The sequence below is a fragment of the Sorex fumeus genome, unplaced genomic scaffold, assembly GCF_029834395.1.
Source record: "Sorex fumeus unplaced genomic scaffold, SorFum_2.1 ptg000001l, whole genome shotgun sequence".
NCBI lineage: Eukaryota > Metazoa > Chordata > Mammalia > Eulipotyphla > Soricidae > Sorex > Sorex fumeus.
Genome location: NW_026606058.1, coordinates 6990067 through 7062155, shown reverse-complemented (window position 1 = coordinate 7062155; position 72089 = coordinate 6990067).

Below are 72089 nucleotides of genomic sequence, written 5' to 3'. Positions count from 1 at the left end.
TATCTGTCACCAATCACTCACACCTTGGTCCAAAATTAGACCTATATGTTCTGTCCTTGATGTAACCTTCATATTTTCCTCTAAAGATGTAATAACGTTTTGCTTGACTCTAGAGGAATTTGGTTCTATATGCAAAGCAGTGGGATTGGCAATTTACTAGGTAAGTCTTCCCTAGTGATCCTGATATTTTACCAATATCAGAAGTTAAGTATTTTTTTAAGTCCACCATAATCAAATGGTCATTAAAATTGAAAGACATTTGGAGGTTAGCTGTCAAATAAAGAAAGATGATGGACCATACAAAAAAAAAAAAGTAAAACTAGCCCCAGAGCAGCTTTTACTGATAATCAGAGAGCATCTATGTTCTAAATACAACCCTAAACCCTGCCCGCCCTCCAAACAACAGAACAGATCTTCCCAAATTGTAACTATAGCCATCCCATAAAAACAACAGCTGTCACCTGGATCTCTCACCCCTAACCCCCAGCTTCCCGATGCCATCTTGGGTGATCATAAACCACATTTTGGCCCAGACTCCGAGGGCCCCAGTACATTCTCCTGGACATTCTATCACATAACTCCTAGATGCATCTGTTCAGGGGCATTAATGTCTCACTTTAACTCAAATCGCTTTATCCCTCCTTTACGCTGAATACAAAACAAGAAAGGACGTAGATGGGGATGATGAAGGGAAGATGTGGTTTTCCAGCAGGAAGCAAGAGACCATATGCTTAAGTTCTGAGTATGACCAGCTCCAGGCAGGAGTGGAAAGAAGAGGGAAGAACCGTTAAGGAAGCCCAGAAAGCCAATCTACTAAATTAAGAGACCAAGGTCAGGAGTGAGTCTTACTTTTACAGAAAGTGCAAAGAAAAGAGAACAAACCCATATTTTAGGATACTATAGGGAATTCAAAACTCTTGAATCCTATAATAAAAATACTAAAAGTAAAAAGTTTAATAATTGATCTCTGGCTTGACTTTCTATGTCTGTGAAACAAATTACTCTAATGCTTAATCATGCGATTATTTCATTCTAGTAGAAATCTGTAGAATCTACAGTTTCTCTTCTCATAAGCATATCTGAGGAGATGTTTGAGTATGTCATGACTTGGTACCTATCTTCCCCCACAGTGTAAGATCCTAAACACCAAGATGAAAGTTGAAAGATCTTTTATGACCCAGTCTCAGAAATTAAGTATTTATTTTTAAGTCGACTTTAATCTATTGGTCACACAAACTGGAAGTCATGTGGAGGTTATATATACTATAAATAAAAGGTAGTTTTTATATTTAAACATGGCTTTTCCCAACTGTACATCAATACCATTTGGATACAGTCAAAAAAAACCTGAAATCACCTTGGTCTCAAATGGCCTCATAGGAATCAGGATGAGAACAGTATTTTTTTCTGTAATGAGATAGGGAGTGCTAGCAGAAAAGATCTACAACGAACTCCATACTTACCATTCTTTCTCATTTCTTAGGTCTATGGCAGGAACTGTTGCTAGATGAATATTTGCATTTTCACTGAACAAATCATAAAGGAGACAGCACACCCTGACATTTTTTCTTGCAAGCTTCAGAAATATCTTCAAAGAAAAATGTTTCTTTAGAAATTACTGTGAAGCAACTGGGTTACTCAACAGTAGTGGAAAGGAACATTCACCTACATGCAAAAACTCAGTCAAGCAGCATTTAATGATGACAGTGATACTCCTCAGTGGCAACTAAGCCTCTCACCTTATCACAGAGATAATGTATACTAGGGAATTACAAACATCAAAGAATGGAAAATAGTAAATGTAAAAAGATCAATCATTGACCTCTGGCTGGGCTTCAGTTTCTAGTACATTGTGACAGAAATAATCTCTTTAAGAAAGTGACCATTGTCACTCAATGCATCTTTTGCAGACCACAACACCCAAAAAGAGAGAGAAAACACAAGGGATTGCCCTGCCACAGAGTCAAGGTGGGATGGGGGGGATGGGGGTGGGAGGGATATTATCCATGGTTGTAGAAAATGGGCACTGGTGGAGGGATGAGTATTTGGTCATTGTATAATCGAAACCCAAGCACAAAAAATTGTAAATCTACAACTGTATCTCATGGTGTTTCACTAATAATAAAAAAAATGGAAAAAAAATTTAAAAAAATGAGTGCAAAAAAAAAAAACAGAAAGTCGCTATTGTTGGCAGAGGTGCTGGGCTATCCCTCCCTGGTTCCCCCCTCTCTTGCTGGCCCAGCTGTCATCTCCACAGTGTGCCTCTGGGAACCATCTTAGCGCACCAACAGCCCAGGTCCAGGGATGCCCAATTGAATCCCAAGATGGATTAGTGCCCTACAGAAATGTCTATGGACCCCTACCATTTATAATCTAGGATTCCAAAAGCACGTGACTGTAGCACTCAAGATATTCAAAAGGAGCAGTGGACATGCACTGTTCACAATAGCCAAAATCTGGAAAAATCCTGAGTGCCCGAGAACTGATGACTGGTTAAAGAAACTTTGGTACATCTACACAATGGAATACTATGCCGTAGTTAAAAAGGATGAAGTCATGAAATTTGCAAACAAGTGGTTCTACATGGAAAGTGTGATGCTAAATGAAGTGAGTCAAAAAGAGAGGGACAGACAGAAAGACTGCACTCATCTGGGGAATATAAAGTAACATAATGGGAGACGAACACCCAAGAATAGTTGAGATAAGTAACAGGAGGTCTACTCCATGGCTTGGAAGTCGGCAGCACATGCGGGGGGAGAACACAGTTCAGATAGAGAATGGAGCACCAAAAAGGGTGTTTGGAGGACTATCTCTGGATGCAAGATGCGCGCTGAAAGTAAACTATAGACTGAACACGATGGCCACTCAATACCTCTATTGCAAACCACAACACCCTAAAGGAAAGAGAGAGTAAAAGGGAATGCCCTGCCATAGAGGTGGGGTGGGATGGGGGGTAGGGGGGTGAGAGGGCTAATAGGTTCATTGGTGGTGGAGAATGGGCACTGGTGGAGGGATGGGTACTTGATCATTGTATACTGAAACCCAAACACAAAAATATGTAAGTCTGTAACTGTACCTCAAGGTGTTTCACTAATAAAAAAATAAAAATAAAAATAAATTAGCAATGGACAATAAATGATCTAGCATCTGCTCTGGCAGGCAGGCTTGAATGGTGCTGGAAAAATTTGAGCAAAACATAATGTCCAAAAGTAGAGAGAGAGTATTGGAGAAATTTCCTGCCATGGAGACAGGGTGAGGACTGGGATGTGGGGAGGGATATACTGGGGACACTGGTGGTGGAAAGTGGGCATTGGTGAAGGGATGGTTGTTCGATCATGTAGCACTGAATCTCAAACATGAAAGTTTTGTAACTGTATCTCACAGTGGTTCAATAAAAAAAAGTAATGTGGAGTTCATGTTTAATTCAATCAGCTTAATTAATGGCTGAATAAATAGCAGTACTCCTACATTAAAAAAAAAGAAAAGAGTAAAAAGATAGTGGCCATTGGGGGCAGTAGGTATGGTGTTTGCCTTGCACATGGCCAACCCAAGTTCAATCCCCAGCATCCCATATGGTTCCCACCAAGTACCCCCAGGAGTAATTCTTGAGTGCAGAGCCAGGAGTAAGCCCTGAGCATTGCTGAGTGTGACCCCAAAAACAAAAAAGAAAAAAGTGGTCATTTCTTTTTTTCTCTGAGTAAAGAGCCTCTTGGATCACTTTCAAGCATGTTGTAGGATAACGATGTTGCAGAACTAGCTGTATGAGTTTTGTTGATCCTCCTCGAAACACACTGAAGATCCTTGGGTCTTTTATGTTCAGAAGGTCAGTGGGATTCTAATTGGAATATTATTCTATTGGCTAAAGTAGGCAAGTGGCTTGTCTCTGCATACTAGGTAACTTCTAACTGTGACTGTATTGATAGGTAGTTTTTATTTCTACTATCCAATCAATCTTAAGAATCATGCAAGAACAAATAAGACAGGTAGATAAGACCAAAGATGTAGGATAACACTCTTTTGTCCTTCCTCAGGTAGCTTAGGTTTGTCAGGTCACACCCATCTAAGAACACTGAACTTGTATTGTAAGCAATGTCCTTTCTGTGTGGACACAGGAAGACAGTTAATATTATGCTTTGTAACTTGGGAGTTGATTGACTCCGAATAATATTTACTCCCGGGCATCTGATTTCTTGACTCAGTTGCCCTTAGTTCCTACCACCCCAAAAGCAGGGTCCCGACGAGGGACTGAATGGACCCAGGGCAAGCAGTGAGCTACCCTGGCATCGAAATGGGCCAGGCCAAAGAGCCACGATACTCAACTATAAGTTGAGGGCATGATCATGGACAAATGCTGTCATGATCCAAAAGTAAGTAACGACGAGACTAGGACCCTGCTGGAGCTAGGAAGATTAACCTGGCCTGAGGACTGCAGAATGTATAGTGAGATGTTCTCAGGAAGAACCAAACTAAATTTATATCTCTTACTGTGCTCATACAGAATGACATTGCTAGAAATATTAGAAGTAGATTTATTACAACTATTTAAGTAGATTACTAACTGAGGGAAGAACACACCCTTGTTGGGATCCCACCCTTGGGTGGATCTCCTAGTAATCTGAAGTAATCTCTGTAGATGAGATTTTATCCTTGAGTTAATCTCCTGGAGGAGTGGTCTTATGTCTCTTTGTTGATTTGTCAGTATTCAACCCACCTTTATGTCACCGCCTTATGTGACTGCTATATAAACTAAGACGTAAGCTCGGAAAAGAGGTCAGAAGTGAGAGAGCTCGGGCTCCAGAGATCCAGAGTCAGAGCCAGAAGGAGAGAACTTCCAAGACTGGGGCCCAGGAGAGAAGGAGGTAGAGAAAGACAGGAGTGAAGAGGATTGGAATAAACTACTATTGATATAGACCGGCCTGCCCCCCGTTTTTTCTTCCGTCTGCCCTTGGCCAACAGCCGTTCCGATCCAGGCCACACACAGTGGCTCAAGAGCACCGAACGCAGGCGGTGAAACAGTGCCGTCCAGTGAGCCCATGAACATACAACCTTCAGCGTGATAAGATTTTACACAAAGAGATAAAAAATTTAAGAATAAATAGAAGGCAATGAAACAGTAGAAGAAAGCGGTATTTTCTTCTGCTTTGTAACCTACTGCTTCATCTTTAGTATGTATGCCTTTAGATTTTCTTTTGGTCACTATGAAATAAAACACGAATCCCGTGAAATATAAGCTCTTTCTTATTTTTATTTACATCACTTAGGAGTTCAATAAAATAGTATACAAAAATCATGTGAAACTGGGGAGAAAACTAAGTGTTTGAACTTGAACTAGCAATTGTTTTATGATTTCAATAACAACAGACTCAAGACACTATGAGTCCAGGTCTTCCCCAGGAGAGCTGTGTAGTGTTTCCATTTTGGGGTTCTCTACACGGGATTTCTCATTGAATTAGTAAATACTGGAACTGGTAGACTCTATCATCGAGGAATGTATGAGAAAAATAAGGTTATGTTCTGTGGCCTCTTGCACCTGAGGTAGGTGCAGCTGGACAGGCATAGGGAGTTTCCTTGAAGAATGGTTTCTGTGTGGAAGAGCATTTTCATATTTCGAGTGAAGTGGAATGATACAATATTTTACTTAGCTTTCTTTTCACTTAGGTTGACAAAGTGGGGAACTATTGACTGTACAGTAATTAGTGCTCAAGAAAATAATCAAGCAGAAAAACAATGGTCAAATGGACCAAACAAATAAAAACAGTACTGGGCAATGACAATAACAGTCATAGAGACAAAAGATTTTCTATTTTGGTTCATTCCTGTGCAACAGAAATGTATTCTGAGGTTGAATATAACTTAGATGCTTTTCTTACTGCTCCATTTAATAAGTGGACAGGTGAAATTAAGTTTGACACAACATAACAGAAGTCTTTCTGCTGGTAACTGAAGCAAAAACTAAGTCATCTTATGTTCTTCATATACTGTCTTTGAAGGTCAGTATATGAAACAAAACTTAAGTCATCTTATGTTCTTTATATACTGTCACATCTCAATTTGGACCTGTTATACTTCGAGTTATCAATAGCAACATGTGGTTAGTGGCTACTATAAGGGGAATGCTGAATTAGACCACCTGACTTTCATTTACCTACTATTTCATTCACTATGTGACCTTGGATAAGCCAATTGCTCTCTTTCTCTATCTCCCTCTCTTTTCTTTAATGTTTTATTTTAAGCACTGTGGTTTACAAAACTGTTATTCATATGATTTCATTCCAGCACCACATCCTCCACCAGCAGGTCCACCTCCATCATCAAACTACTTAACAATGCCTGAGTTACAAAACGGAAGTGTCTTGGATCCTTAAACTATTCTTAAATAAGAGTCGCACAACTCTTATTGGATGTGATATAAGTTCAAAGTATGCTTTAATTCTGTAAAACTTTGGATGTTTGGGATTTTTTATAGTTGCTGCTATTACCCTGACGGATATAGTGGCCATTGCTGGTGAAAACTCCTGAAGGAATATTTCCTTTGCAAGGGAAGCATTGTGTGTGGGGAATCTGAGAAGGACCTCGGAGGCTGGGACTATTCCATAATTTACACTGCCTTGAATACTTTGAAAAAATTCTGACCAATAGTTAGCTATAGCTGAAATATTCTAGATGAATATTTTCTTAACTGAAAAATGAGCAGAAGATCTGTTCTTATTCAGAACAAGAGTCACAAACCAAGACCAATGGAGAAAATGGCCGCTCTCCCCATATGTGGGACTGTATCATGGAAAGGTTCTTCATATTTAAGTAGATATTTAACAAAATATACCTCATATTTTTATTCCTTTTTTAAAAATTGAAGTAACACTAGCAAATATTTTAACATTGTATGTTATAAGTATTTTAGGTATCACAATCACGATCATACTGTTGTTTGTCGATTTCCTCGAGCAGGCACCAGTAACGTCTCCTTCTTCCTAGCCCTGAGATTTTAAAAGAGCCATTTCAATGCTCTTTCAGGGTTAGGAGAATGAGCCCCATCCTTGTTACTGGTATTTGGCATATTGAGTATGACACGGGAAGTTTGCCAGACTCTGCCATGCGGGCAGGATACTTTTGGTAGCCTGCCAGGTTCTCCAAAGGGAAAATAAGATAATAAGATGTTGCATGGCTGCAAATGCGGCCACGCACTTCCGGGAGCTGGGTTTTATAGTCTCTGCGTTTAGGTATATTGCAATATAAATCAACATCTGTCAATGCTACACTCTGTTCACCACCAAAAAGTCTAGTTTCCATTCATTATGGTACAACTGACCCTTTTTGCACAATTTACACTCTTCTCTTCCTTTTTACTTTTGGTAATCACTATTTTGTTACTGTAATCTAAGAGTTTATTTTTTGGTGTGTGCTCATTTATTTTATTTCCTTATGAATTACATAAGAATGAGGTCACATAGTATTTGTCTTTCTCCATCTGACTTTTTCATTTAGCATAATACTCTTTATGTCAACCCATGGTGTTGTATATGGCAGGATTCCATCTTCCTTTAATGGCTGAGTAATGTTTCATTGTGTCGTCTTATGCACACGAACATATATTAACAAGGTTACAAAAGTATTATTTTTTATGGGTTTAAAGTACAAAGTTATTGCACCTTCACCAACACTAAAATTCTCCAAACACTTCATCACTGTCCTTTTTCCTTTTCTAATCCTCCTATTCATCCACACCCCAACATCACAGCAAGAAGACCAGGGGTTTGTCATCATTCAATATTGTCTTTCCTCTTAGTCAGATGAGTGAGATTATCTGATATTTATTCTTCTCCTCACTTATTTTGCTTTCTAGGATGCCCTCCAATTTAATCTAAATTGAAGAAAACTGCAAGATTGTATCTTCTTAGAGTTCCATAGTATTCCATTGTATACCTCCTGCAACTTTTTAAAACATCTATCTATTGTTGGACATTTGGGGTGGTTTCATATCCTGACTATTATACTTAGCGCTGCAATGACTGTAGGTTCTATATTCCTTCTTGAGTTAATGTTTTTGTGTTCTTGGAGTAGATGTCAAGAAGTGGAATCACTGATCATATGGAAGTTCTATTCTTAGTTTTTAAGAAACTTCTTCATAGAGGAAAAACCAGATAACATTTTAATAAATAATGAATGCTTATTTTTTCCTGATTGCATCCATGCCAGTATAGATCATTTCCAGTCTTTTTTGATATATGCCTTTTTTCACTGCTGTGAGATTATATCCCAGTGTCATTTTGATTTGCATTTACATGATAATAAGTGAAGATGAGAAATTTTTTCATCTCCCAACTGGCCATCTACCTGTCCTCTTTGAGAAAGTGTCTCATCTCTCCATTTGATATATTCCATTCCCCATTTGTTTTTGTCTGTAGAGAAGAGTCAAATCACTGAAGACCACTGTGATCTATGTACTGGAGAATTCTATGTTTTCCTCAATGGCTAAAGCATGTACTTTTCCATTTATTAATTCATAGGCAGTTATGTAGCTCACAATACCAACCTATTGTGAAGAATGCTGTGGTGAAAATGGTTGAGTTATTACATCTTTAAAGTTAGTGGGGTTTTTTGTTTATTTGATTTGGACCATACCCGGCCATGCTCAAAATTTACTTTTGGCTCAGTGCTGAGGCTCGGGAACCAGGATGCCAGGAATCAAACATGGGTTGGCCATGTCTAAGACATGTGCCTTACTGGCTGTACTTTCATTCCAGACTCTTATAATTTAATTGTGTTTTTGTGAAATTATGTCCTAATGTCATTTAAGAATCAAATACTAATCATTTGCATTGTCAAACAATATAATTTACATATTAGTGAACACACATTGCATTTATTCACAACCATCAGAAGTTTCTAGCAGATGCTTCTGTCTAGGAATATTCTTGGTGAGGTTAAAAATTGCATCTTCTCATGATTAATAATAAGGTCTTGTGGGTTTGGGTAAGGAAGAGCAAGAGAGACATGTTTGGAAACTCCCTCGGTTCCGCATTGTGGTTTGTGAATATGAGCTTCCATGCGATCATTACTACCTAAGAGATTAGAAAACTCAATTCCAGAGGGGGAGAACAGGAAACTACTTCCTGACACACTGACTCAAATGGAGTTCAGTTTCTTGCAGATTATGCCTATGCCATCTAAGAGTCACAAATGTTCTTTGCCATAAAATTCGACCGTTAATAGCTTCACATCCCAGATGAAACAAAATTCAGTCATTCACTAAGTAGTGAATGCATGTAGCATTTCATACACACAGCACAGCATGATATATACAGGATGATAGACACAAGTAAACTAGTCTTTTGTTTTCCTGTGTTACTAGAAAAAAACACTTCTACTTCTACTTTCACTACTTGATATAGTTCAATACCAGGAACATAACTGTATTATTACTGTATTACTGTCATCATCGATTTGCTCGAGCGGGCACCAGTAACACCTCCATTCATCCCAGCCCTGAGATTTTAGTAGCCTCTCCTGACTTGTCTCTCCCAATGCTGCCGTTACTGGAGGCTCTTTCAGGGTCAGGAGAATGAAGTCGATATTGTTACTGTTTTTTTTAGCATATCGAATACCCCATGGGGAGCTTGCCAGGCTCTGCAAATGACAGAAGCAAAAGTGCCCCTGAAGTTGCAGCCCCGGGGAGATGGACAAAAGCACCCTGGGGCTCACAGAACTTCAGTGAGCAAGAGACAGGGCAGAGAAGAGAAGTGACGACAAGCTCAGGTCTGATCTGCCCAGCCTGGCTGAGCCAGGCTCCCATCCCCTGGGGGCTGACCTGCATCTGCTGTCCAGTGGGGGCTGACCTGGGCCTGGCATTCAATGGGGGCCCAGCTGGGCTGCTGTCCAGCAGGACGATATCAGGACTGACTGCCCTCCCCATCAGCCCCACACTCAGGAACATAACACCTGAATTATTCTTTCATTAATTCATGATCATTTGAATGGACATTTACTGTGATCAGATACTCAGATAATTACTGGGAAGTATCAGAAAAAGATGTTGACATGGTTTCTCATAATGTCACTGATGTCTTTGGAGAAGATAGTCCTTTAATGTGATAATTTGGATAATAAAAAGCTATCCATATTTTGTTGTTACAGAGAATTTTTGCAAAAAGGGTCAAAGGTGATGGTTTTTCGTTGTATCTCCAGAGTTAGATAAGAATAGTTGGGGGGGAGTAAGACAAGAACATTTAGGATAATAAGCGTGGTTATGAAGACACCTGGGTGAGCAGTATCGTCCAAATTTGCTCCCCCTTTCTCCATAGCAGCACAGTTTCCTTAACTTTCTTTAAAACCTAGGTATAATTGAATCGCCATGAGATACAAAATTAGAAAATTGTTCGTGATTGGGTTTCAGTCATACAATGTTCCAACACCCATCTCTTCGCCAGTGTACATTTCCCACCACCAATGTTCCCAGTTTACTCCCTCCACCACTTCTACCCCTCCCTCAGCTGCCTGTATGGCAGACACTTTTTTTCTCTCTGTCTCTGTCTTTCTGTCTCTCTCTGTGTGTGTGTGCGTGTGTGTGTATGTGTGTGTGTGTGTGTGTGTGTGTGTGTGTGTGTGTGCCTCTTTATTTTGGGAATTTTGGTTTGCAATGCAGGTACTGAAAGGTTATTATGTATATCACTTTAACTCCGTCCAGCACTCAATTCTTGTCCAGAGTGATAATTTCCAACTATCATTGTCATAGTGTTCACTTCTCTGTTCTAACTGCCCCCTGTATACCACTTGTGGCAATTTTCCAACCATGGGCAGTCTTACTAGCCCTTATTTCGATTGTCCTTGGGTGTTAATCTCATCTGGTGATATTTTTATATTCTGTAAGTAAGTGCAATCTTTCTATGTCTGTCCCTCACCCTCTGACTCTTAGCGTGATACTATCCATGTCTTTTCATTTATAAGCAAATTTCATGACTTGATTTTTCCTGGTGACTGTGAAGTATTCTATTGTGTAGATGGACCATAGTTTCTTTATCTAGTCATCTGAGCGATAGCACAGTGGTAGGGCGTTTGCCTTGCACACAGCCAACATGGCCGACCTGAGTTCGATTCCTCCGCCCCTCTCGGAGAGCCCGGCAAGCTACCGAGAGTATCCCGCCCGCATGGCAGAGCCTGGTAAGCTCCCCGTGACATATTCGATATGCCAGACACAGTAACAACAAAGTCTCCAATGGAGACGTTACTGGGCCCGCTCGAGCAAATCGATGAACAACGGGAGGGCCTTTACCTTTACCTTTTACCTGTTCTCAGGAACTCGGGTTGTTTTCAGATTCTGGCTATTGAATAGTGCTGCAATGAACATAGAACTGCAGATGGCTTTTCTGTTTTGTGGTTTTGGGCGCCTAGGTTATATTCCCAAGAGTGGTATTGCTCGTTCTATGAAAGCTCAATTTCTAGTTTTTTGAGGAACTCCATATTGCTTCCAAAAGACTGGACCAGTCAGCATTCCCACTAACAATGAACGAGAATCTCTTTCTTCCTGCATCCACACCAGCACTGATTGTTCTTATTCTTTTTGATACGTGCCAATTTCTGTGGTATGAAATGATATCTCATTGTTGTTTTGATTTGCATCTTCCTGATGATTAGTGATATATTTTTATAAAATGCATTTTTATGGGTCTCTTGGCTGTTGTATTTCTTCTTTGAAGAAGTTTCTGTCCATTTTTTCTTTCAATTTTTTTTCATGGGGTTGGATTTTTTTTCTTGTAAAGTTCTACCATAAGGTAAAGGTAAAGGCCCTCCCGTTGATCGTCAATTTGCTCAAGCGGGCCCAGTAACGTCTCCATTGGAGACTTTGTTGTTACTGTGTCTGGCATATCGAATACTCTCGGTAGCTTGCCGGGCTCTCCGAGAGGGGCAGAGGAATCGAACTCGGGTCGGCCATGTTGGCCGCCAGTGCTTTATATCTTTTATATTTACCCTTTACCAAATAGGTTACGGGTAAATAATCTTTCCCATTCTGTGGGTTGTCTTGTATCCTGATCATTGTTTCTTTTGAGGCGCAGAAGCTTTTTAGTTTAATGCAGTCCCATTTGTTTATCTTTGCTTCCACCTGCTTGGTCAGTGGTATTTCACCTTTGAAGATGCCTTTAGCTTCAATGTCATGGAGGGCTCTGCCTATGATTTCCTCCATGTACCTTACGGACTCAGGTCTGATATTGAGGTCTTTAATCCCTTTTGATATGACTTTTATGCATGTCATTAGAACAAGACGACCAATATTTCTGAGGTGGGGTCTGCTCTTCATAGACTCTTATTGGTTATGTTATGCAGGCACTTGCCAGCACCAATTTTTCATCATTTCCTCCTGGAGTGCAGTTCTGAGACCTGCAGAAAGCTATGCATGACCCGAGCCTTTCTGTAAGTCAGCTAATGATCGCCCAATCCACTGGAGAAAATTGATTGTGTCAAAGCTCATGAAGAGCTGCAGGCTGATCAATGTCTCACTGAAGTCAAGTTTCACACGGAACTGACCAAAGCTGGAATTAAATGTCAGGTACAATTTGGTGCTGATGCCTGAGCAGTGCCTTTTGAGAAAGAGCCTCACGCTCACTCTGCCCTGCAGAATCACTTCCCCATGGAGGGCTTCCCTGGCTAAGTGATTGGGACCTGGCAAGCTGCCATACCACAAGTCCCTAGGTAAGATCTGCAAAAGTGGGAATTTGGTGCTTGTGCTGAGCTGTGGCTGTGCATCCTGTCAAGGCTGGAAGGGAAATGTCTTGGGAAGAAAAGAAAGAGGTGTTGGGTGTCAGCTCTGATTTGAATAAGGCCATGACATTGAGCGGGGCGCCACAAATGGTAGAGTTCTGGAAAGAACGCTGTCAGAAATAGAGGAAGGCTGAAAAGGGAGCCATAGAAGGGCTGCTTTGTGCCATGCTGTGACCTGACTTCAGGCTCTTTGTGATTTGGTTCTGCTCAGCTTCTTGTAACTAATGCCTCTGCAGCCTAGTCAAAGAGCCAGTTTACTTTATAAGAGCTTATGTTTCTTTTGCACCTTTGATTTCTTTATTCTTTCTCTTGCCTTTTCTATATGTTAACTCCTACCTTCCTCCAATGCCCAGATCAAATGCACATTTCTTCATAAATATTTTATATATTCTTTCAGCTTGAGGAATCTCATATCCCAAAATGTCATAGTACCACAGGACTTGGTTATATCATATATTATGCCATTTTAAATTTCCAATTTGTATTCATTTTTCACTTACATTTTTATCTTTCCTATTAGCTTTCAGATACTTTGAGGATAACATCCAGGTCTGATTCACCCCTGCTCCTGAATTAAAAGAAAATATTTTAATTGTTTCTAAAATATTTTTAATATTTTCTTGGGGAGTCCTCAAAAGTAAAAAACAGATAACCATATGAACCAGAAATTTTACTTTTAGGTGTCCCTGTGTCACCTATATTTCACCTTTTTATTGTCTGTTTCCCCCACTGCTTAGTAATTAGTTTAGCAACCCAAGGTCCAAGGTTTGTCACTGATGCTGTCTATTCCCTTGTTTTATCTCTTTATATCCCCACGTGAGAGAGATTATTCCGTATTTGTCCTTTTCCCCTTGACTTCTTTTGTTTACCACAGATACCCTCCGGTTCTTTTTTCTACATTGTACAAACTGCATGATTTTAATCTTGTATTCCTAATAAATTCAGAATATACCTCTTAGCTTCCTTGGCAGACATGCTCAATTTTCTTAGCCAGCATATGCAATGCTTATGTGCTGATCAGATATCCAAATATCTTAGATATGAAAGGGAAATAATATATAATATAAAGGTAAAGGTAAAGGCCCTCCCGTTGTTCATCGATTTGCTCGAGCGGGCCCAGTAACGTCTCCATTGGAGACTTTGTTGTTACTGTGTTTGGCATATGGAATACGTCATGGGGAGCTTGCCAGGCCCTGCTGTGCAGGCGAGATACTCTTGGTAGCTTGCCGGGCTCTCCGAGAGGGGCGGAGGAATCGAACTTGGGTCAGCCATGTTGGCTGCGTGCAAGGCAAATGCCCTACCGATATAACAATATGAAAGCTCATATAATAATATGAAAGCTCAAGAGAGAACATGAGCTTCACCAGAGTGGAGAGAGCCTTGGTTCATCGCAACATTTCAGTGTGGAAGTACACAATTCAAGAGGGGACATGCAGATGACAAGTGCTGTAGCAAGACTGTCTGGCAGCATGGGCGTGGGCCGCATGCAGGCCTCTTCCGCTGCCTTTTCCCTAACTGCCCACGTCATCAATCTGTTGTCAGTGGACCTCACGGGTGGCTTATGTGAGGCAGAAGGAGAGAGACGGTCACTTTCTCCCCATCCACCTCTGTCCCCTGAAATCCAAGTTTGCTGGGATCTTGTCTCGTCTCATAGGAAAGGATTTTAGTAGTAGGTGAGCAGTAAAGAAAAACAGATTTTATACTGGAACAAAGGCAGAACTGCAGACCAATGGAACAGGGTTGAATACACTGACATCTCCCCTCAATCATATGCTCATCTAATCTTTGATAAAGGTGCAAGTAATGTGAAGTGGAGTAAGGAAAGCCTCTTTAATAAATTGTGTTGGCATCACTGGACGGCTACATGCAAAAAAATAGGCTCAGAACTCTGCCTAACACCATGTACAAAAGTAAGATCAAAATGGATTAAAGACCTCAATATCAGACCAGAAACCATAAGGTACATTGAAGATAAAGTTGGCAAAACCCTCCATGACATTGAAGCTAATGGTATCTTCAAAGATGCCACGCCACTGGCCGAGCAAGTGAAAACAGAGATAGATAAATGGGACTATCTTAAACTAAGAAGCTTCTGCACCTCCAAAGAAACAGTGACCAAAATACAAAGACAGTCTACAGAAAGGGAAAGGGTATTCACCGAATACACATCTGACAAGGGGTTGATATCCAGGATATACAAAATACTGGTTAAACTCCACAAGAAGAAAACATCCAACCCCATCCAAAAATGGGGCAATGAAATGAACAGAAACTTTCTCAAAGAAGAAATCCGAATGGCAAAAAAGCACATGAGAAAATGCTCTACATCATTAATCATCAGGGAGATGCAGATCAAAACCACAATGAGATACCATCTCACACCTCAGAGACTGGCCCACATTCAAAAGAACAAAAGCAACCGATGCTGGCGTGGATGTGGCGAGAAAGGGACACTCCTTCACTGTTGGTGGGAATGTCCACTGGTTCAGCCCTTCTGGAAAACAGTATGGACGATTCTCAAAAAATTAGAAATTGAGCTCCCATTTGACCCAGCAATACCACTCCTGGGAATATATCCCAGAGAGGCAAAAATGTATAGTCGAAGTGACATCTGCACTTGTTTGTTCATTGCAGCACTCTTTACAATAGCCAGAAACTGGAAGAAACCTGAATGCCCACGAACAGATGACTGGTTAAAGAAACTTTGGTACATCTACACAATGGAGTACTATGTAGCTGTTAGAAAAGATGAAGTCATGAAATTTACATACAAGTCGTACAATATGGAAAGTATCATGCTAAGCGAAATGAGTCAGAAAGAGAGGGATAGACATAGAAAGATTGCATTCATCTGGGGGATATAAAGTAACAAAGTATGAGATTAATACCCAAGAATAGCTGAGATCAGCACCATGAGGATTACTCCATAACTTAGAGGCCAGCCGGGTATCCTAGAGGAAAGGGCAGTTCAGATAGAGAAGGGAGCACCAAATAAAGGATGTTTGGAGGATCCTCCCAGGAGGGGAGATGCATGTCGAAAGTAGACTATGGACTGAACATGTTTGCCACTCAATGCCTCTTTTGCAGACCACAACACCCAAAAGGAGAGAGAGAACACAGGGGATTGCCCTGCCACAGAGACAGGGGGGATGGGGGGATGGGGGTGGGAGGGATATTATCCATGGTGGTGGAAAATGGGCACTGGTGGAGGGATGGGTATCTGATCATTGTATAATTGAAACCAAAGCACAAAAAATTGTAAATCTACAACTGTAAAATAAAATAAAATAAAATAAAGGGGGAAAAAAAAAGAAAAACAGATTTTATTGGAGGGTTTTTTTGAAGGTGAGGAGGGAGGAAAATGGGGTGGGGGGAGAGAGAGAGAGAGAGAGAGAGACAGACAGACAGACAGACAGACAGTCACAGACAGAAAGGAGAGAGACAGAGACAGAGACAGAGACAGAGAGAAGAGAGAGAGAGAGAGAGAGAGAGCACGACAGGTTCAAGGAAGAATGTGGACTTCTCCAAGGGCAGAGGGAGCCCCTACACACATCCCAGCATTAGTTAGGAAAGTACACATCTCAAGAGGGAAGATGTGGTTGCCATGTTCATGTTCTGCTCAGGTGCCACATGTATTCGGTCACATGGGCACACACAGCACAAGGACTCAGGGCAGCATATGCAGGACCTCCCTTTGTTCAAGGTGACTTTTAGAAGGTTTTTCCAAGCTGACCCCACGTGGGACTTTCTAACTAGATAAGAGTTCATTACTAGGGTTTTTGCTAAGTGGGTAGAGTTGGGAGTGGTCTCAGGCCCTTTCTGTGGGGAAGAGTCCAGTCTCCTTAGGAGAAGGTCTGCTGAAGAAGGTCTTAGCGGGTCCTGCTCTCTGTATCCACATGGTGGGTCAGACTTAGGACTGGTGGCATTTTTTTACTTACAGAAATTTCATCGCCACGATGTGGGGCTGTGGGGGGGCAGGGGGCAGGGCTGGGGGGTCTTCTCTAATCTACCTACCTACATCAAGTCTGTTGTTAGGGCGGCTAAAAGGAGGAGAGTTGGGAACTGTTGATTTTCTTTAGATATATTTTGCAGGGCTTTTGTTTCAGGGATGAATCCCCTCCTTCCCAGGTGTTCGAGCCACCTCTTCCCTCACAAGCCTCCTGGCAGTTGGTCTGGAAATCCACATCTCAATGACTTTCCAGGATCCCAATAGGGGTCTTTTCTCTCAAAGGCCTTCACATCTCTGAGCTGGTTTAAGTTTCAGGCAGGTCCAATATACTTTCCCAGTTCCCCCAACCCCATCTTCCTGCCTGGAATATATTGATCAAGTAATCAATTCCATTCTTAGACAGACACCATCATTAGAAAAAAATCTGTGAGGATAAGAAGGAGAAGATATAAAAAGAGTAGAATAAAGTCGATGATAGTCCTTGCCTTTGAGAGGTTTATAAAGCAAGAAAGGAAGAGAAGCTTTGAAAAGGTAAGAGTGCACCAAATTTGACATTCCATTCTGTTTGGATTCTCTGGAATGGTTTTTTGACCAATTTCTTTCATGATCTTATCAGGGTTTTTGATTATTAGCCACTGAAGTACTGAGCTTTGCTTCTTGTTTGCTGTGTCAGTTGTGGGATTATGGTAGACAGATGTGGAGAGATTTCAGCCCTGGGAAGCAGCCCTCTGCACTGGATCCTAATCACCCTGGACAATTACCATTAACACTTTCTCCCTTCCTGCTGGCACCTGTGGGGAGCCTGTTTTTAAAGCCCACTATGCTGGACCACATGCTGGCAAAGAGTCTACAGGAATTCTTGTCTCCACTGTGAATAAATTATTTTAAAAAGGTCTGTAAAAATATATGCACCATTTGGATCTCAGTGGGCCCACCTCCAATCACACACCCTTTGTTTGCTCCTCCACCTTTATAGGTGAGGTTAAATTACTGTCATGCCTGGGGTCTTGTGGGAATGTGATGCAAATTCTCCATTCAGTCTAGGTCCTGGCAGCCTCTGTGTTTGAGTTAGGACATCTCAGGAGACTCACCACCACCTCTCGGAACGGAACTGTGAGACCACTTAAGTGGCTGTGCAACAGCTTAGCTCATCACAGCTCACACTGCTTACACTTATACCTCCCATCACTGTGGAGACAGAAAAGAAGGGAAAGGGCAATGTCCAGTATAATTCCTCAGGGACTCCCAGGGGAGCTAACTACAAAGATTCACTCTCAGCACAGAAGAAACACAGCAAACATAATAGGGAAGATGCTTAGGGAGTGAAAATTAGAGCATGGAAGGCACTCACTGTCTCTCAGAAAATGACTTTCCTAACACGATGTTTAATGAGCTAAAAAAATTATGAAACAGGCAGTCAACAAAGCATGAGAGTAAGAAAGAGAAAAATATAATCAGAAATGACAGAACTGAAAAGTATGGTAGGTGATGTAAAAAAAAATGTATAGAAGGCCTGAGCAACAAAATAACAGCATGAGTAAAAGATCTGTGAGCTCCAAGATGGAATGCAGGAAGCCTCTGGAAAACTCTAGAAAACTCCATTGTTTTCTTCTATTAAATGGAAAAAAAATCTGAAAAGAAATGAACAGCAAACCAGAGAACTGTGGGATGAGTTCAAGGGGAACAATGAAAAAAATCATCAGTGTCCCTGAGGAAATGAAAGGCAAAATTGAAGAAGAAACAATAGTAAGAGAAATTATAGATAAGAATTTCCCAAAGTTGTGGAGTGCAGGTTCTAAGATCCAAGAGGTCAGAAGGTTCCTAGCGAAAATAAATCCAATAGAAAATCTCCAAGATGCACTGTAATCAGAATGACAAAAGCCAAAGAGAGTCAGAATACTGAAAGCAGCAAGAATGGAATTCAATGGAAAGCCCAGGGGCTGAAGTAATAGGACAGTGAGCAGGGGTAGGATGCTTGCCTTGCAAGTAGACTACCCAGTACAATCCCTAATTTCATGTGGTTCCCCCCACAGCCTACCAGGAGTGTTTCCTGAGTCCAGAGTCCAGAGTAACCCCTGAGCAATCCCAGGTAGGCCCCCTAAAAAAATAACCCTGAGGTCATAGAAATAGTACAGTGGGTAGGGCATTTGTCTTGCATGTGATCAGCTGGGGATATCCCTGGCATCCCTGTTCCCCAGAGCACCACCATGAGTAATTCCTGAGTACAGAGCCAGAAGTAACTCCTGAGCATTGCAATGTATGCCCTCCCTCCACCCAACCTCCCTTAACCCCCCCAAAAAGAGCCACAAAAACAAAATACAAAAAAACAACAAAACAAAGGAAAGCCTATAAGATTCAAAGACCATCTATCGAAGGGGACTCTACAAAACCAAACAGAATGGTAGGATTAATAAAAAAAAATAAACAAAAAACTCAATGAAAAGGACACCGCATTAAGAAACTCTATCCGACTAGATGATCATTTAGATTTGAAGGAACGATACAGAGCTCTAAGGATAGGCAGCAGTTTAGGTAATTTATATTTGAAACTAGTTTTTCAAGAAGAATTAACAGTGCTTCTTTAAAAGACAATGCAAACTTCTTAGCATTTTACTGTTGAGTTTGGCATTCAGTAATGGCGCTCGCCCTCTACCAGATTAAGAAGGATCTGTTTATTCCTAGCCTGTTATGGGATTTTATAGTTTTTAGGTAATCAATTATTGTTTCATTTATGTTGAGTGTTCTATATCTTTTTAGATAATTTTTATATTTATAAAGGTAAAGGCCCTCCTGTTGTTTGTCGATTTGCTCGAGCGGGCCCAGTAACGTCTCCATTGGAGATTTTGTTGTTACTGTGTTTGGCATATCAAATACATCACGGGTGGCTTGCCAGGCTCTGCCGTGCGGGCAAGATACTCTCGGTAGCTTGCTGGGCTCTCCAAGAGGGGCGGAGGAATTGAACTCGGGTCGTCCATGTTGGCTGCGTGCAAGGCAAACGCCCTACCGCTGTGCTATCGCTCAGGTTTTTATTGCGATCTTGTACTTATTGTTTGCAAGGACTTAAGCATTGTCTCTCATTTATTTTCTAACATGAAGTCAACACTTTTATACTTTAATAAGTTTATTTAGATTTTCCTTTAACATTTTCTTATTTCTCCTCTTCTCACTATTACCAATTCTTTATTTGTAGGATTTATCTATTTCATGTGACTTTTAAGATGTATCAACAGAGTTTGTCACACCCTTCCTTTTTAACTTTTTCTGTACTTGTAATAAAAGAAAGATACTCTGTTTTTGAATTTTTTTTATCAGCAAATCAACTGAAAATTTTGTGGTACTTTAGGAGTTTAGCTAATTCAGTATACGTGTCTAGTTCTCACCACCTCCATAACAAATAAATTAAAAAATTTCTCTCATATGTTTGATATAAAGAAACAGTAAGGGAACAAAGACAATGAAAAACTTATTTTATCTACAGAACTGAGCTTCCATGTAAGGACCCTTGGAGCACTGGTGAAGGGAAGTGAGTACTTTAGTGATGGGTGTGGCATTGGAATTAAGTATGCATGAAAAGTATAATAAACAGATCTTGGTACCTCAATAAACTTAACAATAAAACTAACTACAAAATATTCCCCAAACTGGACATTGCCATCACATTTAATAAAAATAGGGATTTCATAAATTCTTATGAAATTAAATACATTACACATTATTTAAAGAACAATGATAAAGTAAACATCTTTCATTCATAATCCAATTAAGAAATATCAGTGGGTTAGAAAGATAGTACTGTTGGTAGGACATTTGCTTTGCACTTATCCAACCTGGATTCTAACATATATGGTCCCCTGAGAACTGTAGGAGAGTCCCCAGAGCACAGAGCCAGGAGTAAGCCCATAGTCCACACTCTCAGGGATGGTGCCCAAATAAACAAAGATTTTCAGTGACTTAAGTCCTCATCATCCCTTCCATTTCTGTATACCAGAAATAGTTCCTACCCCAAATTTGTGGTAACATTTTCTTGTGTTTTACATATTTTTATTATCCTTACACCACTTTTATGTGTGCCCTCATTAATACCTTATTTTCATTAGTGAATAGAACTGCAAAGAAGATTTTATTTATTTTTATTTTTCAGTTCTTTTCTTTTTTTTGTGGGAGGAGTGCCACACCTGGTGGTGCTCTGGGCTTAGTCCTAGCTCTGTGCTCAGGGCTCACTCATAGTAGGGCTCAAGGGACCATATGGGTTGTTGGGGATGGAACCCTAATCATCGACATGCAAGGCAAATGCCCTACACATGGTGCTATTGCTCTGGCCCCAAGGATTTTATTTTACAGCAAAAAAATTGAAAATCAAAATTAAAATTACATTTGGTATTTGTTTTGCAGGCGTCTTTACACAGGCAGTACACCCAGGTGTCTGTGAGACATCACTAAGCTCCTTCTCTGAAAACTGTTTTATATATATGATACAATGAAGCATCATCCTCACTTTTACTGTCACTGTCACTGTCCTCCCGTTGATCATCGATTTGCTCGAGCGGGCCCAGTAACGTCTCCACTGGAGACTTTGTTGTTACTGTGTTTGGCATATCGAATACATCACGGGTAGTTTGCCGGGCTCTCTGAGAGGGGTGGAGGAATCAAACTCGGGTTGACCATGTTGGCTGCGTGCAAGGCAAATGCCCTACCAATATAAGTTGATATTATTTGGAAGATGCTTTATGCTGTTTTTATAAAATTTGGAAACACAAAAAAATTTTCATTTAAGTTAATGCTTATAGTTTCTTTGATGAATGCATTCCATTCCAGCTTATGAAAATTTTCATAGGAACATGCTATTTCAGATAGCAGGGAAAACAAACCTGTATGTGATTCCTTAGAAAATGGATTTGTTTGATTTTGTTTTGCTTGTTTTCTTAGTTTGGGGATTACATATCGTAGTGATTAAGGATTTTCCTGGCTTCACACATGTGCTTGGGGATCACAGGGTGCCAAGACTTGAACTGCATCCTCCATTCAAAGCAAGCACTCAGCTCACTTTGTTGTCCATCCTGCTAGCTAGCTATGCTAGTTCTGCTGTGTGCATTCTTCTATGACTTTTTTCTTTTTATGATTTCTTTCTTTTGAGATTAATCCATATTACTTTGTGGATAATTTATTGTCTAAGTACAAATCACAAATCACAACCATCCTGTTATTCGTCGATTGCCTTGAGCAGGCCCCAGTAATGTCTCCTTCGTCCTAGCCCTGAGATTTTTTAAAAAGTGCCATATTCAAGACTCTTTCAGAGTTAGGAGAATGAGACCCTTCATTGTTACTGGGATTTGGCATATTGGGTACGCCACGGGGAGTTTGCCAGACTCTGCCTTGTGGGCAGGTTACATTTGGTAGCCTGCCAGTTTGTCCAAAGTAGGAATGAGATGATAAGATGTCCGGAAGCTGGGTTTTATAGTCTCTGAGTCTTGGCCATTGATGGGATTACACCGCGCCAGGGGGCCAGTTGGTGGGTGTGACCCCCGCCTACTGGAATTTGGAGGAATTTGTCTAAGTATATAGATCTTTTTCTTGATTTTAGAAAGGTACCACAGTTATTTTATGCATTCTATTATTTATAAAACTTGTTTTTTCTTCTGTTACAATGGAAAATGTTTCTTTAAACTTTTGTACATATCTCTTGGTACAAAAGAATATTCTCTTGGTATGTACAATACGGAAGTGGAATTTCTAGTCACAACGAAGTCTAAATTGTGTTTTATAGTGAATAAATAACCTTATAGTGAATAGATAACTTTTAGAAAGTAGTTGCAACAATTTACACTGTACTATTGAAAGAGAATTTTTCTACACACTCATCTCTTACAGTGCTTTCAATTTTTCCAAATTTTTTAGGAATTATAAAATTTACCGTGGCCTTTTAATTTGTTTCTAACAATTGAGTTGAGGGACCAGAGTAATAGTACAATGGGTAGGGTACTTGCCTTGCAGATGGCCAACTGGGGTCTGATCCCTGGCAATCCTGAGCACTGCCAGGAGTGATACCTGAGCACAGAGTCAGAAATAAACCCTGAGAAATTTCGGGTTTGGCACAAAAAGGAAATAAAACCCCACTGAGGACAATTAATGAGTGAGTAACTTTTCATGGGTTAAAGGCTATTTGTATTTTCTGCTTTATGTAATTCTGATCCACATTCTTTAACCCATTTTAAAGTAAGTCCTTTAAGTAGAACTTCCATATAATCCAGTGATACCACTTCTTGACATCTATCACCGAAACATAAAAATAAATTAATTCAAAAGATTACATGTACATCTATGTTCATCAATGTACTTAGTGTACTAGCCAAGATATGGTAAACACCCAAATGCCCAATTACAGATGAACGGATCAAGAATTTGTGGTCTAGGGGCTGGAGCAATAGCACAGCGGGTAGGGTATTTGCCTTGCAAGTGACGGACCCAGATTCGATTCCCAGCATCCCATATGGTCCCCTGAGCAAGTCTGAATGCAGAGCCAGGAGTAACCCCTGAGCTTCGCTGGGTGTGACCCAAAAAGCCAAAAACAAAAAAGAAAAAGAAGTTGTGGTCTATATACACAATGGAATACTATTCAATTCTAAGAAAGAACAAAAGCTTGCAATTTGCAGCAAGATGGATGAAATTAGATAATACAATGCTTAGTAAAGTCTGTCAGAAGGAAAGGTACAAATACAGAATGATCTTTTTCATATGTGGAATTTAAAGATGCATAAAAAAATAGCAATAAGTTCCAAATGTTTGATTAAGGTTTGGGCCTTGTGATTTCAGTGTTGACTCTGTTGTTTTCCTTGGTAACACCTATGTATGTGACTCCCATTGACTCCTACCCACCTTTACTTCTCATCTACCTCCTTTCCCCTTCCTCTTCACTCCATTCCTTTTCTTCTCCTTGAATTCTGGGGCCAAAGACAATCTAGGCATCCCCCTTAAACTATTGGCACTGCTTTTGTTCAAGCAGCACCTAGGTTTGGGCATCATATGCCTGGACTTCCTTGGTGCAAGCTGGCCTTTATAGGATTTTCCTCAAGCTGCCTCAAGTGGGGCTTTCAAGGGAAAGCCTGTTGCTAGGGTGGTTGCCAAGGAAGTAGAGTTGTGAGTGCTAATGATATTCTTTGAAACTCCTTTGGCCTTTGATCCTGTTGAAGCTTCTCTTGGAGGGAGTGTGCTGCTGGTGCCAGAGGGTCTTATCAGGCTTTAGTTCTGCATCTGCAAAGTGGGCTTTTTTGCAGCCTTGAGGCTATTGGTTTTATTGCTTCCTAGGAATTCCATTCCGTTGCCGTGGGGGCTCTTTACCTGTCCCCTTGCCTCTGTCACCTTCCCAGAAAAACATCTTGTGTTCCTAGTCTAGGGCACAGAAGACTAGCCCTGCCATCTTTCTTGCTTGCTCCTCACCTTCCTTGACACATCTGCTTAGATGCAGTTTCTCAGGCTCTTACCTGGTTACATGTCCTGCTCTTTGGGTCATGATGTCCTCGCCGCTTTGCATATTTCTTGCCATTTCCTATCATTTGCCCCCTCAATAGTTTTGTAAATGTTTCTTCAGTCAACACTTAGTCCAGTTGCCAATTCTTTTGAAACACATCCCAGAAACCTCAAGGCCAAACCCACAACTCCTACAAGGTTCTTTTAATTGTGTAACTATTTCTGTTCAAAACACTCTTATTTGATTTTCTGTTGTCTTTACTCCCTAGATTGTGGGTTAAGTGCAGAATCTTAACTCCTTTCTTTGGTCTCTTCCTCTGCATTTTTTTTTTTTTGGTGTATGTTCTTGCGACTCCCAAGTGGGTGTTCTAAGAGGTCCTAATCCCACCAGTCAACTGGACTAACTGCTGGACCCAAGAGCCTGACAATGCCGTACAATGACTATTGTCCATCACATCCCAGCCATGCTCAGGGGCCTCCTAGGGCTGAACCAGCAGTGCTTGGGGGAACACTGTGACCCAGAGATCAAACCTCTCAGTTTGATCTTCTCAGAGCCTAGCTTGTGCCCTAAACTACTGTACTAACTCCTGGCTTTGGTGTATTTCTTGCACTTGTGTGTGTAAGGGACAGGCCCAAAATGGACTACCACCAGAATTAGTTTAGCTTAGCTTAATAGGAACCTGCATTGCAAAATCACTTGTTTTTCAAGGAACAGGTCTAGATAAGCTTTTTCAGATCCGCTCTATAGGAGCCTGCACTGCAAAATAACTGGTTTTTCTGCCCCTGAGCAAGGAATTCGGATACAGACTCGAAGGGTGGGGGTCAGACCAGATAACCGGATGTCTCTCACAAGACCCGTGTTGCAAGACCCAGGACTGCCTTAAAAACCTGTCAGTTCCTAAGCACTGATGCAAAATGCTGATCTTTAAACTATAGGCTAAGAAGTGATGTACCCTTAATTGGATTGGTTAAGAAGGCATATGTTGTTACAAATCTATTGGCTATGAAATGCGCGGGCTTTGCTGTAACGGCCAGTGGAGGCCTATATAAGATCCCCTTTGAAGAAGTTCGGGGTCTTGCCTCACCTAACTGACCTGCGTGTCTGTGTAGGTGGCTTGACCCTGGCTAGCCAGTCTTACAATAAACCTTGCATGCTGTTTGCAGTCTCTGGAGTCTCTTTGTCGTTAAAGGGAGATCACGATCCGCGCCCTAACAATAGCAAGAGACACAGTGGTCAAATATATTTATCAAGGTTTTAGAGCCAAAAATTGAAACAGTCTAACTTGTGTCTCACTCTGAACCTTACTATTCAAAGAACAATTATTAATGAGTGAAGTCATCATAACTTGTATCACTGTATCACTGTCCTCCCGTTCATCAATTTTCTCACGAGGGCCCAGTAATGTCTCCATCGTGAGACTTTGTTGTTACTATATTTGGCATATTGAATATGTCACGGGGAGCTTGCCAGGCTTTGCCGTGCAGGGGAGATACTCTCGGTAGCTTGCTGGGCTCTCCGAGAGGGGTGAAGGAATCAAACTTGGGTTGGCCATGTTGGCTGCGTGCAAGGCAAACGCCCTACCCGCTGTGCTATCACTCCAGCCCATCATAACTTGAAGCTAAGAAATTTTGAATTATTAGTCTCTTCCCCCTTCCCTTTAGTTTCCAGCCCAGCCCATCACTATTAAATACTGTGATTTTTTTGTGACTCTAGACTTGCACACAAGTTTAGATGAATCATAAGTTTTTTATTATTTTCTTCTGGTCATGGCATCTGCTACTTCTCCAAGAACCCTCTTCAGCCTTGACCTTCACCAATCAGAACCTTTATTGAGACCCAATCAGAACATTAAATTGAGATCCAATTTATTTAAATTAGAGTGACCAGGGGAACAAGGTAACTTGGGCTTCAGTGCCAGGTAGAGCTGGTTTGGAGTCATGTTTGTCCCTTACTCTGTGACAATGAACTAAAAATTTAAACTCTGAACCTTAGCCTGATAATTTGAAAAGTGTAAGTCATAATACTTTCCAGATGTTTTTTTTTGTAGATTTAATGAGAATTTAAATGAGGTGAGGTATATTTTGTGCTTAGCATGCAATGAAAACTCCCCTCATGACTCATATTGGTTCAGAAAATATTTCTTGTGAGACTACTATGCGGTGATATTAGGAGTAATATTGGGCACCAAATAGTTATGTCTTTCATTGGTTGAGATACTTCCTCTCTGTCCACTGCTTGCACAACCTTGGAAAATTCTTCCTTGCAGCTCATGTTTCTCTTATTCCATGTGAAAAAAACCCCATACCTAGTTCATTAGAGCTTCGTTTATATGTTCTTAAAACACTAAATTAAACACTAATTAAAAAAATAGTCCTTTGCCCATTTTTTAGTGTGGACTCTAGTCTCTAGTCTCTTTGGAATTTTTTTTAACTGGCATTTACCCTCAGAGTTGAAAAAAAAACATTTATAGCACTATTGCATAGTTTATTTATAATATATGTTATTTTTTTCTTTGCAGTAAATGGAATGAGATATCCTTCACGTATCTCTTCTGCTTTCTTTGCTCCCTTCCTTCCATCATAGTGAGTGTACAGTTTTTGGTTAGGTCAATATGTGAAATCATTTTATCACATCAACATGATGGTTATTTACTTCAAAGCCAAGTAGTGTACTGGATTATATTACCTTCCTTTTGTAATAGCACAGCGGGTAGGGCGTTCGCCTTACAAGTGGCCAACATGGCCGACCCGAGTTCGATTCCTCCGCCCCTCTCGGAGAGCCCGGCAAGCTACCGAGAGTATTCGATATGCCAGACACGGTAACAACAAAGTCTCCAGTGGAGACGTTACTTATTAATAAATGTTTCATTTCTTGGAATTAATGGATGCTTTTTAAAAGAACAAACTTTGGGGCCAGAGATGTAGCTCAGTGGTAGAGCACTTACTTTACATGTGTAAAGTAGTTCACTAATTTCTCATAAGTGTACCTTAGTTTCATCTTGTCTGTAACAGTTTCATTGTCTCTTTATTTTTAATAAGTGTCACATTCAATGGTGCTTGGGGGTCTTGGATGGGTGGGCCTGGGGTCCATTGCTTAGCCTGGCAGCATTCGGGGTCATGGTCAGACTAGCAGTGTTGCTGACTGGGGATTGAATGGTTCTGGGAACTTTTAGACTACACACATTAGGTGTGTGTTCCACCATTTGTGCTGTTATTCCTGTCCATGTTTATCACGACTTTGTGTTTTTTATGAACTTGATCCTTTAGAGAAATACAGGACAGGTGTTATGTAATGATGCTCTCTCTCTCTCTCTGTATATATACATACATATATATATATATTTTTTTTCTTTAATTTTGCAATTGGATTGGGTTCTGGGCTTCAGGAAGATCGCATGTCAATATGAAATATTCTCATTGCTGGAAAAGGATTGTACTGAGCCATAGCACAGCGGTAGGGTATTTGCCTTGCACACAGCCAGCCTGGTCGAGCTGGGTTCGATTCCTCTGCCCTTCTCGGAGAGCCCGGCAAGCTACTGAGAGTATCTCACCCGCACGGTAAAGCCTGGCAAGCTACCTGTGACGTATTCAATATGCCAAACACAGTAACAACAAGTCTCAAAATGAAGACGTTACTGGGTCTGCTCCAGCAAATTGATGAACAACAAGAGGACAGTGACAGTGACAGTGATTCTCATTGCTGATGGTAAACTTGTAATCTGATCAGAGTAGAACTAACCAGTTTTTCTAGTGTAAAGTTACTGTCCCTAGAGTCTGAATTCTACTATTTGAAAAAAATCACAACGTCTAGCCCACATTCAAAGAAGTCCAGTTCATATTCAATTTAGATAGCTATTGCCTTATCTTCCAAAAGACACAGCTTTGGAAGAGAGGGCAATAGCTCTCTAAAGTTTTTAATTTCTCCTGTAAAGATTAGTCTCTTCTTACATTAAAATATAATTTATTAATAATATTTGGATTCATATTTATCTTACTTTTCAGATTGTAATCCTATACTAGATTATTATTTTGATGCTCAGATTATTATAACTCAGTTTAAAGCTTTCATATACTTTGATATATTCAAATCTTATTTTTAATACTTCTTTAATTTCTGGCACTGTAAGTCTCATTTTTTAATCTCATTTTTTAATACTTACAGTCAGGGTTGACACTATACTCAATCAGCAATTTCTTCAAAGGATTTTGTTCTTTATAGTGAGGAACAGTATTGGTTTTGTAGGAGGGTTGGTTTATTTCTTACTTATTTGGTTTTCTTATGTCCATTAATAATTTCTCTCATATATTCCAGTGAATCAATCAACTCTCTTTAAATTTTATTTGCAAAATATGAAACAGTTTTACAAGCTTTTTCATTTCTCTTAAACTGATCTCACAGACATATCTACAGTCCCAGCCATCTATACTCCTTATATTTTATTTTAGATCAACTTCACTGCCTCTCTTTTGTACTCTCTTCTTCCCACTATTAAAATAGAAATTTTATTTCTAATTAAAATAAAGATTGCAAAGAACTCCTGATCCTGGACCCCATTAATCATTCTGCTTTGTTTTTAGTTTTAGTTTGGGTAAAGGCATACTTTGAGGAATATACTGTTTGTATAGCATCCTTGCTAGGCATAATGATACGTGGATTTTATAGTTTAATTTTTAGACATTAATCTTAATGCATGTATGTTGGCATGGATGAGTCTTGAGGGGAAACCATCCAACATGAAAACTTAAAATTGATGGAGCTATCAATTTAAGAACCACCATATCCTTGAGGCAAAAACTTCAAATAATGAATTTTGTGTTAGGCTGGAGCAATAGCACAGCAGTAGGGTTTTTACCTTGCCCGCAACCAGCCTGGCCGAGCTGGGTTTGATTCCTCCTCCCCTCTCGGAGAGCCCGGCAAGCTACTGAGAGTATCTCGCCCACACAGCAAAGCCTGGCAAGCTACCTGCGAAAGCCTGGCAAGCTACCTGTGATGTGTTCAATATGCCAAACACAGTAACAACAAGTCTCAAAAAAATGGAGATGTTACTGGGCCCACTCAAGCAAATTGATGAACAATGGGAGGACAGGACAGGACAGACCTGAGAAAACCTGCTGGTACAAAGAGCATTAGGTGTGGTGATGAGGAGAGTAAAAACAGTTTTGTTTTTTTTTTTGCACTGCATCTTATGCCCCTGCACCTGGCTGTCCTTGCCGGGGCCCCTTGGAGGGGGGAAGATTGCGTTTCCCTCCCCGCCCAGAGGAGAGCCCCGGCAGCCAAAGACCTCCAGAACCAGCCACAACCATGCTGAGACCACTCTCCACACGCATGAAGGTACCAGCAGAGGAGCAAAGGCATGCGGGTCCCAGGGCTGAGATCTCCAAGCCTGCTCGGATTGGGGCTGAGAATCCTCTACCCAGATCCTCCGTCTTCCAGTAGGCAGGGGTCACACCCACCAACCAGCCCCTGGCGCTGTGTAATCCCATCAATGGCCAAGACCCAAAGACTATAAAACCCAGCTCCCAGAAGCGCAGGGCCACATTTGTGTCTGCGCGTCATCTAATTATCTCATTCTTACTTTAGACAACCTGGCAGGCTACCGAATGTAACCTGCCCACATGGCAGAGTCTCGCAAACTCCCTGTGACGTACCCAATATGCCAAACACCAGTAGCAATGATGGGTCTCATTCTCCTAACCCTGAAAGAGCCTTGAATGTGCCACTTTTTAGAATCTCAGTGGTAGGATGAAGGAGATGTTACTGGTGTCTGCTCAAGGCAATCGATGAACAACAGGATGATAGTGATCGTGATCACTTTTATTGGTATAAGTGAAGCTGGTTGGAGCAACAGCAAAACAGATAGGGCGTTTGCTTTGCATGCAGCCAACCCAGATTTGATTCTTCTGTCGCTCTCGGAGTGCCTGGCAAGCTACTGAGAGTATCCCGCCCACATGGCAGAGTTTGGCAAGCTCCCCACGGCGTATTCAATATGCCAAAAACAGTAACAACAAAGTCTCACAATGGAGATGTTACTGGTGTCCGCTCGAGCAAATCAATGAACAACAGGAGGGCAGTACTACAGTGCTACAGTGCTACATTTAAGTGAAACCTCTGTTATTAGTACCATATCATGGCTGTTCAGGAAAATTGTGCTAGCAAAACACGGACCAATGTAGGGTGATTCAAATTTTTATTTTCTGAATGTGCAAGTGAATTCATCTTTGGAAACACAATCTCGTTAGATGTTAAGGATGCTGGAGAGAGGAAAACCATAATGAAGATTGGAAAGCTCAGTGGAGTATGATGTCTTTTCAATAAATTGTCACCTAACAGCAGTGACTGGTCTTACTGAGAAAAACTTTCTGAACATAAGTCAGAATTACTGGGGAGTTAACGGTGCTTCTTTAAAATAACATCTTGATTATCCAAAATAAGCATTTACATACAGGCACTTACTTCTGAGTAATTAAGGTAAAGCTATATAACCCAACAACTTAATGAGTTGGGGTGCTGTAGGGGCAAAACTGAGTCACTGGAGAACCCTAGAGTGCTGGCTGTGAAAATAGCCCCTGAGCTTGCCAGAGTTTTTGGTAATAGCTGGAACATTTTATAGGCGCATCATTACTGAGTTCCAGCCTGAAGGAGTATTTGCTTTAGTCAAGGCTTCGTGTAGCCTATTATATTGCAGATATAAATGCATCTTTAGATAGTTGCGACAGTCAATTCTGACATTCCCTATGAGCAAAAAATATTTGAGAGCATAGCAGCAAATTAGCCTTAAACTTAGAGAGAGATTTGGCCTAAGAACCCAAATCAAGTAGATAATCTTTAATACCTCCCCTTGAGGGCCCTTTCTCTCTCTCTCTCTCTCTCCCTTTTAAATCATCCTTTGGCACACTCCCCAGTTCCTAATATTTCATACTGGCTTTAGTTCTTGTCAAGAGGAATACTTTAATAGTCTCCCAATAATAATTACCAAATTAGTGTTACACCATGATTTTTCTACCCAAGAGTATTTGCATTTAAGAAGGAGCTTTGTAGGAAGGGAATCCAAAGCAATGATGGATGGTAGAATCTCAGTCACCAGATTCATTCATGGAACATTAATTGATAATCTACTATGTGTCAGATGTTGAGGAAGACTAGATTAATAAGATATGACTTTAGCCTTTGAAAGTTTAAATCGTTAGGCAGAGGAACAGAAATATAAAAAAATTCCACAATAGAATATGATTCGTTTTAATCAGACACAAACAAGGATGAAGAATAGATTTATTGTATCTGGAGCAGGAGACTAAAGTGAGTGGAAGAAATCATGAGACATTTCATGGAATAAAGTGACATTTGAGATAAATAGCTGATGAGGACAATTAGTAATGGGGAATCTTAATCACCCAATATGTTTGGAGGGTGAAGCTGATTGTCTCCTGGGGAATTTTGGGCTTCAGGACTCCCTTGGAGCTTGTTGAATCATATCTTGTAGATAAACTCTTATTCTGCTTTTCCTGAAGTAGCACCAAGAGCAGCAAAACCAGAAACTGACAGCAAAGCCAGAAATGACAAAGAGCAGGAGGTGTTTTACTTAGCGCTCTCTATGGGAAACAGCAAAGTCAATAGCATTAAAAAATTGTTGGGAAGGCTACTCCATGCCTTCATAAATCCAGATTTATTAAGTACACTAAAATGGTGCTGCCAAAAGCAAATGACTGGAGAATTTTGTGAAGTCAAACTGAAAATAATATGCAGTGATGAAGGGTTGGAAAGCAGCACTATCATTTTCCATACTGGGTTTCACTTCAACCATGACCACCTTGGACCACCACAAATTTAAAAATAAGACCAAAGCAAGTCATTGTGCCAAATGAAAAGATGGAAACACGTACAATAGAAGTATGGAAATCCTTCAGTAAGCCTCCTTTCCAGAAAAAGGTGTTAGGGTGACTCAGGGACAAGGTGGAAAAGGGTGGAAAAGGAGAAAAGGATGGAGACTGGAACCAGAGTTTACACAACGGTTTACACTGAAATTTTGTTTGATGGTTGAAGATATCATTGAAATGCACAATGGTTAATTAATTGTGGATCAAAATTAACTGCTCCCTTAATTGATTATGATTGAAGCTTCCCTCCTATGTTCATTGCAATTGTAGTTAGAAATAAAATGCTGAAAAAACGAAAGTGTAATACTGTGAATTTGATCATTTTTGTCTATGTCCATAGGAATTTTGTCTATCTTCAAAGCAAGTATGGAATCTAAAGTGGTTTGACTATTGTATTGAGCTATCACAATGTTAAAGAGAGAAAACAAAGGTGGCCTACTTTAATTGTTGTGGTGGTGCTGGGTTTGGACTAAAGATAGCTGAAATTTCTGAGGAAAAAAATCTCCCCTGTCTCACTTTATACTGAACCAGGGGGAGAAATGGTGACAAGTGTCTTCTCTATAGCACCAAGATTCATATATGAGATTCCATTCATGTTTTGTGACATATGTGATAGAAGTAAGTCCTGTGATGAAATCATATTGAAAAGCTGAGATACTAAAGGAAAAAAATATTTATTTATTTATTAAAGAATCATGATTTACAAAGCTACTTATAGTTGTATTTTCGGTATACAATAATTTAACACCAATCCCTCCACCCATGTCAACTTCCCTCCACCAGTGATGCCAGATTCCCTTCTTCCTCAGGGAAAACCTAAAAACTCCTGATCAAATGTTACTGTACTGAGGGTGGGTGGAAATTACAGTGAGAAGTGCCTATACTTTTCCCACTGTTTTTTGATATAGCTGATTTCACATTTGCTTTGGATATATTAGCCTCTCAAGTAGTTTCTGGATTTCTCATAAAGTGAATGAATACATAAATTGTTGTTCAAACAGTAGATTTATGCGTTGAGGAGGGTGGCGTTTGAAGAGAGTTGCTTAGTCTACCATTTTACTGGAATTGTCAATGACGTTTTTAATCAAGGTATTAAGACAATTACTGAATATTATGTGATGAGTTTTAAGGAGCGCTACCATGTGTACTGATGCAGAGATGCCACAACTAGGGTGTATGTAAAAGAAATTCTTTAAGTTAAGAGGAGTATAAAAACTTCCTCAGTTCTTTGGTACTAATGTGTACTAATAATTAGGAATGTTTTTTCAATTTTTACTTTTTTTACCCATCCATGAGTTCAACATTGATACATACATTCACTATCCATTCATCTAATCATTATCACAGATATTTAATTTTCCTGCCTGTCCCTAGAGCAATAAAGCATTATTTTCCTAAATTCTAAATTATGTGTAATGGAGTATTATTTCCAGAAATTTGTGAATGCATATAAATTGGATTTGATTAACATATCAAGTTTGTGGATAAGATCAGTCTCAGTTAAGTCTCAGTTAAATTTTTTCAACTTGAAATACTCAGATTAGATAAGAACCAAATATTTCCTTTTATTTTGACTACAGAGACTAAGTTTTTTACCAGGCAAATGAATTAAGACAATCTAGTCTCTACCTTCCTCCTTTTTTACGTTTTCCTTTTTTTTGTGTAACCACATCCAGTGATACTCGGAACTATCCCCAACTTGAAGGTCAATCCTAGCAGGGCTTAGGGGAGCCATGTGGTACTAGAGATGGAACCGAGGTCTTTCCTGTGTAATAATGCATTTATTCCAGTTCTCTTGAGCAATCTCTCTACTCTTTCTAAATTTAATTGTTAAAGGAAAAGTAGGATTGTCATATTTTGTGACTAATGATTATTTCAGACGGATCCAAGTTAAGCAAGTGAATAAAATTGAGTACTATTTTCAGGATGATTATTTCTTGAAATTTTCTTATATGGACATTATAAACATTAAAATGCTTACTAGAGATTATAAAAGTTTTTAAACATATGTAATTTCCTATATATAGAATGAGTTAGGGCTGAAGCGATAGCACAGCGGGTAGGGCATTTGCCTTGCACATGGTTCGATTCCTCTGCCCCTCCCGGAGAGCCCGGCAAGCTACCGGAGTATCACGCCCGCACAGCAAAGCCTGGCAAGCTACCCGTGATGTATTTGATATGCCAAACACAGTAACAAGTCTCACAAGGGAGATGTTACTGGGCCCGCTTGACCAAACCGATAAACAACGGGAGGACAGTGACAGTGACAGAATGAGCCATGTCCAATAGTATTTACTTAGTTTATTATGGGTGTAGGATCCCAGAATGTCTCCTTATACCTATCTTTTAGCAAAGTGTAGGTTTGCAAAGTGTAGTAAAGCAGGATTAATCACATCTAAAGTGTCCTAAGGTCAGATCTTTGGACTTTTTCTTTCTAAAAAAACTCACCTAAATGATATAATTGAGTTTTATTGTTTTAAATATATATATATATAAGTTTATAAATTTCAAATAACTCTCTAATCTAATTTCTCTTTGATATCCAGAATTATAAATGCAGTGTCTACTTGATATTTCTACTTGAATTTTTTCTTACTTCTATTTTTAACTCTAACAAATGAAGACAATTTTCTTCTTTAACTTTGTATTTATGTGTAATAATTTAGTACCTCAATCAAGTTGTCCAAGTAAAATTTTTGTAATTCTTGTTTCTTCTATCTCTTTTCTTTACTTTCACTTAATTAATAGATTCTCTCAGTTCTGCTTTTAGACCCTTTCCAGAGTTCTTATAACTTCTTATCACTTTCTCTTCTACCATTATATTTAAGCAACCATATTGTCTTCAGTGTATTGTTGCCATGTTATTTTTAATTGGTCTCTATACTGCTCTGGAGCTATTACATTCTTTGAAAACTCTGGAACTGGGCAGAATTCTTTTCTCTTAATGTAACTTTCTTGCTCTGTAGAGGTTAGTACCAAGCTAGTTCTGGTTGACACATTAGGTCTGGATTGGTGTGGCTCTGTGCCCAGAACAATCTGGTTTTATTCACTAACAGCAGCTTATAGTTACATTTGTACTATTAGAGAAAAATGTACGAAACTTCACAAACACCATAATATTGTTGGGCATTGAAAGGACTATATCAGCATTTCTTCCAGAGACTTCCATGCATGATTAGCTAGAATTTAATGTCATTGGTCCATTTCATTGAGCTAAGCTACGGACTGGGTGTATAATTTTTAGAAGACAAGTTTTGTTACTCACTTGCAGTGTTTCCTTAGAAAGTACTTTAGTACTGTCACTATTAGCTATAAAGTAAAGTAAAGTGAAGTAAAGTAAAGTAAAGTAAAGTAAAGGCCCTCCCGTTGATCATCGATTTGCTCGAGCGGGCCCAGTAACGTCTCCATTGGAGACTTTGTTGTTACTGTGTCTGGCATATCGAATACTCTCGGTAGCTTGCCGGGCTCTCCGAGAGGGGCGGAGGAATCGAACTCGGGTCTGCCATGTTGGCTGCGTGCAAGGCAAACGCCCTACCGCTGTGCTATCGCTCCAGCCCTATACCAGTATTATTAGCTGGTATCGCAAACCTGTGATACAGAATTATGAAGCTTGTTTTTATTCACACAATAACTTATGCTAATAAGTTTTCTAAATAATTTATTTCCAGGAGAGGTAAAATTTCACTGCCTTCTCATCCATCTTAGTAAACTAGATAAACGTCACTTGGGGTGTGTTTTCCCACTTTATACACCTATTTGCGTGATGGCATGCTATCAACTATGGGAACATATCTGTCTCTTTCAAATTCAATGTGGGCCTTTTCCTAACTAGTTTTCAGAGCCTCTTGAGATGTGGTGTCAGTTGTAGGATATGTAAGTTGACAGGGGAGTATCAATAAATCAAATATTTATTGAGTGCTTACTACGTGAAAGGCACTGTGCTAAGCTGGGTTTAAGCAGAGTATTAAGTGGAGTTGGAGCAAAGGTACTCTTTTTTTAGAAACTCTGAGGTTCAATGTCAGTCAGAGGGGAAGGCTGTGCTGAGTAAGACCTTTTCATACTGCAGTAAAGGAAGACTGAAAAACTTGTAAATGAAGAGCATTCACCTCTCTCTTTTCACTCATGTTTTTCCTAATGTTTTTCTCCATCACATCTTTTCCCATCTACCCAGGCCATTTTTACTCTCCCCTCTTGGAACCTCCTTGTACAGTACAAGTATTATTTCCCTCCTCTGTAAATTAGTCATCTAACCTCAGTCACAGTTATTACAAGAGCTTTTTCCTTTAATGTCATCCAATTCGGTAACAGACTGATCTTCTAATATATCAATGGTCAAACCATTTAATTTTAGAATTGATATAGAGCTACACTTTCATATATTTTATGTAATTCTATAATCTAACTGATGCATTCTAGTTAAAAACTCTTATGATGATATTAATACTATTAGTACAGCAGGGAGAGGAAATTGACAGTGACCTATTTTGTTTACTACTCATTTACTTTTTCTTCCCACTTTTCCAATTTAAAAAGAAACCTAAAACTTCAATAACCTCATTTTCTTTTTGCACAATTTACTTACCAGGTTGTTGAAAAGAAAAATAAGAAACCAAATATGAATAACTTGTATTTACTTCCTCCTATATTCATAGCTAATCTACCAAAATTCATAATAATGGCACAGAAATAGACCCGAACCTGGGTGAACCAGCTTCCACCGCAAGGAGTTAGAGGACGGCACTCAGATGGATGAAAAATAAAGTGATGTTGTTACCAAGAAAAAAACAGAGTACAATTTAATAGGCTGCAATGGGGAAGAAATTTCCAGGTGGTGGGACTTTGGGGATCAGGGGAGGGAACTGCACCATGAAACACCTAACATACTACTACTCTTATGACCCCATACTTGGAACATTGAAATGAGTTAAGAAACTTTACAGCAGTGTTTTTCAGCCATTTTCTCACCCTGGCTCACTTCAAATCTGTTTCCTTCCCCTGTGCTGCCTCATCTTACCTGTAGGAAGGGGCACATAGCTCCGCAGTCTTTCTTGTACTGTGGTCTTCCATTTGTGTAACCTTCATCTTTGGTCCACTTGTAATATCCTGGGAGCCTGCAGGGTGTCCATCAGGCCACCAGTTGAGAAGCACAGTATTAGTAGCAGTCAGAATCATTGGAAGGTTCCCTGACACCTTGATGATAGTGGCTCTGGGAGAAGTTATGAAGAAGCCCACTGTCTATAAAAACAACCCCTAAGGAGAGTTCTTTCCACTTTCAATATGGGTTTGGAGAGACAGCTGTTAAGAATTCTTATACCTGAGATACAATAGAAAAATAGCTTTTACATATTTACAATGAATTCACTGTTAGAAAAATGACTTTCTTTTGATTTTCAAGAAATTGTGTCTGCATTTCCTAAATTAGAGGAGTTTCTTCTATGAGGTTTATGCTAAAACATTGACAGGGTTCTAAGATAGGTTTTAAAACTACCATACTCTATTCAAATATTTGTTTTATTTTAGAAAATTACAAGCCAAGTAAATGTAGCACAGTCATATGATGAATGAGGGGATAACACATAGAAATATGGCAGCTAGAGAATTCCTGTCAGCCTGCAAAACTTCCGTGAGGAAGTTTTGAGTATATCCATATAAAGATCTATCTTCTAGATCTCTCCTATGATCAGGGTAGGGATAATTGGGGACTGGGGATATTGGTGATGGGAAATGAGCACTGGGGAAGGAGTGAAGGAACAGTTGTTGGAACATTGATTGAAGCCCAATTTTGAAAGGCTTTGTAACTTTGCATCTCATGGTGATTCAACTAAAAAATAAATTAACAACAACAACCAAAAAAAAAAAACTCCTGGGTCTCCTGTAAATGAAGCAAGCTCTATTTTGCTACCCTACATTCAGTAATATAACACCATATAGAATCTTGCAGCACAGTTTTTTTTTTATTAGTGAAACACCATGAAGTACAATTGTAGATTTACAAATTTTTGTGCTTGGGTTTCGATTATACAATGATCAGATAGCCATCCCTCCACCGGTGCCCATTTTTCACCATCATGGATAATATCCCTCCCTTCCCATCCCCCCCAACCCACCCTGCTTCTGTGGCAGGGCATTCCCTTTTGTTCTCTCTCTCGTTTTGGGTGTTGTGGTGTGCAAAAGAGGCATCGAGTGGCAAACATGTTCAGTCCATAGTCTACTTTCAACATGCATCTCCCCTCCTGGGAGGATCCTCCAAACACCCTTTATTTGGTGCTCCCTTCTCTATCTGAGCTGCCCTTTCCCCTAGAATGCCTGGCTGGCCTCTAAGCTATGGAATAATCATCCTGGTGCTGATCTCAGCTATTCTTGGGTATTAATCTCCTATTTTGTTACTTTATATCCCCCAGATGAATGCAATCTTTCTATGTCTATCCCTCTCTTTCTGACTCATTTCGCTTAGCATGATACTTTCCATGTTGTACCACTTGTATGTAAATTTCATGACTTCATCTTTTCTAACAGCTACATAGTACTCCATTGTGTAGATGTACCAAAGTTTCTTTAACCAGTCATCTGTTCTTGGGCACTCAGTTTTCTTCCAGTTTCTGGCTATTGTAAAGAGTGCTGCAATGAACAAACAAGTGCAGATGTCACTTCGACTATACTTTTTTGCCTCTCTGGGATATATTCCCAGGAGTGGTATTACTGGGTCAAATGGGAGCTCAATTTCTAATTTTTTTTGGTGCTTTTTTTTTTTAGATTTACAATATATTGTGCTTGGGTTTTGATTATACAATGATCAAATACCCATCCCTCCACCAGGCAGCACAGTTTTAAAAGCTAGGCTTTACACCAACTGGATTTATCACATCCATATTTTTTGTTTTTCCTCAGCCTTCTGATTTTGGAGAAACGAGCAAACAACCAAACAAACATCAGATATTTAGTTGAACTGGCAATAGTAGCATTGCCAGGCAGCCATGTTCTTTTTTTTCCCCCCCAAGTATTTTATCTATTTATTTATTTATTTATTTATTTATGACTGGAGCAATAGCACAGCGGTAGGGCGTTTGCCTTGCATGCAGCCAACACGGCCAACCCGAGTTCGATTCCTCCGCCCCTCTCGGAGAGCCTGGCAAGCTACCGAGAGTATCTCGCCCGCACGGCAGAGCCTGGCAAGCCACCCGTGATGTATTCGATATGCCAAACACAGTAACAACAAAATCTCCAATGGAGACGTTACTGGGCCCGCTCGAGCAAATCGACGAACAGCGGGAGGGCCTTTACTTTACTTTACTTTACTTACTTTATTTATTTATTTATATTGGATCGCTGTGAGATACAGTTACAAAGCTTTCATGTTTGAGTTTCAGTCATACAGTGATTGAACACCCATCCCTCCACCAGTGCACATTTTCCACCACCAATGTCCCCAGTGTTCACCCTCCCCATCCCACCCCTCCCCCTGCCTGTATGGCAGAAATTTTCCCCCATACTCTTTCTCTATTTTTGAGCATTATGGTTTGCAATACAGACACACTAGTGAATTCTTCCAAATCTTAAAGAGGACTTACTCTCAATCCTTCTAAAGCTTTTCCAGGAAATTGAAGAATCAGAAACACTTCCAAACAGCTTCTATGAAGCAGCTATGTTCTTCTAAGAAATTCCATTCATGAGGTGACTGGAACTCTGGACCCCAGGTTGCAGCATGAATAACATCTTTCGGGCTTGGGAAAACTGGGGCCCTGAGCAAGACCTGACACCAGAAAACAAGCATCAGTGATTTATGGCTTCTATCCTGAGTCCTGGGGAATGAGGCACAAGGTTCTGGGATATCTTGTTTCTCAAGAACAGGAAAACTCCAACATGTTAATATGCTGAATGGAAAAACCCAGAAAAATATTTCCAAAGTATGGATGAGAATTATAAGGGTTTCTGGAAATTTTTTTAGTTTCTAGCTAGCACCCTTTAAACAGAATGACTCATTCTATGACTATTCCATTTATCTGAGAAAGTGGTAACTGTCACTATAATTGTTCTTCTATATATTTTGGCAAACCATAGAAATAAAGCCTACTTTTGGAATGGAATAGTTCATTGATTGACATTTGTTTCAGAATAAATTGTCACCTGATAAAATATGCAAGTAGTTTCATATAAATCTGTTTGCAATTATCCTATCATTTGTTAGTTCTTTCTTCTGATGTTTCATAACTCTCTGTATTCTCTGGTTTTAGTAAAGGCCAGTAGCCTTTCTTTCATTGGAATATTCCTCCTCCTTTTTTAACTTGTCCATTCCTGGCACTGACATACATTAAGTTCTGAATCCATGGTCTAGTTCACATTCAAGCAGTCTCAATTTCTTATAATCTATAACTGAAGAAGTAGGGCATTTTCTTTTGATATTGAATTTGCCATTCACCTTTTTTCCATTTTCCTAAGTACATATAGATGCTAGGTGGTAAAGACTTCTTGTGGTACAACACTTATTCTGTTGCTGTTATTATTTAAAACTCCAGGTTTTAGTGTATGCAATAGTTACTAGGTAAAGGCCGTGTGCCTTGATCTTTTATTCCTCTCAAGTAACTTTTCTTCATTTTTTTCACAGTGCCATATATAAATCTTCCTTAAACTTCTATTGCGTTATTTCCCTGAGAACATTCAGAGTTATCACCAGGAAATGAGAACTCACTTTACTCTTGTGAGATCTGGATGAGCTGGAAGATAGTAGTGGTGTGATGAGAAGCTAAATGCATAGCATGACTGTGAAGATCAAAATGATGTTCAGAATGGACACAGCCAGAGGCCGTGGAGATGAGATGTGGCTGTCTTCAGAGCCTTCCTGGCCCTTTTTTCTATTGTCCTTGGGATTAGTCTCATACTATGGTTTTATTTTTTATATCCCACATGGAATCATTCTATATCTGTCCCTCTCCTTCTGAATTATTTCACTCAGTAGGATACTCTGCATGTCCATTTAGTTTTAAGTGAACTTCATTACTTAATTTCCCCTAACATGTAAAATAGTACTTCATTGTGTAGATGTACCAGTTTTTTTAACCAGTTGTCTCTACTCAGACACATTGGTGGTTTACAGATTCTGGCTAATGTGAATAGTGCTTCAGTGAACATAGAAGAAAGTTGGACCCAGTCAGCATTCCCACCAACAATGAATGAGTGTCCTTTTCTCCTCACATCCATGCCAGCACTGATTTTTCTTGTTCTTTCTGATATGTGCCAGTCTCTGTGGTATGAGGTGTTATCTCATCGTTGTTTTGATTCACATCTCCCAAATGATTAGTGATGTAAAGCCTTCATATGCTTTTTGGCATTTGTATTTCTTCTTTGAGAAAGTTTCTGTTCATTTCTTCTTCTTATGCTTTGATGGGGTTGGATGTTGTTTTCTTATAAAAAATTCTACCAGTGCCTGTATTTCTTTCTCTCTCCCTCCCTTCCTTCCTTCCTTCCTTCCTTCCTTCCTTCCTTCCTTCCTTCCTTCCCTCCTTCCCTCCCCCCTTCCTTCCTTCCTTCCTTCCTTCCTTCCTTCCTTCCTTCCTTCCTTCCTTCCTTCCCCCCTCCCTCCCTTCCTTCCTTCCTTCCTTCCTTCCTTCCTTCCTTCCTTCCCTCCTTCCTTCCTTCCCTCCCCCTTCCTTCCTTCCTTCCTTCCTTCCTTCCTTCCTTCCTTCCTTCCTTCCTTCCTTCCCTCCCCTCTTCCTTCCTTCCTTCCTTCCTTCCTTCCTTCCTTCCTTCCTTCCTTCCTTCCTTCCCTCCTTCCCTCCCCTCTTCCTTCCTTCCTTCCTTCCTTCCTTCCTTCCTTCCTTCCTTCCCTCCCCCTCCCTCCCTTCCTTCCATCCTTCCCTCCCCCCTTCCTTCCTTCCTTCCTTCCTTCCTTCCTTCCTTCCTTCCTTCCCTCCCCCCTCCCTTCCTTCCTTCCTTCCTTCCTTCCTTCCTTCCCTCCCCCTCCCTCCCTCCCTTCCTTCCTTCCTTCCTTCCTTCCTTCCTTCCCTCCCCCCTCCCTTCCTTCCTTCCTTCCTTCCTTCCTTCCTTCCTTCCTTCCTTCCTTCCTTCCCTCCCCCTCCCTCCTCCTTCCTTCCTTCCTTCCTTCCTTCCTTCCTTCCTTCCTTCCTTCCTTCCTTCCCCCCTCCCTCCTTCCTTCCTTCCTTCCTTCCTTCCTTCCTTCCTTCCTTCTTTCCTTCCTTCCTTCCTTCCTTCCTTCCTTCCTTCTTTCCTTCCCGCCCCCCTCCCTCCTCCTTCCTTCCTTCCTTCCTTCCTTCCTTCCTTCCTTCCTTCCTTCTTTCCTTTGGTTTTTAGACCATACCTGTCAATGTTCAGAACTTCAGAACTTACTCCTGGCTCTTTGGTTAGGGATAACTGTTGGAGGTGCTCAGGGAACCATATGTGGTGATGGGGATGGAACCCCCTATCAGCCACATGCAAAACAAGTGCCTAACCACTGTATTGTCATTCTAGCTCCAGTTTTACTATTTTTGAAAACCTATCTGTGTTTCTTAAAAAATGCCTTGTGCCTAATTTTTATTTCTTTACTGGACTCAAAACAGTTTGGAATACTACAAACACTCTGCCAAAATGACTTCTCTCCGTAATTGATGTGAGAGCATATTACTCTCATTTGTCTTTAAAATCATTGTGGTTATTATTGTCTTTATAATCACAACTACTTATGCATGAATACACTTATTTGTACAGCATGGCCCCAAATCTTTTGATTTGGATAGGGACCCAATTATCTTGTTCTTCCACTGTAAATCAAATTTTAATAATTTATTCTCTCTGCCAAGGAACCGTGTTAGAATATTATTTTTTGATAATCTATTGTTTCATTCATTCTTTTAAATAATTTTTGATAAATCTGTCTGATGCCCCTTTGTTGTCCTAATCTTGCTTTTAATTCATTTAGCCTTTATCTTTGCCTATTTTCTGAATGGATCACTGCATCCTCCGCCCCAACCAACTTGTTTTTTCCTAAAAGCATGCCAGAGAGCTCCCAAAGAACTTCACAGAGAAGCTCTAAGGTCTCTTTGTGTATGTAAATGTGATAATAACAATACCTAAAACATTTATCTGACTCTCATCATGCAATTCTACAAAAGTGTGCAGAAGAGTGAGGACTCATGTGATCTGTGAGGTCGAAGAAGGCATTAAGTTACAGTGGCTGAGTACTGTTCCGGAGTGAGTACATACAATAAAGTGTTAACAGTGTTATTAGCAGTGTTGGGGTATGTCAGTGACCCACTGGATTTCATTTGATATCTAATAGAGGAAATGACCCCTTCATTCTCCTGAAAGCAAAGTACAGGCAAGAATATATTAGTTATTTCCTCTTTGTAGTCATTGTTTGCATAATTGTCATGTGTAAAACTGATTTCATGCATTTATATTTGTAAATTCAGCACAAGACAAGAATAATTACTGTTTACTGGCTTTATAGTCATATTGAGACAGCCCATACATAGATATAGATATTTATCTATCGTCTATATGATAGGTGGAATGGGAGTGAAGATAGATGGTCGGCAACTACACCACCTCTGCTTTGCTGATGACATTGTTTTAATAACACCAAACATTAGCCAAGCGGCACAAATGCTGGCCGACTTCGACTGTGAGTGTGGAAAGGTCGAACTACAGCTGAATCTTATGAAGACAATGTTTATGAGAAACAGCCTCGTTCCTGACTCCCCATTCGCTCTCAACAGAACGACCATCTCCGAATGCAACAGCTATGTGTACCTAGGTCGAGAGGTCAGCATGACAAATGACCTGGCACCTGAGCTGCGCAGAAGGAAGAGAGCGGCTTGGAATGCCTTCAAGAGAGTCAAAGAAATAGCTAAGAGGACGAAGAACCTCCGGCTCCAAGCACATCTCTTTGGAGGAAATGGACTAGGAAAGGGCAGAAGCAGTTTCAGGAGAAATCTTTGCCACAGCCATTCCCTGGAATTTTAGGAGTTAACTTTTATCTTGGAAATTGCTTGGTGGCAAAAATTCAGAATTTTGTATTTACACCAGTCTTGGTTGATCTAGACTTCAGTAGAGGGCCGGATGGTAGAGAATGATGAGTAGTAAATAACCCAAATAATCAGTCTTCTTAGACTTGCTGTAAAAGGCAACGACTCCAGGACCTCAGGGCAATTCTCTTTGTGTTTCAAAGGCAAAATTTAATATTTACCTTTATGTTTGGCTAGTGGTACATTCTGAATGTTAGATGCAATGTAGAATATAAAGCTCGCAATCACATTAAAATCTGTTGATCTCTTATGAACTTAGAAGGATCTCTTACCTGTGGGTGTTAAGAAGTATCACACAATAGTGAGGAGCTGGAGAGATAGTACAGTGGGTTGTGCTCTGCCTTGTACACCAGTGGTCCAGATACAAACCTCTGCACCCTGAACTTCTCCAGGAGTGATCCTTGAGCATAGAGCCAGCAGTAAGCTGCTTAGTCTGTTCCACAATTTCTCTTTTTAACTGTATTTTAACCAAAGATATATAGACAGGTAGTAGATATATAGGTAAGTATTCAGCATACCACTAAGTGCCATTTATAGCTCTTTATTATTTACTAGCTTGCTCATATTTTATGTTTATTTCATAACATTTTTAAATTTTTTATTAGTGAAACACCATGAGGTACAGCTGTAGATTTACAATGTTTTGTGCTTGGGTTTGATTATACAATGATCAGATACCCATCCCTCCACCAGTGCCCATTTCACACCACCATGGATAATATCCCTCCCATCCCCATCCCCCCATCCCACCCTGCCTCTGTGGCCGGGCATTCCCTTTTGTTCTCTCTCTCCTTTTGGGTGCTGTGGTCTGCAAAAGAGGCACCGAGTGGCAAACATGTTCAGTCCATAGTCCACTTTCAACATGCATCTCCCCTCCTGGGAGGATCCTCCAGACACCCTTTATTTGGTGCTCCCTTCTCTATCTGAGCTGCCCTTTCCCCTAGAATGCCCAGCTGGCCTCTAAGCTATGAAGTAATCCTCCTGGTACTGATCTCGGCTATTCTCGTGTATTAATCTCCTATTTTGTTACTTTATATCCCCCAGATGAATGCAATCTTTCTATGTCTATCCCTCTCTTGCTGACTCATTTCGCTTAGCATGATACTTTCCATGTTGTACCACTTGTATGTAAATTTCATGACTTCATCTTTTCTAAGAGCTACATAGTACTCCATTGTGTAGATGTACCAAAGTTTCTTTAACCAGTCATCTGTTCTTGGGCACTCAGGTCTCTTCCAGTTTCTGGCTATTGTAAAGAGTGCTGAATATTTCATAACATTTTAATCATTTTTCCAGAAACATCTTTTTCTAATCCACATTTTCAAGTTCATATTAGCATAACATTGTTATGATGGCATAGTGATTTAGAACAATTGTATTGCTGAATGAATTGGACAATTTACTTAGCTTTCATGTACCTTGTTTTCCTCTATTGTAAATAGAAAATAAAGATGGATCTCTTGCATTAAGTTTGTTATGAAATCAACTTACTTGTAACTGCGCTCTTAGCTCTTAAATTATTCACTATTTTACTAATTTCTTTCTTTATCGGGTTTTTAAAATATTCTTTGATTGTCCCAACATGTGAATACAGTGTTGCCAGAGTTTCATATATAATTAATAACTTGACCATATTAATTTTATTTTTTTGTTTTCAAAAACAATTTTATTTTATTGCATTGCATTGTATTTTTTGTTTAATCACCATGAGATACAGTTACAAAGCTTTCATGTTTTAGTTTCAGTCACACAATGATGTAACACCCATCTCTTCACCGGTGTACATTTTCCACCACCAATGTCACTAGTATCACCTTCCCCAACCCTCCCCTTGCCTCTGTGGAGTACTATTTCCCCCATACTCTCTTTCTACTTTTGGGCATTATGGTTTGCAATATAGATACTGAGAGGCTATCATGTTTGGTTCTTCATTTAGTTTCAGCACACATCCTCCATGCCAAACAATTCCTCAAACCATCATTAACTTAGTGATCACTTCTCTATTCCAGCTGCCTTCTCTCCCAGCTCATGAGGCAGGCTTCAAACTATGAAGCAGTATTCCTGGCCCTTGTGTCTACTGTCCTTGCTTGTCAGTCTCATACTATGTGATTTTATATTCCACAAATGAGCACAGCCATTCTATGTCTGCCCCTCTCTTTCTGACTCATTTCACTTAGCATGATACTCTCCATGACCATCCACTTATAAGCAAATGACTTCACCTTTGCTAACAGCTGCATAGAATTCCATTGTGCAGATGGACCAAAGTTTCTTTAACCAGTCATCTGTTCTCAGGTGCTTGGGTTGTCTCCAGATTCTGGCTATTGTGAACAGTGCTGCAGTGAACATACAGGTGCAGATGTCATTTCTACTGTGCTTTTTTGCACCTTTGGGATATATTCCCAGAAGTGGTATTGCAGGGTCATATGGAAACTCAATTTCTAGTTTTTGAAGGAATGCCCATATTGTTTTCCAAATAGGCTGGACCAGTCGGCATTCCCACCAACAGTGAAAGAGAGTCCCTTTCTCCCCACATTTGTGCCAGTACTGATTGTTCTTGTTCTGTTTGATGTGTGCCAGTCTCTGTGGTATGAGATGATATCTCATTGTTGTTTTGAGTTGCATCTGCCTGATGATTAGCGATATGGAGCGTTTTTTTCATGTGCCTTTTTGTATTTCTTTTTTGAGGAAGCTTCTGTTCATTTCTTCTCCCCATTTTTTTGATGCAGTTGGAGGTTTTTTCTTGTACATTTCTATTAGTGTCTTGTAGAGCATATTAATTTTATTGTTCAAGGCTTCTATAACTTCTTTTTAAAACCTCATTTAGGAGGATTATACTAAAAACAGAAAACTGAAACAGTTGATTCCTCTATCTTTCACCAAATACTGTCACTAAGTCACTATCACTATCACCCTGTTGTTCTTCAATTCGCTCGAGCGGGCCCAGTAACGTCTCCATTCGTCCCTGTAACGTGCAAGTGTAGCCCGATGACATATTGGGGGCTCCTTCAGGGTCAGGGGAATGAGGGCCATTTATTGTTAGTGTTTTTGACATATCAAGTACGCCACAGGTAGCTTGTCAGGCTCTTCCATGCAGGCGGGATACTCTTGGTAGCTTGCTGGGTTCTCTGAGACGGATGGAGGCTTTTGGGGCAGCCTCTAATCACCTTTACAGGTGTTTCTAGTCAGGCATATAGGCAGGTATGATATTCTCAGTTGCCTGCCGGGTTCTCTGAGAGTGAGAAATAGAGAATAAGAGAACTTCCAGGAGCTTGGTTTTATAGTCTCTGGATGGCCGTTGATGGGGTTACACGGCAGTTGGTGGGTGTAACTGTCTAGCTACTGGAAGGTGGGGGATCTGGGTGGAGGAGGCCCAGTCCCGAACCGAGCAGGCTTGGAGATCTCAGCACTGGGTCCCGCACACCTGGGTTCCTCTGCTGGTTCCTTGTCCAAGCATGTGGAGAGTGGTCTTAGCATGACTTTGGCGGGGTCCCAGAGGTCGTCAGCTGTCGGGGCTCTGCTCGGGGAGGAGAGGGAAAATCAACCCTCCCTCCTCCAAGGGGCCCTAGTGAGGACAGCCAGGTGCAGGGTCAGAAGACTCTGCCTTGTTCTCTTCCGGGAGCTTGATTTTATAGTCTCTGGATGGCCGTTGATGGGGTTACGTGACAGTTGGTGAGTGTAACTGTTTAGCTACTGGAAGGTGGGGGAGCTGGGTGGAGGAGGGCCCAGTCCCAAACCGAGCAGGCTTGGAGATCTCTAAGTATTTTGAGATTATTGTTATATGTCAATCGTCATAATTATTATAACTTCTTGGTTTATTATTCTTTTCTTAAAATGTGACATATTCATATTTGTAAGTTCTTTTTATCGACTTCCATTTCATCACATATTACTGTGATTCACTGCATAATCACATCCTTTTCTAAATGATAACAGTACTTTTTTTTTTTTTAGTCATATCTTGCTGTGCTCAGGCTTTACTCCTGACTCTGTACTCCGGGATCACTCCTAGTAGTGCTCGAGAGACCATGGATAGTGGCAGATTAAACACCAGTAATGCAGGTACTCTGTTGCAGAAGCAGGATGGGAATGGTGAGGTAGAGGGAGATAGGGGGATGGGGAAAGGAAGTGGAGTCATTGGTGGTGGGAAATACACACCTTTGGAGGGATGGGTGTTGGAACACTGTCTTACTGAAACCCAATCATGAACAGCTTTGTAACTGTGTATTTCACGATGACTCAATAAACAATAAATTAAGAATAATTAAAAATAAAAAAATAATAAAAAAGAATTAAATAAAATCTTACTAATTTATTTTGCCTTTAGACAGCGCCTGGCTGTCCTCATCAAGGTCCCTTGGAGAGGGGGTGAGTTGAGTTTCCCTTTCCACCCTGAGCAGAGCCCTGGCAGCTGAAGACCTCTGACACCCAGCCACAGCCATGCTGGGACCACTTTTCACACGCTCGGATGAGCCTCACGCATGAATGAACCGGCAGAGGAACCAGGTGTGCGGGACCTGGGGCTGAGATCTCCAAGCCTGCTCGGTTCAGGACTGGGCCTCCTCCACCCAGATCCCCCATCTTCCAGTAGCTAAACAGTTACACCCACCAACTGCCATGTAACCCTATCAGCGGCCAAGATCCAGGGACAATAAAACTAAGCTCCTGCGCGACCTCTTATTGTCTAGTTCTTGCTCTCAGAGAACCTGGCATGCTACCGAGAGTATCCTGCCTGCATATATGCTGACTGGGAACACTTGTAAAGGTGATTAGAGGCTTCTCCCAAAGCCTCCATCCCTCTCTGAAAGCCCGGCAAGCTACTGAGAGTATCCCACCCGCTTGGCAGAATCTGGCAAGCTACCCATGGTGTACTCAATATGCCAAAAACAGTAACAATGATGGTCCTCATTCCCCTGACCCTGAAAGAGCCCCCAATATGCTATCGGGCTACACGAGCATGTGACATAGATGAATGGGGACGTTACTGGCGCCTGCTCGAGCAAATCGATGAACAATGGGATGATAGTGATTATTTAGCCTTTAAACAAACTATCAGTAAATTTTCTTGTGAAGGTCAAAATAGTATTTCAGTTTTGAGTCATACATGGTCTTCATAGGAACTATTTAACTCTGCCACTGCTTAACTACAACCATAAACAGATAAATGGCCATGGCAAGATTTAACCAATGACCATAGTTTTCTGACATTTTTGCTTAAAAAATAATGGCACCATATTCTTTTTAAAAAAAAAATTTATTAGTGAAACACCACGAGGTACAGTTGTAGACTTACAAATTTTTGTGCTTGGGTTTCAGTTATACAATGATTGAGTACTCATCCCTCCACCGGTGCCCATTCTCCACCACTACTGATCCCAGTATCCCTCCCACCCCCCATCCTCACCCCCATCCCACCTGCCTCTGTGGCAGGGAATTCCCTTTTGTTCTCTCTCTCCTTCTGGGTGCTGTGGTTTGCAAAAGAGGCATTGGGTGGCAATCATGTTGGGTCTATAGTCTACTTTCAGCATGCATCTCCCATCGTGGGAGGATCCTCCCAACACCTTTTATTTGGATGGCACCATATTCTTATATGATGAAAGAAATTAGCACATTCAAACGCCAAGTTCTTAAAAATGATGAATTAAAATAAGCATTTTTGGAAGATAACTGCAAAGGAATAGCTTTAAAAGACTCAGAAACACTGGAATTGGATATATAGTACAGAGAGTAGGATTCTTGCCTTACATATGGCTGACCCGAGTTTGATCCCTAGCATCTCATATGGTCTGAGCACTGCCCATAGTGATTTCTGAATGCAGAGGCAAGAGCAGCCCCTGGTACTCTCTTCACACCTCAGCCAACGGAAAAAAAACCCACTAACACAAAAGACTCAGAAACATAATTGTGCTCTATATTTATTGCAGTTTTTAGTACAATAGCCAGGATGTGGAAGCAACACAAATATCCAACAACAGAATGGGTAAAGAAGTAATGATATGTATATATGTACATATATATGTTATATGTCTATATGATATGTCCAACATATACAAATATATACAATGCAGCCAAACAGTCAAGGGTATAGACAATGTTGGTTGATAACAGACACTGGAATATAGACCTGAGATTGCTCAATTTGGGGACAGAGAATGAGGGGAATGAATAGGTTGATTGAAAGCAACATGGGGACATAGGTGGTGACTTGGTACATGGGTGATGCTAAGGGAGGTAACAGTGCAGCAAAAAAATGTCTGTCTATCAACAAAAAATGTGGGGTTGGAAGGCAGGGTAGGAAGGTCAGACCAGAGGGAACATAGATATAGGATAGGATGGGGGGGGTTATCAAGGGTATTTTGATGACAATGATGTATAATTTATCAATATCATAAACTTGAACACTACTGGACTATTGAATTAACTAAGTAAAAGTAAAGTAAAGGCCCTCCCGTTGATCATCGATTTGCTTGAGCGGGCCCAGTAACGTCTCCATTGGAGACTTTGTTGTTACTGTGTCTGGCATATCGAATACGTCACGGGGAGCTTGCCAGGGCCTGCCGTGCGGGCGAGATACTCTCGGGAGCTTGCCGGGCTCTCCGAGAGGGGTGGAGAATCGAACTTGGGTTAGCCATGTTGGCTGCATGCAAGGCAAACGCCCTACCGCTGTGCTATTAACTAGAGCATAAAAAAAGTTAAAGATAAAAATATAAAAGTATAGCGGCTGACCCGGGTTTGATTCCTCTTGGAGAGCCCTGCAAGCTACTGAGAGTATCTCGGCCGCACAGCAAAGCCTGGCAAGCTACCCATGACGTATTCGACATGCCAAAAAACAGTAACAATAAGTATCACAATTTGTTGTGAGACATTACTGGTGCCTGCTCGAGCAAATGGATGAACAATGGGAGGACAGTGGTACAGTGCTACAGTACTGTTGAAGAGAAATAGCCTTTCTCCCTCCTTTTGAAAAAACCTGTTTTATTCCTTAATTGTGAAAGGTGAAATTATTTATTCATAAAAATTTAACTTTCTATATTAGTAAAAATTGTAATATGTCTATTTTAGGTGATAACTCTTAAGCCAAGCTAGAAATCCTAGAAGCTGAAGAAGAATAAGTGAGTTTTGGAAAAATTTATGAGTTGATTGTATAGGCAAGATAAAAATTAAGAAAGAGTGTATTACTTTTGTGATATATGTGAAGGAAACAATATTTAAACATACACATTCTTTTACCCTGACAGCAAAAAGGAGAAACAGTTAAAATGGGGAAGACCAATTTAGACAAATATGAATACAGAGGTATTTTAAAATGCCCCAACATATTCTTCACTTCAGTCATAGGAAGATTTAACCTATTGTTTTGAATACGGGATGCAGCATTCTGTATTCAATAAAAACAGAGGAGAGTTTTATCAGTCTCACAATGGTGACTCCATTGATATACATGTAAACCATAAATAATACATGAAAAATAAAAAGAATAAATTTTTAGATTAACTGAAAGTTTTTCTAAGTATACAGAGAAGAAAAAAATATAGGGAGGGATGTGTATAATTTGGTCACCCTTTTCTATCAACAATGTGAATCTTATATAAATTAATATATAGATCATGGCTATATGAGCACCACAAACAAATTGGCTATTTGCAAAATAAGCATAGGGAGCTCATGGAATGAGGCAAGGTGGACACACATGTTCAATTTGTAAGAAAAAAAGTACTCGTAATTTGAAAAAAATCTCACTTATGTAAAATTTTATTTATATATACAGAGGTGGCTTTAAAAGTATTTCACAGCAACAGGCACAGGTAGAGGCCAGTCAGAAGAGATGCTGGCTGGGCCTTGGGCGGGTATGTGCTTGCTGAATAGGAACCTGTTATTTTCCCTACTTACTTGTGTCTTTATTTCTGTGGGATAGATTCCTAGGAGTTGGGTTGCTGGGTCAAAGGGTGTGTGTATTTCTAATTTTAAAAGAAATTGCCAGGTTGCTGTCCAAAAAAGACTGTAGCATTTCACATTTTTTCTAGCAGTGTGTCAGAGCGCTCATTCCCCCCCCCCCCCCCCACACACACACACACACACACATCCCAGCAGCAGTGGGGAACATATCAATCACTAGCAGGGAAATATTCTAAGATAGGCAAGTATTCCGTCTCTCAGCTGGAAGCCTCAGCTGTTGAAAAGAGTGAAAGGAGCTTGTGGTTTTAAGGAAGGTCTCTGACATACTAATCTTCAACTCTGAATACTATGTGCTCAAGGTAGAATGTCTCCCAGCTGCTCCTGCCTGCCCCTATGTTAATCCCCACCAGCTCCAGTTTAGACCTTGTCCCTTCTTCCTAGGCGGAGGTGATAATTTTATTACAGCGGATGTTCCTATCTTTAAGATATGTGGTGCCATTTAAAGCTTTTATCATTAAATCCAGAGGATTTGGTTCCCTGGCAAATGGATACTATAATAACTTACTACTATTTTTAATAAACCAAAGTTTAGGTCAGTAAACTCTAATGACAAGGGTCATTACTGTGGATAGTGCACTCTCATAGTCTCACAAACTTGTGTGGAAATGGTGAAATTAATAGCTCCTCTCCTGGAATGTAAACATTTATAATTCTTTAGTTACAGTGTTTGGTCCACTGAGCATCTAGATGCATAAAGATAGACAGGGGGAGACTAAAAGAAAGTTGAATTTCAATGTGGTTGATGGATTGATAATTACCTTATTTGTAAAGATAAAATTAAAAGATAAATAAATAATATAAATAATATAAATAAATATATAAATACATAAATATAAATGTGTGTAAATATATAAAAGTGTATATATAAATATATAAATAAATATTAACTATTTAATTAAAGATAAATAAAAATGATATCTTATTTGTAAAGAAAAAATTGATAATTATCTTATTTGTAAAGAATTATGATGTACCTTTTTCCATGAAGGGAATTTGAGTTTTGAATAATGAGTTTCACTGAAAACAACTTTTACTGAGATCTATCTATAGAAATAAAAGGCATAGTCCTCAGTCTTAAAAAACATAATGAATCTAGAGTTGTAAATGGATGATGCTAGTCAGTTTTATCTATATTTTCATTAAAATGTCAATTTCAGGATACTATGTGAGGACAAAAGAAAAGATACTCTGGAGTTTAGTAATGGTGATATCTGATTTGTACCTACCAATGGTGGTGTGTGTTAGCACCTTTAGGCAATGACTAGTGTGGGTAGGGCTAGGCATCAAGAAAGGGCATCTGGGTGGAAGGAGGACATGTCCAAAGGCGTAAATGAAGCCATGGCTAGTGGAACAGGAGTGAGAAAAGTCACATAGTTAGATATAGCTGGAATTCCAGTACACACGAGGAAGTGGCAAAAACAGATGGAAAAATCTCCCAAGTTATACTGAGGAATTTGACTTTTACCCAAATGGAGTCAATGAGCAATTAGTAAAGTTGGTGGGCGAGGATAAGATTTGTAATCCAGGTAGATTCTAGACCGCTACAGGGGATGTGGATTTGGTGGGACTGGGGAGAGAAAGCCGTTAGATAGGGTTGTAAATATCTCGGCAAGATCCTATGAGATCAACTATGTCAGAGATCTACTAGGTCACAGGAACACAGAAATTTTCTTATCCCAGAAGATAAGAAAGATGGCATAATTTTCTTATCCCATCACAACTTTGGTTGAGTATCTGTTCACTGCATGGCTCACCCTTCATTCTCCATTTCTCTTCCCATCTATTACTTATTTTTCTATCCCATAAAGTTGATCTTTGTTACATTCATGGAGTAAGCAAGCAATTTGATGTTGAATGATACCGTAGGTGCAGGAATATTTTAAGAGAACCCCTCATAATACTAAATGGGTGGAGTTTCAGATAAGATTACTTATTTTAACTTTTGGCTGTATGAGGGTGTCGTTTTCATGACCTAGCTGGCCACTTGCTCTGCCTGCTTATACAACAAGCCTTGTACAAAATGCAGCCTGGTCAGAAGTGAGCAGGAAGATTCCCTCTTTACCCCAACCTCCGCTTTAATAGGGTCTCTGTATTGGTTTCTTTGGTAACAAGAACCAAAAGCGATTTTAGCTAACTTAGCAAAAGTTAGGAAGTTGACAATGAGGCAAGGTAAATTTTTTGCCAAGTGTGTGACATCTCACAGAATCAAAAGAAAGTGAGCAACCAAAATGGGAGGTAAATGACTTCAGGGAACTTTGAAACAGGGACTAATATCAATGCTTCTTGAATACTAACTCAGAGAGGATTTGACTCCCAATTTAGGAGTCCCAACTTGACTTCCAATCTAAATTGTTGGATTGTTGACCTATCAAATTACCCATTAGTGATGGTAGTATAAGTGTGAGGGGCTCCAGAAAAGGAAATTATTTTCCTACTTTTCAAGCAGAAAAAACATAATTTCCTACTTTTATTGAAGGAGAGGAAAATCTTTCACTAAAGGAATAGGAAAGCAAAGATGGACAGACAAGCTCAAAGTTATCCACTCTGACATTGTCCTTCTCAATTGAACACTGAGGTGACAAAGAGATTGTAAAACTTCTTCCTTAATTTTTGGCTAAATGCCCTCGTATGTGTTTACTAGCCTATGGACACCATTTATCATGTCTTCTCTTACTCAGTGAGACAATTTCAGTTTTAAGTGCTTGACTAGTTTGGGTCTGAATAGTACTACTGGTGTTTGTATGCTAGATATTTCTGAGTAACTCATAGAAATGGAAAGGTATTAAAAGCATACAACTATGAATGAAATCCTCATAAAAGTGATAGAAAGATATAATTGTCATAGCTTTCCCTTATCTAAAGGTTTGCTCGAGCGGGCCCAGTAACGTCTCCATTGTGAGACTTGTTACTGTGTTTGGCGTATCGAATACGTCACAGGTAGCTTGCCAAGTATTGCTGTGTGGGCAAGATACTCTCAGTAGCTTGCCAGGCTCTCCGAGAGGGGCTATCTAAAGGTTAGCTATCTAAAGGTTAACCAGGAAATTAGTGTTTCTGTAAAATATGTGGACTCTAGTTTCAGGTATTTTACTTTTCTTTCCAGTTTTAGGACCGAGAATGTACACTCCAGGATTGTTACACGGTTTTCCCATTTCTGACCAGATAAAATGCTGACTAAATTTTTACTGAATCTTCTCGATAAGTCGATATGCCAGTAGCATGGCAATTGCCATAACATTGCCAGAGAGCCTCTAATAGTGTCCATAGATTGCAGAGCATCGGGGTCTCTAGTAGAAGAAGCTTCTCTTGTTTTTTCACAGCAATAACAGATGTTTGGCACCAACTGATGTTTGCCAACATGAGTTTCTTTCTATTCAGGACTGTAAGAAATTCTATTCTGTTCTGACTACTCCAATAGTTCTACTTCTTCAATAGAGGTAGGCTGAATACTAGCAATTTATGTTCTGAATTTGATTTGGAAAATGCATTTTAAAGAAAAATGGATTTGTGTGACTTTTATTTCTAACTTTTCTTCTTATTTGTGACTAAAACTGAAATGATGACTTCAATTTCATTCCCCTTGCCCCTAACCTGCTTCTAACAAATCGGGAAAATAAATTAACCAGCATGACAAATCCAGTGTCAGCATTAGAAAACCATGTGTTCCAGCAAATGGAAACCCAACATTCACGACTCATAAAAATTAATGGCAGGGTGTGGCACACAGCTGCCCAACTGACTAGAAGAAAGCTATACTGCGAATTGCTGAGGAATTAACTATTGTAAGAGAAGCAAGGCAAGAGTGATTTGAGCTGGTAACATCAGTAGGGATGATGGCAGGGAAGGAGAGAAATATTTAAGCATTTGCCTGCAAGTCAGTGGCCTTCTTTGACACATAGATAATTTTTCACCATGGAAAAACCAATTCAATGCTGATTGCAATGGTTATGACAATAGCTGCTGGTGAGACAGGAAAATGAAAGTATTTTAAGGAATAGAAAACTTGGATTTGAAACATCTTGAATTGCTCTAAGGATTTCATTATAGACACATGGACAGGAAATCAGAACTTTATTCAATTATGTACGCTGGACACACTTAAACAATGTAAATGAAAGGTGAAAAAAAAAGAAACCAGGAACAGTTTTAAAAAGCTGCTTCTCAGATTTAGGATATTTCTACTTATGCTGATATTAGCTAAAAGTAGTCATGTGGCCAAGCATATGGGTAGGATATATAATAGTATAATGTGTAGGAAAATATTTTCCTTCCAAGTTGAAATACCTTGGAAAAGAAATGAAGCAAGTATTGAGAACAAATAATTTAAACTACTATTTACAAATAACATTTTTCTAAAATAGATTTTGGTTTTGCTTGTTGTGTTGTTACTTTCCAATTTTGTTGAGAGATAATATTAAGCTTAAGGAATTCAAGGTGATCTCAGAGGTGAATTTTGTTGTGAAATGTCTATCACGAGTTTGTACATATCCTTGATTTCATGTTACTACCTTGGTTTTGTTATGGTGAGAAATTTAAGTTCCACTCTCATAGTAACTTTGGAGTGTACAATTTGGTATTGCTAACTATATTCATCATGTTATACCTGCACCTGGTTGTCCTCACCGGGGCCCCTCAGAGGGAGGGTGGGTTGAGTTTCCCTCCCTGCCCTGAGCAGAGTCCTGGCAGCCGAAGACCTCCAGAACCCAGCCACAGCCATCCTCAAGACCACTCTCCGAAAGAAAGATGGCGGCCGCGCGGGAGCCTTGTGGACAGCAGGTTTGAGCCATGGCTGGGGGTGGCAGGGACCTCATGGGAAGGGGGGCGTAATGGGCCGTCCTTCACGCCCGACCGAGGTTGCCAGCTGCCCCCACAGCAGCTCTCTGGCACGGCCACGACTCCAGAGCGCAGAAACCAATCTCTTAACTATCTAACTTTTAATAGAAATTCTTCCAGGGTTAATAAGTAAAATAGCAGAAATCCAAAACCGCGAGGCCGCTATTGCGGTCGCGCGACATCATTTTATTCTTAAACCAAGTTGTAGAAAGTAAATCATTTCACAACACTGTTTTAGCATGTCTGATTGGAGGGGGGTCGTAAACTCTAAACAATAATTGTGCATCTTCTATCGAAACAATGTATCTAGTCAAAGTAGATAGAGTATTAACTAGAACTCATCTGCCTCACAGGAATTGGGAGGGGTGGGAGGTGGGGTTCTATTGGGGTTCGCGGTTAAAAATAAGTATTGGTAAAGGGAAATGTGTTTGATATTTACATGACTGAGACCTAAACCCGAAAGCTCTGTAACTTTTCCCACAGTGATTCAATAAAGAAATAAATTTTAAAAAAAAAAAGACCACTCTCCACATGCTCGGGTGAACCTCACTCATGAAGGAATGGGCAGAGGAACACAAGTGTGTGAGACCCGGGGCTGAGATCTCCAAGCCTGCTCAGGTCGGGACTGAGCCTCCTCCACCCAGATCCCCCATCTTTCAGTGGCTAGACAGTTATAACCACCAACTGTCCCTGGCGCCATGTAATCTCATCAACAGTCAAGATCCAGAGACTATAACACCACGCTCCCCGAAATGCATAGCCTCACTTGCGGCCACATGACCTCTTATTTATTGTCTAGTACTCACTCTCAGAGAACCCGGCCGGCTACCGAGAGTATCCTGCCCGCAAGGCACAGTCTGGCAAGCTCCCTGTGGCATATTTCATATGCCAAAACCCAGTAAAAATGATGGGTCTCTTTCCCCTGACTCTGAAAGAGCCTCCAATGTGGCACTTGCTAAAATCACAAAGATACGACGAATGGAGATGTTACTGGTTCCTGTTCGAGGAAATCTGTGAACAATGGAATGACAGTGATACAGTGATTCCCTATCACTGTCACTGTCACTGTCCTCCCGTTGTTCATCGATTTGCTCGAGCGGGCCCAATAACATCTCCATCGTGAGACTTGTTGTTACTGTGTTTGGCATATCGAATATGTCACAGGTAGCTTGCCAGGCTTTGCCATGCGGGCGAGATATTCTTGGTATCTTGCCGGGCTCTCCGAGAGGGGCAGAGGAATTGAACTTGGGTCAGCCATGCCTACCGCTTGCAAGGCAAACGCCCTACCCACTGTGCTATTGCTCCAGCCCAGTGATTCCCTAGATAGTTGGAATTTAATTATCACATAATTGAAAGTTTGTACTCTTTCACAAACAATTCTCTGTTCCCTACCACCCTGCCCCTGGCAACCACCATTCTGGGATACTATGTGATCAGTGATTTTAGGTTCCACATGTAGTTATATCATTCAATATTTATGTTTCTTTACTTAAATTATATTAATGAAGAATGTCTCTTAATTTCCATTCCATTGTTGCAAGCATTGGTGCCTCTTGATTTCTAGAGTCTTAGGAATATTCCTCTGTGTGTGTGTGTACATTAGTGAGTGTGTGTATGTGTGTACATTAGTGAGTACGTGTGTGATTACCCAGTAGTTGTTTTTCTTTTCTTTAGTTTTCTTATATTGGTTTGACATCAGGGTAATACTGGGTTTGAAGTACATTTGGGAATGTGCCTGTGTCAGTTTTGGGGAAACATTTTGAGGACTAGTATGTTGTTAATGCCATTTCACTGTGCAATACTTTTGTTATAGCTATCTGATCTTGGGCTTGCATTTTGGAGGTTGTTTTTGACTGTCACTGTTACTGTCACTGTTCTCCCATTGTTCATCTATTTCTCGAGTGGGCCCAGTAACGTCTCCATTGTGAGACTTGGTGTTACTGCGTTTGGCATATCAAATACGTCACAGGTAGCTTGCCAGGCTTTGCTGTGCAGGCGATATATTCTCTATAGCTTGCTGGGCTCTTCGAGATGGGTGGAGGAATCGAACCTGGGCCCGACCAGGTCAGCCGCGTGCAAGGCAAACACCCTACCCGCTTTTATCTCCTTATTCATTTTTAGTCTGTTACATTTTCTATTTTTTCATGATTTAAACTGCAGGTAGGGTGTTTGCCTTGCACGCAGCCGACAGGGCTAACCCGAGTTCAATTCCTCCACCCCTCTTGGAGAGCCCGGCTAGCTACCGAGAGTTTCTTGCCCACACTGCAAAGCCTGGCAAGCTCCCAGTGACATATTTGATATGCCAAACACAGTAACAACAAGTCTTACAAGGGAGATGTTACTGGACCCGCTTGAGCAAATCGATGAACAACGGGAGGACAGTGCTACAGTGCTACAGTTGAATTGTTTGTGCCTGGGAATATATATATATGCTCCTTGAGTTGATCGAAATCAAACCTAGGACTCTGGCATACAAATAATAGAATCCAAAACTCTGAGCTATCTTTCTGACTCTTTTCCTATTATTATTTTGTTGTTTTTTATTGTCATTATACGAGGTAGTGTTTGGTAACATATTATATGCTGTAATGTTGGATGTATATCTTCTCATAATTGATATATTCTCCGGATAAATTGACTTTATTACCATTAAACAGTGATTTTCTTGTCTTTCTTCTTTACCTAAATACATTTTCTTTCAGGCCAGAGCAATACTGCAGCAGGTAGGTGTTTGCTTTGCATGTGGTTGATCTGGGTTCGATCCCCTGCATCCCATATGGTCCCTTGAATACTGCCAGGAGTAATTACCGAGTGCAGAGTCAGGAGTAACACCTGAGCATCGCCGGGTGTAACCCAAAAGAAAAGAAAAAACTTATTTATAAAATAAAACATATTTTCTTTCATATTAGTAAAGCTCTTCCTGATCTCTTTTATTTTCGATTTTTATGGAATATCTTTTTCCAACCTTTCATTTTGTGCCAGGTATGTATGTCTTTCAAGCTCTAGTATCTCTCTTGTAGGAAACAAATGCTTGAGAAATTTTTTTTCTATTTCATCCAGTCACTCTATGTGTTTTGACTGGAGAATTTAAATAAATTTACATTTAAAATAATTGCTGATGAATGGGTAAGAATATAATACTGGCGTTTTTTAGTCATTTCCTGGCTGTGTCTTAGTTTCTTTGTTCTTGTCTCTCTTCCTTTGTGAATTAATGATGTTCCACAGTGATATGCTTTGATTTTTTTCTCTTTCTCTTTTGTACAGACTCCACAGATTTTTTTCATTGTGGGTACCTTGAAGCTTACTTAAAATATCTGAGTAGCAACAGTCTATTTTAATCACAATCACAAATCATCCTGTTATTCGTCGATTGCCTCGAGCAGGGCCCAGTAACGTCTCCTTCATCCTAGCCCTGAGATTATATTCAAGGCTCTTTAGGAGAATGAGACCCATCATTGTTACTGGTATTTGGCATATTTGGTACGCCAAGGGGAGTTTGCCAGACTCTGCCCTGTGGGCAGGCTACATTCGGTAGCCTGCCAGTTTGTCCAAAGTAGGAATGAGATAATAAGATGTCATAATAAGATGTCCGGGAGCTGGTTCCGGGAGCTGGTTTTTTATAAGCTGCTGACAAATTCAGTGAGCATAAAATCTACACTTTCTCAACTGCCAATTGTGATTGGTATCACAATTTAATTCTTTGAGTATAGTGTGTTTATTACCAAAAGACAGTAACTATAGTTCTTAAAAATCATTTTGTCCTCTATACTGAATTATATTGATAATACATTACCTTGGGCTGGAGCGATAGCACAGCGGTAGGGCGTTCGCCTTACTAGCGGCCAACATGGCCAACCCGAGTTCGATTCCTCCACCCCTCTCAGAGAGCCCGGCAAGCTACCGAGAGTATTCGATATGCCAAACACAGTAACAACAAAGTCTCCAATGGAGACGTTACTGGGCCCGCTCGAGCAAATCGACGATCAACGGGAGGGCCTTTACCTTTACCTTTACCTTTACATTACCTTATTTTGGCACAAGTGTATTCTAAACTTGTTAGGGTGTGCTTATTTTCATAGTTTACCTGCTACTGATTAGCTTCCTTTTGTAGAAATTCTGTTTGTTTTTGGGTGGTGATGCTCAGGATTTACACCTAGCTCAGCACTCAGCGATTACTCTTGCTGGTGGCCAGGGGATCATATATAATGATGAGAATCGAATCCAGGTCTGCTGGCACGCAAGGCAAGCACTGTGCTATCCTGCTGTACAAAACCACCATATTATCACTCTGGCCTCTGTAGAAATTTTGAAGAACTTTCAGTACGTTTGACTCAGCTTTTATTTGTCTGGTAAATTCTTAATCTTGTATATATCTCTGAAGAACAATTTTGCTAGGTAACATATTAAAGGCTTGTTTTTTTTTCTTTTGCATTTTATATTTATTCGCGGTCACAATCATGATCACCCTGTTGTTCGTCGATTGCCTCGAGCAGGCACCAGTAACGTCTCCTTCATCCTAGCCCTGAGATTTTAAAAGTGCCATATTCAAGGCTCTTTCAGGTTTAGGAGAATGTGACCCATCATTGTTACTGGTATTTGGCATATTGGGTACGCCACGGGGAGTTTGCCAGACTCTACCGTGTGGGCAGGTCACATTTGGTAGCCTGCCAGGTTGTTCAAAGAAAGAACGAGATAGTTAAGCTTCCAGGAGCTGGGTTTTATGGTCTCTGGGTCTTGGCCGTGGATGGGATTACACGGCGCAGGGGGCCAGTTGGTGGGTGTGACCCCTGCCTACTGGAAGATGGAGGATCTGGGTGGAGGATACTCAGCCCCGATCCAAGCAGGCTTGGAGATCTCAGCCCCGGGGCCCGCATGCCTTTGTTCCTCTGCTGGTACCTTCATGCGTGTGGAGAGTGGTCTCAGCATGGTGGTGGCTGGTTCTGGAGGGCTTCAGCTGCTGGAACTCTGCTCAGGTTAGGGAGGGAAACTCAACCTACCACCCTCCAAGGGGTCCCGGCAAGGACAGCCAGGTGCTGGGGCAGGAGACTCTGCGCTGTTTTATATTTATTATCTAAATATATATTATAAAATAATATATTTTATATTTATTATCCTGCAATTATTCTTACTGGCAAATCTTTTATGTGTTTTGTTATGCCTTTAAAATTTATTATTTTCTTTTATTTTAGACATTTTATTATCATGTGTCTAGAAAAAGAAAGTTTTATATTGAAATTATATAATGACCTATTAGCTTCATGAACTTTGGATATCTATATCTCTCCCCTGATTTGAATTTTTTTGTCATTGTTTCTTTAAATAAACTTACTATTCCTTTCCTTTTTCTTTGGACAGTAATGCTGCATATTTTGTCTTCCTTCCTTCCATTCCTTCCCTCCCTCCCTCCCTCCCTCCCTCCCTCCCTCCCTCCCTCCCTCCCTCCCTTCCTCCTTCCCTCCCTCCCTTTCTCCCTTCCTTCCTTCCTCCTTCCTTCCTTCCTTCCTTCCTTCCTTCCTTCCTTCCTTCCTTCCTTCCTTCCTTCCTTTCTTCCTCCCTCCCTCTCTCCCTCCTTCCCTCCCTCCATACTTCCCTTAATCTTTCTCTTTCTCTCTCTTTCATTTTTGGGCTATGCACTTGACCCAGCTGTGGCCTATTCCAGCCTCTGTGCTTGGGGGGTCACTCCTGGTAGTCTCTGGGGAATGTACAGTGCCAGAGATGCAAAGTCTGTCCTTCGTCTATTGCACAAACTCTCCATTCAATATTTCTAATTGTTGATCTTTGTGGGGAAACTGAGGTTGACACCTACTTTTGCATTTGGTTGCTTAATATTATAGCAAAGTATTCATATGTTCAAGTTTTAAAATTTATTGAAACATATACTTTTGTAATATTCTTTCACTTGGTTTTAAACCTTGTCTAGTTATCTCTACAATTTTCTCCCGTTCTGTAATATTTCTGATTTGTGACTTTTAATTTCTAATGGTTTTTTTCATAGTTTTGCCCACTGAATTTTTTTAATAAATAACTTTGTGTTTCTGATATTTAATACTTACTTTATATTATGCCTTTGCTTATCACTTGATCACTTGACTTCCCGTTAATTGTCAATTTGCTCGAGCAGGCGCCAGTAACGTCTCCATTTGTCCCTGTCACGTGCTAGTGTAGCCCAATGGAGTCTGTTTATTCTAGGAACACAAAGAGCCTCAAACCGATCATTCATGATCTTGATGAAGAAGTCTGACAATCTGGTAGGTGGGCGGCCATGTGGTCTTTTGACATCCCGTGGAATCCAGTCGGTAATGGCTCTTGCCCAGAGCTCATCTCTAAATCTCATAACGTGACCAGCCTATCTGATTTTTGACGCCTTGGCAAATGAGACAGCGTCTCTGATTCTTGATTGTTGACGGAGGTCAAAACTCCGGATTCTTTCTCTCATTTATGTTAAACGTGATACTCCAAGCATAGCTCTTTCAATTCCTCTTTGGGAGACCCGAATAGTGTTCTCACCCTGTTTGCGTAGGTGCCACTCTGAGGCGTATGTTAATGCAGGAAGAACAGTGGAATCAAAGAGATATGCCCAGAGCCGGAGGTTCTTCGTCCTCTTAGCTATTTCTTCGACGTTCTTGAAGGCGTTCCAAGCCACTCTCTTCCTCCTGCGCAGCTGGGTGCCAGGTCATTTGTCATGTTGACTTCTCGACCTAGGTACACATAACTGTTGCATTCGGAGATGGTCGTTCCATTGAGAGTCAATGGAGCATCAGGAACGAGGCTGTTTCTCATAAGCATTGTCTTCATAAGATTCAGATGTAGTCCGACCTTTCCACACTCATGGTCGAAGTCGGCCAGCATTTGTGCTGCTTGGCTAATGTTTGGTGTTATTAAAACAATGTCATCAGCAAAGCAGAGGTGGTGTAGTTGCCGACCATCTATCTTCACTCCCATTCTTTCCCATTCCAATCATCGCATGATGTTCTCTAGGGTGGCACTGAAGAGTTTTGGTGAAATGGTATCACCCTGCCGAGCCCCTCTCTTGACATCAATGATCACTTCTTTGTAGAATGGTGAGATCCTGGTAGTGAATCTGCAATACAGCTTGCAGAAGATCCTGATGTATTGAATTTGAATGCCCTATTCGACTAGGGCTTCGATGATTGCTTCAGTCTCAAAAGAATCAAAGGCCTTCTTTAAATCAATGAATGTTAGACAGAGCGGCATCTTGAACTTGGTTATCGTGTGGATATGGTCGATCATGCTGAATCCTCTTCAAAACCTGGCTTGTTCTCATGGTCGTCCTTCATCTAGTGCTCTGCCAATCCTATTCAGGATGACTTGAGTGAACAACTTGTAGATGACAGACAATAGGCAGATCGGGCGATAGTTGCCAATGTCGTGGATATCTCCCTTTTTGTACAGTAGTGCAGTTCTGCTGGTTTTTCATTGGGACGGAACCTTGCATTCAGACAGGTAGCGTGTGAAGACTCCCGATAGGGAGCCTTTGCTTATAGCTATATTTATTGTTATTATTCATTTATGTTCTTGAACTTATTTATTACACATTGAATAATTCCTTAAGGCATGGATGAAGAATATCTGCAAGTCATACAAGGTCCACAGAATTATGTGATCGGTCTCTGGTATGTGATGTGAGAGATGTATATGCTTCTTTCTGTATTGCATAGTCTGCACAAGATATTCTAAATATTAAAATGGTCTTTGGTAGAAAAAAGGTTCTTCACCCTTGACTTAATGCAGTATTTAGTTAATGAAAGTTTACTTTTTACTATAGTAAGCATTATATTTCCATTTTTACTCCCCTTAAAAAATTTCTGGATATACCAGTTCAATGCTATTTAATTCTAATCATTTTATATTTTCCATTTGACTTCTTTTTGTTTCTTGGACTTGGTAAGATATTTTTTACATTTGTGAAGATCATAATTTTGTTACTTTTTTTTTACTTATTGTGGTTGAGATGATTATATTTGACAATTTGACAAATAATAGTCTAATATTTCTGGACTTTTGTTTATGATTTTATTTAAGTCTATTTTTAGTAAGAAGAGTGGGATTTCTAAAATAACTATGTTTAGCACCCTTTACTAACATGTTTCATTTAATCTTCAGATATCCTTAATCATTCTGCTGCTGGAGGGGAAAAAGGCGGAAGGGAGCAACACCCTTTCCCTCCTGGGGAGGCATGGCAACATAGTTTAGTGCACGGTCCGTTCACTTTTCTGCCGCAAGCTGGGGTGGGAGGGGGGTATATTGGGGTTCTTGGTGGTGAAAAATGAATACTGGTAAAGGTGTTTGATCATTGCATGACTGAGACTTAAACCTGAAAGCTTTGTAACTTTTCCCACAGTGATTCAATAAATAGATATAAGAAAAAAATAAATAAAATTATGAAGAATAAAAAATAAGTTGGAGTACATGCCCAATTCAATCAGCTAATCAGTGGCTGAATAAATAACAGTACTCCTACATTAAAAAAATTACTTAATCACTTCCTGGAGCAATAGCACAGCGGGTAGAGCATTTGCCTTGTACACAGCTGACCCGGGTTTGATTCCTCCATCCCTCTCAGAGAGCCTGGCAAGCTATGGAGAGTATCCCACCCGCATGGCAGAGCCTGGCAAGCTCCCCATTGGCACATTCAATATGGTAAAAACAGTAACAGCAAATCTCACAATGGAGACGTTACTGGTGCCCGCTTGAGAAAATCCATGAACAATGGGAGGACAGTGTGACAGTGTTATAAATATATTTAAGTTGGTGTTTCTGGATTTGGGCTGGAGCAATAGCACAGCAGGTAGGGTGTTTGCCTTGCAAGCAGCCAACATGGTGACCCAGGTTCGATTCCTTCACCCCTCTTGCAGAGCCTGGCAAGCTACCGAGAGTGTCTCACCCGCACATCAAAGCCTGGCAAGCTACCTGTGATGTATTTGATATACCAAACACAATAACAATTGTCACAATGGAGACTTTACTGGGCTTGCTCGAGCAAATTGATGAACAATGGGAGGGCACTGACAGACTGACAGTGACAGTTTCTGGATTTAAATTTATGGTTATTCTTGTAATTGTCATTTAAAAATATATAGTAGACCAAGTTTTATAACTAGCACATATATCTAGGTTTATTTTATTTTCTTGGTGAATTGTGCTTTTGCTATTAAGTACTGACTCTCTCTGATAATATTCTGTGATTTAAAAATATTTTTGACTAATATATTAGACAGAGTGGCATCTTGAACTCCTGAGAAACCTCAATGAGCTTGGTCACCGTGTGGATATGGTCAATCATGCTGAATCCTTTTTGGAACCTGGCTTGCTCTCATGGTTGTCCTTCATCTAGTGTTCTGCCAATCCTATTCAGGATGACACGAGTGAACAACTTGTAGACGATGGACAACAGGCGGATTGGGCAATAGTTTCCAATGTCGTGGATGTTTCCCTTCTTGTACAGTTAGAACGGTCTTGCTGTTTTTTCCATTAGGACGAACCTTGCCTTCAAACAGGTAGTGTGTGAAGAGCCGAGCCAGTGTATTTGACGGGTACTGATGGCAGATACTTCAGGTGTTCGGGTCTGATTTTATCTGGGCTGGGTGCTGTTTGCTTCTTTACCAACGAGATGGCATATCAGATTTCGGAAGGTAGAAAGTTGGGAACAACATATCCATCCTGTGGAAATAGGTATGTGGGCAAGTGGACGTGGCTATTAAAGAGATCTGAGTAGAAGTCATGGATAATCTTCTTCATTGCCCTTCTGGAAAATGTGATAGATCCATCAGGATGTCGAAGGGCAGTCATCTTGGTCTTGTTGGTGAAAGACAGGCAGGCATTAAGAATGCTTTTCCTGGCTTCTGCCACATCTACCAGCACTGCTGCTCTTCTGTCTTTGAGGTCATCCTTGATCGCTTCTCTGCACTGCTTTGCCAGCTTGGATGTTTGCTTGTGGTTGCCTGAGTCTCACACCAAGCCATGTTGGCAAATGAGCTCGAGAGTTTCTGAAGACAGGCATTTTTTTTTTGTGACCTTTTCTCTTTCGGTGTTCCTTGCACAATCATGGAGGTGCTGAACCAGTCAATCATATTCCTAGTCAATGTTGCCAATGACGGCATCTTCCCATATTGCTGCAATAGTGCCAAAGGGCTCCCAGTTGCTGGTTGTTCTGGAAGTTCTCTTCTTAAACTTTGCATGCCTTCTTGTCTCGGTCAGACCAATGATGTCATGCTTGATCTTTTGTGCTTGCACCATCAAGTCCTCGATGGATATTTCTGATGCCAGTGTACGTGCATTGAAAGTACAGATAGTCATTTTAGTCCTTCTTCGTTTTGGCAGCCTAGTTCGGCCCTGAGATTTTATCAGCCTCTTCTTACTCATCCTTCTTAACTCTGCCATATAGGGGGTTCTTTCAGACTCAGGGAAATGAGGCCCACTGTTTTTACTGTTTTTACATATCGAATACACCACAGGTAGCTTCCCAGGCTCTGCCGTGCGGGCAGGATACTCTCAGTAGCTTGCCGGATTCTCTGAGAGGGATGGAGTCTGTTAGGGCAGCCTCTAATCACCCTTATAGGTGTTCCCATGGTTCACACCATATTTGAACCCCATCGAATATGGTGTGTAATCTTGGAAGATGAGTATTAAGTGTCTTATGATGTGTCACGAGGTAACTTTACTAACATACGCCTAGAGATCTGGGCCTTATGAGAGGCCCAGTATGAGAATGCCATTCAGGTCACCCAAAGAGGAATCAAAAGAGGTATGCTTGGAGTATCATGCTTCACTCAAGTGAGAGAAGGAATCCATAATTCCGACCTCCATTGACAATTGAGAATCAGGGACGCTATCTCATTTGCCAAGGCATCAAAAATCAGATGAGCTGGACTCGATTTGAAGACGAGTGCTGGACTAGACCTGTTACCGACTGGAATCTACGTGACATCAAAAGAAGAAGTGGCTGCCCACCTACGAGATGGTCAGACTTCTTCGTAAAGAACCTTGAGGTTCTTCATATTCCTGTAGCGAGCAGACACCATTTGGCTGCACTAGCATGCGACAAGGAAAAATGGAGACATTTTACTGGGGCCTGCTCAAGCAAATCAATGAGTAACAGGATATCAAGTGATCAAATATCAATATTGCTTTTTCAGCTTGATTTTATTTAACACTATGTGGTTTATGGGCTAGAGTGATAGCACAGTGGTAGGGCCTTTGCCTTACAAGTGACCAACATGGCCGACCCGAGTTCAATTCCTCCGCCCCTCTGGGAGAGCCCGGCAAGCTACCGAGAGTATCTCGCCCGCACGGCAGAGCCTGGCAAGCTATCCGTGACGTATTCAATATGCCATACACAGTAACAACAAGTCTTATGACGGAGATGTTACTGGGCCCATTCGAGCAAATCGATGAATAATGGGAGGACTGTGGACCGTGATGTGGTTTATTTTATTTGTAGTTCTTTGTTTTTTATATTTTATTTTACTCGGAGAGCCCAGCAAGCTACCGAGAGTATTCGATATGCCAGACACAGAAACAACAAAGTCTCCAATGGAGACGTTACTGGGCCCACTCGAGCAAATCGACGATCAACGGGAGGGCCTTTACCTTTACCTTTTACCAGGGGCTGGAGCTATAGCACATCTGTAGGGCATTTGCCTTGCACACGGCTGGCCCAGGCGAGCTGGGTTCAATTCCTCTGCTCCTCCGGATAGCCCAGCAAGCTACCAGGAGCATATCTCCCACATGTCAAAGCCGGGCAAAGTAGCTGTGACGTATTCATATGCCAAACACAGTAACAACAAGTCTCACAATGGAGACGTTACTGGGCCCACTCAGCAAATCGATGAACTACGGGAGTACAGTGACAGTGACAGTCACACTTTTACTCAGACTTTGTATTCAATCTGGAAATGCCTTATTTTAGTTAACTCATTTAATCTATTTATATATTTGTGATACTCAATATGTTTGTATATTTTGACTAGTTATTTGCAGTTCTAGTTGTTGGAGGCATAGCACGTTAGAATGAAAATTTGCATGAAACTAAGTTGAGAACTATAAGAATAGGATCTAGTCTAAAATATGCAGCTACTTTTTATCCAATCTTTCAGAAAGTAGATTTTTCTCCCATCTTTCTCCCATTCACTGAGAGTTTATTCGTAATCTAAGAATTATGGGCATTGTTTAGTTATCATTAAGGCCATTTAATTACATGGCTTAATGATTTGTTTTTGGTCTCTGTGTAGCTACTAAAATTTAAAGCCCTGTCTGAAAAAAAAATCTTCTGGGGTCACAAAAATAAATTTGTGTTTTTTGGAGGGGAGAGGAATCTTCTTATGAACTTTTCTTATTAAAACTTAAATTATGAAGGTATTATGATATATTTAACTCTTTAAATAACTGTAAATACAGTCTTATTTTTGGGTCCCTGAGGTATATTCCTAGAAGTGGTATTGCAGGGTAGTGTGGAAGTTCAATTTCTAGCTTTTTGAGGAATGCCTATGTTGTTCTCCAGATAAGGTTGGACCAGTCAGCATTCCCACCAACAATGAAGAATAATTCCTGTCTCCCTACATCCATGTTAGCACCCTAGTTCTTTTTGAAGTGTGTCAGTCTATGTGGTGTGAGATGATATCTCATTGTTTTCTTGATATGCATTTCCCTGATGAGTAGCAATGTAGAGCATTTTTTCTTTTTTTTTATTAAAAATTTTTTTAATAGTGAGACATCATGAGGTACAGTTGCAGACTTACACATTTTTGCGCTTGGGTTTCAATTATACAATGATCAAATACCCATCCCTCCACCGGTGCCCATTTCCCACCACCAAGGATCCCAGTATCCCTCCCACCCCCCAACCCCCCTCCCCACCCATCCCACCCTGCCTCTGTGGCAGGGCATTCCCTTCTGTTCTCTCTCTCTTATTGGGTGTTGTGGTTTGCAAAATAGGCAATGGGTGACAATCATGTTTAGTCTATAGTCTACTTTCCGCATGCTTCTCCCATCCTGGGAGGATCCTCCCAACACCTTTATTTGGTGTTCCCTTCTTTATCTGAGCTCCCTTTTCCCCTAGTATGTGTGGTTGGCCTCCAAGCCATGGAGTAAAATTCCTGGTACTAATCTCGGCCATTCTTGGGTGTTAGTCTCCTATTTTGTTACTTTATGTTCCCCAGATGAATGCAATCTTTCTATGTCTATCCCTTTGTAGAGCATTTTTTTGTGAGTCTTTTGGGCATTTGTATTTCTTTTTTGAGAAAGTTTCTGTTAATTTCCTCTCCCCATTTTTTGATGGGGTTGGATGTCTTTTCTTGTAAAGTTCCACCAGTGTCTTATATCTTGGATATTAACCCCTTATCAGATGGGTATTAGGTAAACAAGTTTTCCCTATCTATGGGCTATTTTTGTATCTTGGTCACTGTTTCTTTTGAGATGAAGACATTTTGAGTTTAATGTAGCCCCATTTATCTTTGCTTCCACTTGCTTGTCCAGTGGTGTTTCATCTTTGAAGATGCCTCTAGCTTCAATGTCATGGAGGATTCTTCCCACATTTTCTTCCATGAATCTATGGATACAGGTCTGATACTGAGGTCTTTAGTTCACTTTGATCTGACTCTTGTGCCTGGTGTTAGAAAGAGGCTCGAGTTTATTCTTTTGCATGTAGCTACCCAGTTTTCTCAGCGTCAATTGTTGAAGAGGCTTTTCTTGCTCCACTTCATATTTCTTGTTCCTTTATCAAAGATTAGGTGACCATATATTTGAGGGTTGTTTTCAGGATATTCTACACGGTTCCATTGATATACAGGTCTGTATTTCCTCCAATACTAGGCTGTTTTAATTACTATTACTTTGTAGTGCAGTTTGGGGTTGTCAAAGATGATTGGTCCCATTGTCTTTTTCCCAAGAATTGCTTTAGCTATTAGTGGGGGCTTGTTGTTCCATACAGATTTCAGGAGTGTTTGATTTATTTCTTTGAAAATGTCACGGATATCCTATGGGGTGACATCTTATGTGACATCTTATTATCTCATTCCTACTTTGAACAAACTGGCAGGCTACCGAATGTAGCCTGCCCACAGGGAAGAGTCTGGCAAACTCCCCGTGGTGTATCCAATATGCCAAATGCCAGTAACAATGATGGGTCTCATTCTCCTAAAGAGCCTTGAATATAATCTCAGGGCTAGGATGAAGGAGACGTTACTGGGGCCTGCTCCAGGCAATCTACGATTAACAGGATGATTTGTGATTGTGATTTGTGATATCCTTATGGGGAATGCATTGAATCTGTATAATGCTTTGGAGAGTATTGCCATTTTGACAATGTTAATCTTCCCAATCCATGATCAGATGGGTTTCCATTTTCTCACATCCTCTTTTATGTCTTGGAGTAGTGTTTTGTAGTTTTCTTTGTATAGTTCTTTTACCTCTTTAGTTAAACTGATTCTAAGGTACTTGATTTTCTGAGGCATGATTGTGAATGGTCATTGTTTTTCTAATATCTCTTCTCTTGTATGTAGAAGAGCCATAAAATTCTGGTATTGATTTTGTTTGCAACCTGCCACTCTGTTATCAAGTCTATTGTTTCTATTATTTCTGGGAGTTTTTTTGTGGAGTCTTTAGGATTTTCTAAGCATAGTATCATATTATCAATAAATAGTGAGAACTTGAATTTTTCCTTTCCTATCTGGATGCCTTTGATGTCTTTTTCTTGCCTAATTGCTCTGGTAAATGCTTCCAGTATTATATTGAATAGAATAGTTTAGAGTTATATTCCATTAAACAGAGAGGAATGGGAGTGTCTTAGGAGCACTTGTGATGGGTGTAACCCAATAAAGTTAAGCCTCCTGAGGCCAGGGAGGAAGGACAACCAATGTTATCCTACATATTTCTGTTTTTTCAATTTCCTGAAAATTTCCTGAAAAAGCTTGAAAAGATTTGGCAGTAGGTCCTCTTTAAAGTTTTGAAAGAATTCACCAGTGAATCCATCTCAGCATCCAGGGCTTTTGTTTTTGAAAAGACTTTTGATTACCATTTCAATTTCCTAAATGGTAATAGGTCTACTCAGGTATTCCAAATATTTTTGGTTCAGCCTTGGGAGGTTATGTGAATCCAGTAATTTGTCCATTTCTTCAAGGTTTTGGTGTTTTGTTTGGTAAAGATTTACAAAGTATTTTCTGATTATTCTATGGATTTCTGTTGTTTTTGTTGTGATGTTTCCTATTGTATTTCTGATTCAGTTT